This window comes from Geotrypetes seraphini, chromosome 3, assembly GCF_902459505.1.
Source record: "Geotrypetes seraphini chromosome 3, aGeoSer1.1, whole genome shotgun sequence".
NCBI classification, from domain to species: Eukaryota; Metazoa; Chordata; class Amphibia; order Gymnophiona; family Dermophiidae; genus Geotrypetes; species Geotrypetes seraphini.
In genome coordinates, this window is record NC_047086.1 from 119,495,095 (window position 1) to 119,567,183 (window position 72,089).

Genomic DNA, 72,089 nt, shown 5'->3' on the forward strand with positions numbered 1-72,089 from the left:
AATCACTATAAAGATGAAAACTGATATGCCACCCCTAGAGAGCTATACTATCATTTAACTGCCTGCTACTGCAGTTAGATATCCTGAACTCAAACTAATGGTGATTAGGAACGTAAGAGCAATTAAATTAACTGCAGAATTCACTACCATTTGTACCATTTCTTTCTTCCCCTTCCTCTCTTTCTTTCTCTTCCTCCCTCCCTCCTTCTCTCTCCAAGTACCAGTTCTAAAGTTCTAATAAACCAGGAAAACTAAAATCTCCAGGATACTTCAAAAACTTCCTATACAGCATAAATTATAGAGTAGTTTTCTTTTTTATGCAATCCTTTTTTTAACATCTTCTTCCTTTCTTCCTTTCCCCTCTAATATAATTTCATTTATGTTTGCAGATGCTTTCAATATCTTATTTAGGCTTTTATCTCTTCTCTTAAATAAAGGTCTGAAGAGGTTACAGATTTTCAATTCGTTAAAACGGTTGAATATTTTTATACCTTAATTATTTTGTACAATTTATCTAAATGCAGGTAAGCAATAGTGTGATAAACAGATGCACATATAGGGCTCCTTTTACGACGCTAGTGGTTTAATGTGCGTAGTAGCGTACGCTAATTTGCCGGCCGCACTAGCTGCTACCGCCTCCTCTTGAGCAGGCGGTAGTTTTTCGGCTAGCGCGGGGGTTAGCGCACGCTAAAACGGTGCGTGCGATAAAGCCGCTAATGTGGCTTCGTAAAAGGAGCCCATAATGTACAACATCTTCATGGTTCTGTGTCTTGCTGTCTTCTTAACAGCCTTACTCCTGAGCTGTAAGCATTCTGTTATGCAAAATCCCAAAAGAGGGCGCCATTAACCCGTTAAATCCAGCTGTCTAAAGGTCGTGTGGTACAGTTTTTTTCCAGGATTGGTCATTCAAAAAAAGGAAAAAATATGTAAAACGTATTTATAAACAAAAATGACATGCTGTAAAATGTTTCGTAGAGGATGCCAAAATTGTAATCATTCTTACTCCATCCTTAACCACGACATCCATCAGTGCAATGAATCCTGCTGAGCCAGCCGGAGACAAGTTAGAGAAGTATGTTTACAAAATAATGAAAAGAATACGTATGTTTAAGAAAATCAATAAGTACAAAAGAGGTTAAACTACAAGTGGCATTTTACAAACGCTTACATTACCTAGTTCTGATTGGAAAAAAAAAAAAAAAGAGAGAGTTAAAAATGCAAAGGAAAGAAAACATTAAAAATTAATTGAATTATACATTTAATATGATAAAATTGAAAAACTGCAGATGTAGTTTTAACTTTTAAAACTAGATTTTATCTTAGAGGTGATTTACGGAAACCATAACTGAAATTTCTCTATCAGGTGAAAATCAGCGCAGAGTACTGCAAAATATTAAAATAAATGTTTATATTATTGAAATTAAGTGGTACACAGTGTGCACGATAACATTTACAAAGAAAATGCGCTTGGGATAGTACATCCTTTTACCTGATATGATTCCCCACCAATCTTATCCACCTAGTTAACTTGTGTAGAATAAAGGGAAAAAATAAAAAAAATTACAGATTATTGACAACTTTTTTTCCCCTCCTGTTGCTTCTGTTGAAACAGTAAAAGTGAAAATGCCAGGAAAGAGTCACCAGCCCTCTGAACATGCTTTTCAGCCAATTTCATGAATTCAACAAACAAACTCACGTTTGCGCTGAATGTTATACCCTTGCCTTTGTCTCGGTCACCAGTCTTGTTAGCAATGGAAGTCAACCAATTTAATATAACTCACATTATGAGTAAATCGCTTTATCTTCAAATTATTAACATTGTAAAACCCAGTTATACCCTACAAGTGCCTAGGAGGTCAACGGAGGGACGCTGAGTGAGTCCCGGGTTTGCTCACTTTTGGTAATTGCATTTGCCATACCCACTATCTGTTGGTACAATGGAGTGACTAGGCCCTGGACTCAAACCCATTTCCGTAGGTTCTTAGACCCCCTTTGCTAACCATTAAGCTACTGTTCCATTTCACGCCTCCTGTTGTCCTGAAAAGACTTCAGACCATGTATGCGGCCAATAGAGTAAAAGCAGATGTGATTGAGCTTGCCCCCTTCTCCTCTGACATGGAGCTGGATAATTATCCTAGCAATACCCAGTCTTTTTTTTTTTTTTTTTACCGGATGCCTGAATAGTTTGATACCTAACGATAGTCTATTCAGGTTTGTGCTTTAGATATTATATTTGTTATTTCCTAAGAAATTTTAGGTAGCCCTATATTGATATTAATTGGATCAATAAACAATCTTTTTCATGAGTAAAATTCATTCTGATCTTGGTCTGCAGAAAGATAAACAGGTATCCTGTCCCTAAACAGAGCTGAAAATGTTTATATTACCCTGCCGTTCTAGGACTCATACTTTTTAGAGACTAGGCAAACTGGGCTGGGGAGTTGTTCAAACAAATAAACCAAACCCAAAAATCCACAATGTTTTGTTGTTGGTTTTTTTTAAGTTATGGTATACCGTGGCTCAACTTTTATTATTATGGAAGTCACTTGTAAAGCCATTTACTGCTACCACAATCATGCTCATAAAAAGTCTATTAATGAAGACTAATATAAATATGGCAAGTCCACGAATAAAGGCAAAAAAAAAAAAAGATGGCAAGGTAGCTGTGAATACCACCTCCATCGCTGAGCTTTTAGTAAGAAACTTCTTATATTAACTGTCCTAGCTTCCAAAATCTGTTCTCCGTATACAGTGTAGCAGTGAGCGTTCAAAACAGACTAGCAAGGTAAAAGATCTTATAACCTGCAGATTTAGGCAGGACCGCTGAAAAGTTCTCAGCCCAACCAAAAGAGAATGATATGGAGCCATGAAACTTACAAGTTATTCCACACTTCTCTTGACACTTTTCATTTCAATGATATGAAACTAAATGAAAAGTGTCAAAAAAAAAAGTGTGGAATAACTCATAAGTTTCATGGCTCCACATCATTCTCTTCTTGGTTGGGCTAAGAACTTTCCAAAGGCCCCTCCTTTCTTTAACAACCTTAAAAAGGCAAGGCACTGCCAGTAATGTATTATTAAAAGAAAATAGAAAGAGAATATAGTGTAGTCTGTTCATCGTACGTGCACCACTTAACCTATCTGCCCGTCATTGCTAAGGATCTGAATGAATAGCAGATAAGAACATAACAATAGCCGTACTGGGTCAGAACAATGGTCCATCAAGCCCAGTAGCCCATTCTCACAGCGGCCAATCCAGGTCCCTTGTACCTGGCCAAAACCCAAGGAGTAGCAACATTCCATGCAGAATCCCCAAAGCGTAGCAAGATTCTAGAATCCTCAGAGTAGCAACATTCCATGCTATCCATCCAGTGCAAGCAGTAGCTTCCCTCATGTCTTTCTCAATAACAGACTATGGACTTTTCCTCCAGGAACTTGTCCAAACCTTTCTTAAAAACAGTTACTTTATCTGCTCTTACCACAACCTTTGGGCAATGCATTCCAGAGCTTAACTATTCTGTGAGTGAAAAAAATGTCCTCCTATTGGTTTTAAAAAGTATTTCCCTTGGACAAAAAGGTGGATAGTCAGTTTCTTCTTGTAAATATTTTTTAATGTTGTTTTTTTTTTTCTTGAAACTTGTTGATATTTTTAACATCTAAACAAATCAGACTGCTCACATTTTTAGCAGGTATATAGTGTCTATTTAAAAGTTTACATATTGATAAGTGTCCCTGTAAGATGAAATGTGTAGGGTCTTCTACACCTTATAAATGTAAATTCATCGCCCTTTGCCTATTTCAGGTTGTTTTCCAGAGTACTTGCAAACCTGGGATTTACACTTCACCCTATTTCATTCGGTTTCAAGGCAATCTGCTTTTCCATTTGCTCCTGTCTCCTATCGAGTTTAATAACTTCAAATAAAATTGATAAAGAGTCCATTATACCTGCATACAGTTCATTTGATTTCAGAGTCTTTCCTTGTTGTTGCCATCGTTGTTGTTAAGATGCCCCGATGACTGTCTTGATTTCCAAATCCAGTGTGGTGGAAAGGTAGGTGGGTATTCATTAATCTCCTCTAGATGTATAATTTGGGCTATAAAGAGACTAAGTTCTCATGTGTATATCCATAAGCTTTAGAAGGGATAGCTGGAAGGGCTTTTGGTTGTTCTTACCAAAATGATGTCTATGAGAACAATTAAAAAGCTAATCTCTAGTTATATTCTGGAATAAAATCTTGTTTTAATGAAACCTCAGAGTTTTTCAGAGTCCATCCCTTGTTTTTCAAGTGTGTTGCATTTATTACAACCTAGAGGCTGATGTCAGTACTAAAATGCACTATGATTTGCAACATGAACTATGCATGCTACTTTAGCTTTACAGGAACAAAACGAATAGCAAAAAATCCCCACCCTGTTTGACATGAAAAAGAATAACTATGTGCTATATCCTTATAATATAGTTATTTCATTTCAAACTTAATGTTTAATCACAGTGTACAGAAGACGCAAAGCCTGCATTGATATGGATAACGTTTTAAATGCAAGGTTACATCTTCGTTGGAAAAGAAACAACTGCAAATCCAAGATGGTCCTACAATTTTCTCTCTAAATTTCTTCTCTGCTCTTAGGTCTAATCGCCTGAGTGTATTTAGTACATTAACGCAATTAAGCAAAACAAATTACTTCGTCTGTGGAAAAAAAAAACCTTATCTTCTCTAATCAAATTAAAATAACTCTCTTTTACTTCTAGTAAAAGTAACGAGAATGTAGTCCTCAATCGAAAAAAATACACCAATATATAATTAATAATAATAATTTTATTCTTATATACCGCCAAAGCCATTGTAGTTCGAGGCAGTTCACAATAAGCAGAAGATCAAACTGTCTATATAATCTGGCAGATTTTCATTCATCTACATGTACATATGTGCAATGTGTGTGTGTATACACACACACACACGCACACACACACAATCACATATCTGATATATATATCAGATAATGCTTTACAATCCAACTGTGTGTGGCTTCCTCCCTCAGCCTATTGTTTCAGACCACAGTTATTAGCTGCGATGGAACTGGATCGTCAGGATTTGGTGTCTAGCCCCCATTTCCAATTATAGATGGATCATTACAGACGGGGAAGTGCTGAGAATCCAGACATCTGCTCTTCACATGAATGCACTCACCTTCAAGAGAACAGGCTGCCATCATGCTCTGGAAACTAGTAGAAAATGTCAAGTATGAGGATATCTACGAGGTAAGCAAGTATTAGATTATACGGAAAAACTGTTTCTGCAGATGTTAGAAATCGGAGGCAAGAAATTGCTTGCGATTAAGAGGGAAAAAAGTTGGCTGATTAGATTGGGAAAACTGTAAACCCTTCTTCTCTAGTTCTAGCAACGAGAGTTTAATGCGGGTCAACCCAAATAACCGAATAAGGCTGGAATTAAATGGCACATTACAGAACATGGTTACATTTAAATAATCGACCTTGTATTTTTAAAGATGTAGGGCAATCCTCTCTTTTCAAATATGTCTGCCTGCAAATTCCAACAGTAATGACAGTAGCAGCTGATAAATAATCGTTTGTGGGGTTTTGTTTTGTTTTTTTACTGTTTTTCTAATACAACTACATTTTCTACTATGTTTGACTAACTTAGTTTCAGACCAAAATTTATGAGGGGGTGCTGACAAGTTCTCAGCCCAACCAAGAAGAGAATGTCGTGGATATAGTTCAATCGATGATCTGAAATCAACGTAAAACAAACAAACAAAAAACCCTGACAATTTTGTTTCTGCAAATTGACACGCTTTTTAGCTACAGTGACAAAATAACGCTCAGAATTTAGGGGAAGTTGGTTGGGCTGAGAACTCTTCAGTACCCCCCTCGAATATATGTTTGCTTGATTAGTCAGTGTAGTAGAATGAAATAATGACAAAGAATAGAGAAAAAAATAATTATATATTATAATAGTATAGAATCCTACTGAAAGTACGGAAAACTTTTGTAAATATTCCTTTAGTTTCATTAAGGAACACCTTTGTTTAGATATCTTGGTAAAGGGATTACCATTCTTTTTTTGTTCGTTTGTTTGGGGTTTTTTTTGTACATATTACACTGTAGAAACTCATATAACGCGGATTCAGTTATCTTTTATAACATGGTCGAATATCTTAGACCTTAACCAAGGGGGCTAAATGTGGTCTATAGCCTTTTTTTTTTTTTTTGCGGTGTTGCCTTGTTTATGTTCCCAAGCTTGGGAAGGGGGGATGGAGAGGTTAGTCCGGTTTTCCACAGTCACTGGAGTGAGAACGTGTCAAGCTCTCAATAGCCAAAAGGTCAGACTCTTGAAGAACATAATTCTGGAAGTTAGTTAATATTTAAAGCGCGGGCGATCTCAGGCCACAACTAAGTAAGCGTTGGAGGAAAGAGAACAGGGAGTGGGGGGAGGAGGGGGGGGGGTTTGAGAGAGAGCATTTGGTAACAAAAAGAAGACAGGTTTTTGTACAGAATAATATGGAGGAAGTGTCGGATAAAATTAAGCAGTTGGTTTAAGAATACACAATGGAATATAAAAGGGCTGTATGGGAGAGCATGTTAAATCTTGTGACGCGACTGAATGTGCTCTTTGAGATCTCCTGGAAGAGCCCGGTGGGTAGCCGTCTTCCAGAGAGCAGGAATGTTTCAACTCTGAAAAGCTCCGTCAAGCTAATTATCAACTGAACACTGGCAAAATCCAGCATATGCCCGAATTAGTTCCAAAACTGGCAAGAGGCGGTCTCTCTCTCTCAAAACTGTCTTCTACACAACCACATTTGAGAAATCCATTCATGACGCTGGAATGATCATGTGTCCACTCTCTTCCAGCAACTAATGTAAATAAGGTGGAAAAACTCACAGAAAATGATGGTTTAGGTTCTGACTAGGTAAGTTAAGCAGGATGGAGTGTAGTTTCCCTTTGCTTTTTTTATTTTTTTTTTAATTCTTTATTGATTTTCAAATTTTGGACAGTGCAATACAACTATATTAAACATGAGCGTTATCCATAACGCACTTAAAATACACAAAATGAATACATTACCAATCCTTTTCTCCCTCCCTTCCTCACATAACTATTACACTGCATATGCATATATTATTGCAATACTATAGATAAATACCTTTAGCAATCCCAAATACCTTCCCCTCCCCCCCCCCCCGGAAAGAGTTTCCCTTTGCTTTGATTTCACTAGCAAAATACACATATTTTTTTTAATATATTAGCTTGAATGTTTGCACTCCGGTTAAACTTGAGCATTATTTTCTTTGGGGGGAGGTTACTAATTTTTTTTGCTACTCAAGTGCCTTAGTTGATTCATCACATTATCATTTACAACACTGTTGAGTTTATATAATTATTGCTAGCACGTCCTGTAAGAGTTGGGTGAATATTTTAGGTTTCCCTGTTATGGTCTTTTTCTGCTTATATCTACAGTGTTTTTGAAGTAGACATAGACAATAATATTGATTGAATATATGTTTAGGCATGTAGGCTGTACCTCTAGAAAAAAAAAAAATTGGCCCGACCAGTTGAGCAAAAATTTTTTAACGGGGGGGGGGGGGGGGGGAGGGTGTGTGTGTTGCCCCTGGCTTGATTACGATCTAATAAGTTCAGCATCCTTTAAAAATCATGGCATACTTTTTTTTCCCATCCATCTGATAACTGGGTACATTTCCTTTAACTAAAAAAAAAAAAAAAAGGGGGGGAGGGTGTGGAATAGGAAGAACAAACTGCTTAGGGACTTCATTTGTTTCTTAACAAACAGGTTTATGCCTAGAAGTCACTAAAGTCCTTAATTGCAACTTAGAACGAAACAAATTATGCTGCTTAAATGTTTTCAGTCCCAAATTGATATTTCGAGGAATAAAAAAAAAAAAAAGTCCTGTTTATTTGTTTAAACAAAAAAAAAAAAAAAAAAAAAGGTACAAAAACACCAAAGGCAATCAAACTTCTCCTATTAACACTCGGTGTAATTACATGAAAAAAAATAAGGAAATACGCTAGTTAGCCTCTAGCATTGCTCCTTAGCCACTTCCTTCTGCAAACGTGAGGTGTAGTTTACATTCCCCCTTCTAAGTTAATTGAAGCTGTGCCTCTTTGCTTGCTAAACTTGTCCTAAAGTCTGCCTTCTCCCAGCCCCCTTGTCTGATTACATCTAGTAATTCTCCACTGAATGAACGTCACTTACAATGGTAGGGGAGCACGGGAGCTGGCTGCAGCTTCACGCTCCATTTGCCCTCCATTCTCTCTCTAAAGTAGACGTGTAATATTAATAGTCATGAATATCAATTATTACGAGGCGGCGTAGAGAAGCAGAGGGAAGGGGCGACCGAACAGTCTGAACCTAGCCTTAGGTTGAAGAGGATTGCATCTGGAGCTGAAAGACGGAGATTTTTTTTTCCATTTTTTATGTGTGTGTGTGTTAATGTCCATGTATATATGGCTAATTTTATTCTGAGGGCGTTCTTGGACGGATAGTCTTGGAATCACTTGGAGCAGAGTTCCAACACGTTTCTGTTCAATTTTCCTCGATTTTATTTTATTTAGCTGTAACCAGACGTCTTTATTTTGTCCAGATGTTAGTCCACACCTATTCGGCCATGGTGAGTTGGATCCTTTCTCTCTCTCTGAATTCCGGGTTCTTTTTTTTTTTTTTTTAAACGCCTTTGGCTTTGTAATTTAGGACAATATCATTGTTAGGGCTGCAGCTGGTTCTCGTCTCCCTTTGCTTCTTTGCATTCTTATTATGGGTTTAAGTTTGATGCGTCAACCAGACCCCCCCCCCCCCAAAAAAAAAAAAAAAAAAAAAAAAAAAAAGTTTTGCAAGAGATTGCTTGTGGCTATTTGAGCTACACTTTCAACGACGGAGATTTTTTTTTTTTTTATGCTTTAGTTCGTTTTGCAGACTCAGCTTTGAGAATTCAAAGGTTCAGGAGGCAGCCCTGTGATTTGGGGTTTGTTTTCAATTATATTTCCCCTGTCTGTGTGACATTTTTGTTCAAGTTCTCCCTGCGCTTTATCGTTAATAAGTTAAACATATTTGGAATCCATTGATAAAATGAGCTAAGAATTGCACCTTATAAAAATAAAACCTGATCTTGCATTTCGTTTGAAATGGGACCACTTTAAATAAAGCCATTTTCAGCTCATTTAATGCCCAGTGATGAAGATTTGTATTATTCTGTTACTGTTGCTGTTAGATGCCATCGACTCGTGCGCAAGTCCCAGCGACTTGCCCGCACTACATTTTATTTCATGTATGTCACCTTTGTACTGACTTTCCACTCTTTCCAGGCTTTTGCTTTTTTATACTTTGTAGGTTATGCAAATTCTTTACAAGAAACATGCATACAGACTTTCCATTTCCATTTAAACGTACTATTAAATCATATTAAAATGTTTTTCTCATTTAAATTGATTTTCTAGGGAAATTGTTTTGTAGTAATAAGAGTTATATGGAGATTTTGGAAAGTTGTCTTTAAATATACTTTAAAAAAAAAATCCCCCTAAAATCCCCCCTTGTTCTTAGAAGGTAACGTCTTTCAGCGGTTTTGTTTTTTTAAATCAGCTATGGAATATCAGTATATATGCGGATATAGTTTGAAGATATTTATATTTTTTTCTTTACTAAATAACTTTTATCTTCCTTTTTCAGGACCGGCATGATGGCGTGCCCAGCCACAGCTCCAGACTGTCCCAACTGGGATCTGTCTCCCAAGGACCCTATTCCAGTGCCCCTCCGTTGTCTCATACCCCTTCCTCGGATTTTCAGCCGCCCTATTTTCCACCTCCCTATCAGCCTCTTCCGTATCACCAAAGTCAGGACCCTTATTCCCATGTCAACGATCCTTACTCACTCAACCCTTTGCATCAACCCCAACAGCATCCCTGGGGCCAAAGGCAAAGGCAAGACGTGGGATCAGAGGCCGGATCTCTGTTACCTCAGCCCAGGGCCTCTCTGCCTCAGCTCTCGGGACTTGACCCCAGGCGGGACTACCACTCAGTAAGGCGGCCAGATGTGCTCCTGCATTCAGCCCACCACGGTCTGGACACTGGCATGGGAGACAGCCTTTCTCTGCATGGCTTGGGTCACCCAGGAATGGAAGATGTGCAGGTAAGAGACAAATCCAAAAGTTACGGAATCATTATTTCTCACTATATTGAAAGCAGCAGACATGTTCACAGCATGTGTGCTCTGAATGTGTATGTGTGTAACAGTTTATCTAATTAGGTATATTTTATAAATTTTGTGGAACATTATGAGTCTGGGATAAAATGTACAACTATATGTTATATGTTTGAGTAATGATTTGCTCAGTCTGCATACTGTTTGTGATTAAAGTTGATTTCTTTTTTTTAATTCTTCAAATGAAACATAAATTGTAGCAGTATGAGAAAAATGCTTCTTTTTGTAAGGAAATGCATATTTTATTTGTGTTATATAATCTTCTGGGATGAACACGGTCTTGCTTTTGTATGCATTTTCTTTCTTGTACATTTTTATATAATAAAAGCTTTAACGAATAGTCTGAATATTTGCATGTATGAAATTGCAGCCATGTCATGAACAATGAAGAATTACAATAAAACAAATTAGCACATTATGCAACTACTTAAAAGGCAAAATATTAGGAATTTTAGGATCTGAAAAATGCTAAGATGTCCTAAATGGAATGGGGTATTGTAAACAGCTACAGTAAGTTCAGAATAGTCAAAATCTAACTGTCTTGGTCAACTTCTGAAGCCTAGATTTGGCAAATCAGAAAATATAATACCATTCGGTAAAGTTTTATATCAGAAGTTAAATTATTCTGTATGAGAAGGTGCCTCTCATATTAATGAAAAGCTGTCAGATATTACTCTTTATGACACCTTGTATTTCTTTAAAAAAAAATGTGGAACAATATGTCATAAAAACATTTAAAAAAAATAACTAAGAAGCCCCCAAGTCTCAAAAGGAATATTGTAATAACTCTTCACAAAAAGTACCTTGACTTTCAAATAATTCACCTTTCCCAGAACTATGAAAAAGTTATAATTTATAGAAGAATAGATAGAAAAAAGGTGGCTATCAAAAAGACATGTAAACTGGTAAAGGGTATAAGCAGGTTCAAAAATTATTGTGGTATATGCTTTACGGCATGCTACTTAAGGGAAAAGAATCTTGCTGTAAACCCAATCAAATACAACGAAATAGCTAAGTAAAACTGAGTATTATTCAAACTTTTTTAAAGATTATATATGGATAGTGGTTGGGTTGGAAGGGTGTTTGTGTGTATAAACACCCCACCCCCCACACACCATGTAAAATAGCATAAATCTGCAAACAGAAATTCTTTCCCCCACTGTATTGGTTTTTTTTTTGTGTATGTTGGTTTTTTTTAATGTCTGTAAAGTTAATGACTGGTTTGACAGATAGATATAATTAATTTTAATAAATAAAATTCTAAATTAATTTATAGATTTGAATTTAAGGAAAGAAAGAAATCAGTACTTAAAGTCATCAATATTTTCTACATTGAGCACTGGCATCTTGAAATCTGGAATATATTTATGTATTCTTTCAGCATAGTTTTATATATATATATATATATCCAGATGATTTGATAAGTCCTGATAAGGTTTTAGTAGACTGTACAATGGTAATCGCTACATAAAGTACATGGCATTCCTTCTTGTTGTTTTCTTTTCTGTTATTCAGTTTTAATTAAACAGATACTTGTCTATCGAAGGCAATTTTAATAATTGTTTTGCGTTTTACTGAAAGTATAAACTAACCGTGCTGCTATGTTTTAGTTCATCAGTGAAGACTGCATGTTGGCCTTCTGTAGAGTCAAACTGATCACACATGGAAAGAATTCATTGGAACACAAATAGATTAGCCTGTAAAGCAGGTCAAAAACATTGCAGGAAACTACAGCATTCGATCTGCCTCTATTTTAACTGAAGGAAAAACCTTCTCCGTCAATCATTTGGTTGAAATGTTGTCTTTGGCTAGAACCGTGTTTGCGTGCTAGCATTAAAGACTGCCCAATTTAAATCGGAGCAGTTCTGTTGTATGAAGGTGTGCAGGTACACCTTAACTACCACTACCAATGCCTCCTTCCACTTTCATATTCTCCGCCCCCTCTCTTCTCTCCCCCTCCCCCCATCCCAAAGCCCTTATTTCTTGAAGCCATCCTATGCCAGTTTTAACTAAAGAACTATAGTAATTAAAAGTCTGAGTTGTTTTTTATCCACGTTTCCGCATGCAGTCCTAATTAAATCTTTACGATCCTCTCTGTGACTATTAAGTGCCAACATGCTGGGTGAATATCCTGTACAAAAACCCAGCAGGCGGCTGTAATTAGATAGAAAATCAGAAGATAGTGTTCTCATTAGCTACAACAGCTAAGCCACGATGCTGATGAGGCGTGTGGATTGCCTTTTCCTTATTTCACCTTTATATTTTTCCAAAACACAGGGAGATCAGATAAGCGTACAATGAACAAATAAAACAATGCTCCCTTCAAAAATGGTAAATAGAAGAAAACATAACATAATCAAATTGAGATAAAGCGAAATCGTAGCGCTTAACATTCGTCCACACCTACTGCAGTGCACTTATTTAAGATTGACCGCTAGTACTAGTGAAACAACTATGAGGGGCCGCTGAAAAGTCCTCAGACCAACCAAGAAAGTTGGGGCAGTGTCCATCGAGGGCTAGACACAGTCAGTGGTTTTCCACTTTTTTTCCATTTCATTGGAAAAATACGGAACGCAAAAAGTGGAAAATCGCTACACTAAGTGCATAGCCCTCGATGGAGACGGTAGGGCTGAGAACTTTTCAGCGGCCCCTTCCTAATTTGCCTCCTTTTTTGTATTTTGCGTTTTCCACCAATAATTTATGAGTTATATTGGGCACAGTTTTCTTGAATAACACTCCAGAAATAGGTTAATCCGTGCTGTGATTTTAACGACATTAAAAGAATGCAAGGAAAATTGAAATTAAACTTTAGTGCACCACTTTCCACCAAAATATAATTTGTCTTTATAAAAGGCAAAATAATAATAATCATAATGGCATTGGCAACTGAATGTATCTATATTCACAGAAAATGCAAATTAATTCTATTATTTCAATAAAAATATTTAAAAAGTAACAGATGCTAGGTTCGTAAAACAAGTTAAGTTTCATGCTGTGGTGGGGACTGTAGGGGTTATGTGTATGTGTTTTATTATTGAGTGTATTTCATCAGTAGCCACCTAGCATTTCTTTAGCCTTGGGTGAATCTCTTCATAAAGGCTGTTAATAAATCTCAATAAATGAAATAGTGAATAAGTAAATTATTAAAAATTGTTTGATAGAACTAGAACAGTGAAATGTAACATGTGTGACAATCAGAAAGCTATTATTTAGTTTTACAACATATATATTATGTCCTATGATATTGCTAGATTACTGAAGTGGTTTAGTTTATGTCAATGAGTTTTGTTTTATAAACATTTTATACTATTGTGACACAGTAAAAAAATTATATTATTTAGGGAGAGAAACATTATTTATTCATACGTCATTTACTGTGTGTGTGTGTTTGTGTTTTAAAGTAACAATAATTACAGCAAATGTGACATGGTTAATCATAACTTTTTGGGATTTCCTATTATTCTGAAGGTATCTTTATGACCTTAGGGTTGAAAGAAACGTTGAACGATTTTCATTGTGGTTATTGTATTTGTATGCGTTCTCAGTGTTGGACATTGAACCTTAACATTTTTACTGATTGCTTTCGGATATTACAGTATGTCGCATTTGAAGTTTTAAAGAACTTTGGCATTGATCAGGCTTTAATGAAAAAAAAAAAATCTTCAAACAAATTATATTTGGATAGGTATTTGTCATGGGTTAGTGACTTTAATTTAAAGTAAGTAGGCATCCTGCCGAAGCTGAATTGAAGGATTAGTGAAGAAAAAGTATAAATATTTATTGGTTGAAAAATGTATGCATAAAATGAATGATTCACAAGATAACAAAACCACCATTGCACCATCGATGTTTCATACCTCAATTTTTATTAGAAGAGCATATAATATGGATGAATTTCATTTCCATGTCCATTTTTGTGAATAATAAAAACTTCCCTAGTGGGTTAATATAAATGGAAATAACAGGATCTGGAGGTGCGAATGACATGATTTATATACACGAATCTTTAATATCCAGTCAATTTGAATACAGATGTATCTAATCTTTGTTGTTTTTATCTACAGGCAGTTGAAGATATCAATAACAGTGCTATGAACCTATTAGATCAGTCTGTCATTAAAAAAGGTATGAAATCTCAACAAGTTTTACAATTACTGTAAAAGTTTGTTCTCTCTCTCAGCAGTTTTGTGGCTAAGCATGACAACAGGTCTTTTTACAAAAAAAAAATCTTATAATCATAGGCTGGACAGACTGATACTTAAATGTGTTTATGTTAGTTACTATATGCTCTAGTATTTTTTTTTTTTAAATGCTGAATTATAAACTTTGAATTTTGGAAAGAGCATGCAGACATGCTATGAAAATTCTGCTTTTGCTATTGGCTGACTCGCATTGGTCGTACACGTTCTCGGATGCAATCATCGCCATTTATTCCTAATTCTCCGCCCCATGCACTCCATTATTTGTCTCTGCAGCCTTATCATTATATACAATTTCATTTGAATGTTATAAGTGTTTTCCATTTGTGCCAAATGGGGGTTTGTAAACATGCATTTGCAGAAACGCATGCACAGTTATATTATATACATAGTCATACTCGAATTAGAAGAACTGCTCTGCACCCCTACTGTTAAAGAGTGTGCGATATTAACAAATGTTTGCAGTCTCTTGTACAGCTGTAAGCAAAATAATTAACTAATTAAACTAATTAAAAGTAATTACAATAACTCATTTTGGGCATTTTGCAGCTGTTGATTTTTTTTATTATTATTTGTCTGACAGTTACTGACGATGCTTGGTATTATGTTATGCTAACAGACAATTGGGCAAGACAGACTGCAAGTTTAGGAAGCAAACTGAGCAAACAGCTCTTTAACTAACAATAAGGAAGTTCTTCTCTGTGTATACAGTATTAGACAATTAGCTGTGCAACAACATTTCCAAGTCCAGATGTTTGCTATTAAAAACAATGTGGACTACATTTGATATTCACTTTTTTGACAAATGCAACACTCATACTATTTTAAAGCATACTATTTTAAACCTGTTCACAAGAGGTCAGCAAATATACGCATTAGGCATAGAGATAAGTGTCATAAAATATCACGTGATACAGTGTTTCGCACGAAGTTGCCTATACCAATTGAGATTGGAAAAAAAAAATACTCTGCAGATAGTGGTCTTACAACTTCCCACGCCTCCTCTATAAAAGCAAAAGCTTCTATTGGTTTATCAGTAGAATTAGGTCAGCAAACAAGACGTAGGTGATACTTTTTATTGGTTTAGCAGAATACCTGTACAATATTGATCTACAGAAACTGCAGATACTTCCTTGGTCCTGGCTTCTGTGCTGCTATTGAGACTCCTTGTAATAATGTTCTCTGCTATTTTGTGAGTTTAGAGAAATAACTAGGGTTTCTAGTTATTGACTAGATTTATCCTTCTTTGTTGATGTCCACAAATCATAACGTGGTTTACATTAAGAAAGGAAAAAAAAACAAACAAGAAGAAAAAACATGTTTTGGAATTTGATAGCAGACTTGAGGAAATGTTTGTTTTCTGGGAAAACACACAAAATGTTGCTACCGTATTTAAGAAGGAAAGAAAAAATTATATTGTTTCCCGCGCCCCCCCCCCCCTCTCCCCACCCACCAACACACACACACTTAGTATGCAGGGAGAGTGAGAGAAATGATCTACAAACAACAGTTTGCTGAAATTTCATAACAACAAAGGTTCCTATTTCGTATTATTCTGTGTCGATTTAGTAGATTTGTTTGTTTGATCGTGTGCCTGCAAAATTACGGATTTGTGTAAACTAGTGATTTCTAGCTGTCCTTATAATTCTAATATCCGTACATGTGGAGTGCTTCTCTTGTTAACCGGCAGAGTTGACATTTTGTCATGCTGCTCACAATAAAAAGGCAATGTATGTGATGCTGCAAAAGCTGTTGGACTTAATACGATTGAAAGTTTACTTTCGTGCAGATGAGAATTCTTTTAATGGTTCTAAAGCACTAAGAATTTAACTAAAGGTCCTAGTCCCATGATTGCCCTCCATTCTGAGCTTATTATTACACCAAATTAAACTTTTAAAAAGGTGTCCCTAAGAAGATAACACACTGTACAAGTTTTGGAAAGTTAATTAGGCCTGATTTTCATAACTTCCCATTGCAGGCGGAACCCTAAGGACCTGCCGTTACAAAAGATATCTAAATAGAACTCTTGCCTTCCAAGCAGGTCATCACAATAACTGGCTGGCCCACATCATCTCACGCACTTCATCCTACTTAAACTTCAGGAAGCTACTAAAAACTAATCTCTTCACCCGATTCATACCCTAAGACCCTATGCTCACCCTTGCCCCTTCTATCTCTTTGTCCTTTATGCAGATTGTCTTGACCTTCTTCCCTGTACCATTTCATTGCCATAATTGTACCCATCTTTCTTTCTGTTTGTACCATTTTTTCTCTGCCACCTAATTTTCTCTGATTGTAACATTGTACCATTTTCGCTGATTGTCCAGCCCTTCTTTGTTGTAAACTGCCTAGAACTACTATGGCTTTGGCGGTATATAAGAAATAAAATTATTATTATTATTATTATTTTTAAGAATTGCGATTTAGAACAATTTTTGCTCCCAAGTGCGCTGTTCACAAGAGGTCAGCAAATATACGCATTAGGCATAGAGATAAGTGTCATAAAATATCACGTGATACAGTGTTTCGCACGAAGTTGCCTATACCAATTGAGATTGGAAAAAAAAAATACTCTGCAGATAGTGGTCTTACAACTTCCCACGCCTCCTCTATAAAAGCAAAAGCTTCTATTGGTTTATCAGTAGAATTAGGTCAGCAAACAAGACGTAGGTGATACTTTTTATTGGTTTAGCAGAATACCTGTACAATATTGATCTACAGAAACTGCAGATACTTCCTGGTCTTTAAATGTTCAAATGAACATGCACTGTGTTTTAGGATGAAAACTTTTGTCTTAAAAAATAACCCTTAAGTCTGTTGGAAGAGATCTTCAAATATCTGTAGCCTACCTACATGGACTGTGCTTCCCACCCTGGATTATAAATGCTCTTGTTATGTTTGCTATCTGGGCTGAGCTGACATTTGTGAAGTAATTTAGTTAAGAGGAAATGAGTTGTTCCCAGTAGAGAGAGCAAACGAGTCGAGTTAAGGTAGCCAGCGTGATAAATGGTGCTTTCATTTGAAGATCTCCAGAGCTCGTTTAAGGCTAATTTTCTGTATTAGCCCCCTTTGAGCTATTAATGCAATAGTCAGGGACCGTGGCCCCTGTCTCTTAGCTGCCCCATTAGAGCTAACATTAAGCTGGAAAGTCTGAACTCCAGTGTGGGAATAATGAAAGGTGCATTTAAACTCTCCTAATATAAACTGGCAGAGGGTGGTTAATACGATTTGAAGGGGCTGGTCAATGAGCAATCAATAAAGTAATAATGAGAAGGATGCGGTACATTAACAGTCTAAAATTTCCAACTAGACATTAAAAAATCATTCTTAGCTCCTAGATCCATCTAAACCAGGGGTAGGGAACTCCGGTCCTCGAGAGCCGTATTCCAGTCGGGTTTTCAGGATTTCCTCAATGAATATGCATGAGATCTATTTGCATGCACTGCTTTCAATGCATATTCATTGGGGAAATCCTGAAAACCCGACTGGAATACGGCTCTCGAGGACCGGAGTTCCCTACCTCCTCCCCCCCCCCCGATCTAAACAAACAAACAAACCCAAACCAACAACAATCGGTGGTGATGATAATAATAATAACATTTGTTGCTTCTATAATTTAAGAACTTATTAGTATTATGTCACATATGCCTTATAGAAAGCTCTTATTTTAGTGGTTTCCTTTTCAGTGACTGAGCGTATGTGTGGGTGTAAGAAGGGAGGGAAGAGGCCTAGGGGCAGTACCCAGATTAAGACAAAACCTTCATTTAGTTTTTTCTCAGTTTAACTTTCTCACATTATGCAATTCATGGTTTTTTTTTCTAATTTCTGATATGTATAAAGAATGACAAGAAAAAAAAATGCTATTCCCCAGCTTAACCTTTCTTCTTCTGTAAGAGTCCAAAAAGCAGAGCCTCCAAAGGCCGAGTGTTGCATGGCTTACTGCCCAGCATTGTCAGCTGAGGGTTCTTTTATATGGCGATTTCACGTCCTCTCTTATACGACTGGGTCCTTTAGGGCCAAGGGGTTTTGTCCTTCATCCTAGAAAGTACTCATAATATAACGGGCAGAGATAACGCTTAATATGTAAAGGAATATTATTATTTGGTTAATATGCTGCGCTATATACAGAAGACAAAAGACTGGCAGTCACCTGATCAGTTTTTCTTAACACGCTCTTCTACGGTGTGGGGGGGGGGGGGTGCTGCCTTATTGATTTTTGAATAAACCAGGGGGGAGTTGAAATATTGCGTGTGTTATATTTTATTTACGTTGTGTGAAGCAACCCAACTGAGATTGTGGAACAGAAGAACTAGACTTAATATATGCACAGAAGATTGCAAACATAAAAAAAAAAAAAAAAAAGTCGAAGCCTCAAGCTGAGTTTTGCCATGCTCCATTTCCTTGCTATTTCCTGCTGTCGTTTTAAAGCTATCACGCTCATCTTACCATTCTATTTGCAGGAACAGTGTGCTCATAATTACTAACAAATCAACCAGGTACATTCTTCCTGTAGCCATAAAAAGGGAGGAAACTGTGAAAGGGGAGAACACGGAGGCATATGGCCTATTAAAATAATAAAAAGAAACCTCCATGGATAAACGAAACCTATACCAATACGGATTTGGAAACAAAATTCCCATTTAGATAAGTGAATCATGAGATACTAAATCCAATACGACAGAGTGCCTTATCCTAATAAAATCCTTTTCCTATTGGAGGCTATGAAGTGTCATGGGAGTGTTAAAGCTTTATCATTTTTCATGTCTTAGATTTAATGCTTAGGGGCTTTTCTAACTTTAAAAAAATAGTCATGCCTGTGCGTTTTGGTTTGACTGCCTTGTACTCTTGTAACGCTAACCTTACGCCATTTTCACTTTTGCGATATGTGATATCAGGTGGGCCTTGCCATCATAATTACCGTTCCTGCAAAGTTCTAAGATCTCTAAAAATCAATTAAAGGCCTTTAATGACTCCCAGAACACTGTTTCTCAAATAAATTATATCTTTAAAGCTATTGGGATCATAAACTTAAAAGTTACATTTGGAAAGGAAACTTAAAGACCGCATTACAGATTGCAGTGCATATGACAATTTACATGGAATATCTATTCTGAAACTAATGTTGTGTACCTGGTAGCTGGTAAATTTCTATCGAAGATTCTAAGTCACTGAGCTGCTGAATATATAGAGCACGTTTGTTACCCGTATCAGACGTACGTATACTTTAATATAAGTTCATGTTAGGTTTCCGGTTTCCTTCTAATTTATCAGATCACTGAACAGTGAACTGATCAATATTCAGTTTTAAAATAAGGCAGTTGTAGCAAACCAAACTTTTTTTGCGTTTCAGTGGGTTCAGGGAACGCTGATGACATATCTGCCGAGTTTATTTGAAGGCTTTGCACTGGCATGATGTTTTTATGGTTCCCTTCAAAATATAGTGTTTCATTCAGCATTTCCTCTTATCTTATCTTATTAAAGGGTGGGTTCATAGAAGAAGGTTCGGGGGGGGGGGGAACAAATATGCCTTCCGATTAAAATACCTCCAATGTGTGAAAAAAATCTTTGTGTACACTAATGATCAAAAGAACATACGATGAAATATAACGCACTAACGAGAACAAATGTACTATTACTACTGCAATTACTACTACTACAAGTATTATTACACATATAATAACATTGTAAATAAATACTAATAGTAATGATGATGATTACATTGAAAGTAGTTTTGTTCAGTTTATATGGGTACCGCAAATAATGGAAAAAAACATAATGATTAAATTTCCTATTAAACCAGTTTTTCCAAAGTATGTCATCTTGTTCATGAAATTCTCTTTGAAAAATTGGATTCCATGTGGATTGAAGAATATTATAGGCATTAGCTTGCAAATTTTGCCTTTAAAAAAAAAAAGTTTAGCTGAACCCAATGACTCTCTTACCAAACCTTCCCATATAGTGTCAGTACCCAAAAGTTTTAAAGCATAACATTTTAAAACAGTAGATAGTCCTCAATAATAATAGTAGCAAGATCCATTGTAAACGTATCCAGATGCAGACTGAAAGCCAGCATGGAAACAATCTTATATTGTAGGGATTTACGTGGATTGAAGATTAACTGGAAGTTAGAGGGATGTGAGTGGGAAAACAGGTAATTAAATTTACTGCATTTCCTCATAAAAGGTTCTTCAATTGAAGCATGCCTTTCCTAATGTAAAGCAGACCGATGTGTTCAGTAGCGCCCCTTTTAAAACCGTGACCGGCAGATCTGAGCTCTGTTATTAGGTTATGGTGTTTCCCCTGTGAAGCCTCCAGATGTAAACGACAATTATAAGCTACTTTCGAAAAAGCCGTCCTGATTACTGTGTCAATATACACTCAAAAGAACTGTTCTTTGGCTCGAAAATATTTTCTTATGTGCACATATATTTATTTGGATGCAATTAAATGTGGGCAGTGGTGGCAGTACAATGTTTATTTACCTGTGCTTTAGTGTGCATTAATTATCTTAACGGAAATGAACTTTTGCTATTTCTAGGCACAAGTGAACCACTTTAACTGCTCATTGTGTGTGTATTTGCTTGTTTGGCTTTTCGTGATAAATGGATTTTTAATGGTGTTCAGTTTTATGAATATTTTGCATTGCCCACCGATTTTTCTAAACCGTTCAGTTAGAGACACAGAGGGGGCAACAGAAGGGACCAAAATAAAAGCACGTGACCCTTATTTCATAAATTAATGAACTTGTTCGTCTTATTCATGAATGCAAATAAACAAAGAGCAACTATTATGGGGTCCTTTTATCAAGCTGCAGTAGGGGGTTTAATGCGCATAATACCGCAGGCGTTAGTTTTTTAGACGGCCGCAGGGGTTAGCGCATGATGAAATGTCCAACGCGCTAACCCCGCTAGCGCGGCTTGATAAAAGGACCCCTAAGTAAATCATCCTACTATATTCAGACTTTCTTTGTTATTGTTTGATGGCACATCTATCTTCAGGTGTTGTCTCAATTAGATTCAGCGCAGTCAAGTTTATTTTATTTATTTGAAATTTGATATACCACTTATCAAATATCTAAGTGGTGTACCTAATTACAAAGTTAATATAAATAGGGGTACATGTGCAAATAGACAGTAACCAAGACAGACCACTGACAGTCACTTTTAAATTTGCTTATCGGAGGAGGTTTCTCATGACTTTTGTGATTTTGCTCTCTAGTTCCTTTACCTTCAAAATCTGTGACTTCTCTGATGATGAATAAAGATGGCTTTCTGGGAGGAATATCCGTGAACGCCAGCGAGGTGTTTTGTTCAGTGCCAGGTCGACTGTCTTTACTCAGTTCAACCTCGAAATACAAAGTCACTGTAGGGGAAGTTCAAAGACGCCTTTCTCCTCCTGAGTGTCTCAACGCTTCCCTCTTAGGAGGAGTACTTAGGAGGTAAGTAGCTGTCTCAACAGAAACCAAACGAGTCAGGACTCAGTCTTAAGAACTCACTATTTGCATCATATTCAGACTGGGCCACATTTTTAGGGCAACAAATTTGACCAACTCAAAAACATTACTCAGACATATATGCTGTAGAGAGGTAGTCAAACACTAAGCAGGTAGACATAAGTAGCAGAAAGAATACAGCTAATACACTTTATTTACTTTTATGCCCCAAGCACCATAGTTCGATTGTGAGCCGCTGGGACAGGTAGGAGAAAACGAGTACCTAACAAAGAAAATGTGTAAACCGCTTTCACCTTGATTGATTAAGACAGTATATCAAATGAAATCAACTATAAACTATTTCAGTCTGAATTTAAAAGCATCAATTTAAGATTTAAAATGTATTTATTGAATATTAGAATTTTCTTGTATTATTTATTCAATTTTCTATACCGTTCTCCCCAGGGAGCTCAGAATGGTTTACATGAATTTATTCAGGTACTCAAGCATTTTTCCCTGGGGCAATTGGGTACTCAAGCATTGCACCTGGGGCAATGGGAGGGGGGGGGATTAAGTGACCTGCCCAGGGTCACAGGGAGCAGGGTTGGTTTGAACCCACAACCTCAGACTGCTGAGGCTATAGTTTTAACCACACTGCACCACACTCTCTCCAAATAAACTATTTTCAAAATAGTTTTTGCACAAACTTATCTTGCCTATGTGCTAATGCAAATACTTAATTTGGCATTTGTTGATCTACTTTATTTTTACAATTTTATTGGGTAATATGCAAATGATGTCTGTCTTTAGGTTTTATCCTATTAATACAGATTGTTTACTAGAGCTCTCTCTTATATACATTCAGTTGCATGTATTATAAGAAATAATATATTAGAATCTATATTTGGTAGCCACGCCTTAAAAACATTAAGAATTATATATATATAAGATCAATTGGAAAGCAATTTTTAGTGCACTAGTAATGACAGTTACTCCATTTCTTCTAGTTGTCTGGAAGTAATTTCATTTTTGTAAAAGTTTCCCATTGTCCTTCTCTTTCACAGAGTTGCCAAATATGTTTTCAAGTCTAGACAAAGATTGCTATACAAATGGTACCAGATAATACGTCTTGCCTTCTTTTTAGTTGATTGTGTAAGATATGTGAGATTAAGAATCACATCGAATCTATTTTTTTTTCAGACACATTTTACTTCTGCCATCTTTATTTATGTTTCAATCCTCGTCCCACTCTGGGAGGCAAGACATGGCTGGTATAAACTAAGGGCTCCTTTTTCAAAGTGCGCTAGCGTTTTTAGCGCATGCACAAGATTAGCGCACGCTATCTGAAAAATTACCACCTGCTTAAACGGAGGCGGTAGCGACTAGCATGTGCGGCATTATAGCACACGCTAAGCACATGGTAAAACAACTAGCGCACCTTTGTAAAAGGAGCCCTAAATGAAAATAGATACTTTACCAAATAAAAATAGATCCTGTACTTTACATAAATCCTTGTATGTACAATAAGCCATTACAGTAGCTGACGAGGTCCCAGCCAGCGGGGTGCTTTGTTTTATGTATAAACCCTGCAGTGACCAATAATGAATGATAGCTACATAAGTTCGGACATGCACATTTATTTCTCTGTTGTATGATATTTATTGCTTAATAGGCAGTTAATGAGCACTGTTGAATAAGGTTGCAATTTTTTAAATCTCTCAGTTCTCTTCCCCTCCCTTTTAAAACAATAACTCTCCATTCCATAGATTTACAAAGCCTAATTCCCTTTAATTACGTCACTAAACTGCATAGTCAGAAAAAAAAACCTGTCATTTTTTGCATTTAGGTGAAAGTCTTCATTCCCCCCTCCCCCCATAAAGAATAGAAACAAGGTCTACTTGTTTCATACCAATTAGTAAGGACATTATATCCATATGGTACTTTTTATGTCCTCTAAAGATACATCCTCAGTCAACCCTTTCCTCCTTTCCTTCTTCCCCTCTCTCTTTCTCTCCCCTCCCCCCTCCACACACACTTTATCTTATCCTCAGGCAGAAATTAAGCAATTGTCAGCACCTGGCTAGATCCATGCTCTAAATTCTAAAGTTGAAAACCTCTTCAAGCTTCTATAGTCTTTAGATTGCTTGTATCAACTTTCTTTCTGCAATATTCAAAGGTTAATCAGAATGTTAATTCTTGCAATTTCAGAGCAAAATCGAAAAATGGGGGGAGATCGTTAAGAGAGAGGCTAGAAAAAATCGGTTTGAATTTACCCGCGGGCAGGCGCAAAGCTGCAAATGTCACTTTGCTAACCTCATTGGTGGAAGGTAAGCAGAGAATGCAGTTAATTTAAGATATTGACTGTTCTAATTATTTCCGCCAAGACTGACATTTTGTAAGGTTGTTTTTGGTTTTTTTTTAATGGTTAACTGAAATCATTTTTAATTGTTGTGATGTTATACCTTCAGTTATAACTAGTGTAAAAACTGCAAGAACGACTTGTGTTTGCTGGGGGAATATTCAAATATTTAATTCTCTGTTCAGATACATATGAACAGACAGTATATTATAAATTATATATTATAGGCTGTGATTTTTTTTTGCTACACAATGTAAATTTTCTATTTTGCATTTACCATACTGATTTTGATTTGAAGACACTTACATTGAATTTATAACAAATTCTTTCCTACACATTAAAATAAAGTCATGTTGAATATGCACATAGTGAATTTTAAGCAGTCAATTATTTTAATTCATATTTAAACAATAAAGAAGGCCAAGTTAAAAGTGAAAAGTTCTCATTTCAGCCAAGAAGAGAATGATGTAGAGCTATGGAACTTACAAGTTATGCCACACTTTTTTTTGACACTTTTGCATCAATGATATGAAATGAAATGAAAAGTATCAAGAAAAATGTGAAATAACTTGTAAGTTTCATGGCTCCATATCACTCTCTTTCTTGGTTGATCTGAGAATTTTTCAGCAGCTCCTCTAATGTAACCCTTAATCCTACAAAAAACAATGCACCTCATGAAAGGTTAATCCATTTTTGACAACTTAATAATTTATTGGGTAATAGTGAAATCATTTATATTTGAAAAGTCTGGTATTGCTGCTCTCTGCTGATCATGACAAGAAGCCTACTTGATTATGACCAGGTCTTATTCTTAGAACACTGTCAAAGACTTTCTCCCATTTGTGAATCCATAAGCCAACTGTCTGGAAAACGGAGCCCTTACACATATTTCTACTTTGGCAATAAATCTATAGGTAAATGCATAAGAACTTAAAATTTGTACTGGGACAAACCCAAGATCCATCAAGTACTTCTCTCCGGTTTACAGCAGTGGCCAACACAGGTCACAAATACCTGGTAAGATACCAAAAGGACAAAGTAGATATAAAACAAACCAGAGAAAATATTTATTCACACACTGTGTAATTAAACACTGGAATTCATTGCCGGAGAATGTGGTGAAATCAGTTAACTTAGCGAGGTTTAAACCTTTTTTAAATCCTGCTACACTAACTGCTTTTTTTTTTTTTGCCACATCCTCTGACATCCATTCCAGAGTGTAATTACCATGAGACTTAAGAGTTACTTTTCTCATTAAAACCCTAGTCACATTTATGTCAGACTTCATTTTTATTAGAAAAGGCAAATTATATATGTCCCTTTCAATAACAGTTGATTATTTGCTGAATGTGTTTTAAAAGTTGATAAGGTTGATTTCTGCTTTAATTTATGGATCAACCTTTTCATATCAATTGCAGGCTAATGACTCTGATGAGAGCCCCTTTAAGAAAGGTCTTGTAATGTTTAGAAGTAAATCCTTATCGTTAAAAAATAAAGTATTAGGAATTATTAGATTTCACTGTTCTGGTGTGTCGGAAATCTTTTGCAGTGCCCCTAGGCAGTGATTTAAAAGGTTTAACGCTTTAGACCAGAGGGCTGAGCCATAATCTGCTGGAATTCCCTTAGAACTCTTGGTTTTTCTCAGCTACTGTGTCTCATTTTTTTTTTTTGCGGCAGAAAGTACTACAGTGGAAGTCAGATGACCTTAGTCTCTGGAGGGAAGAAACCTGAAACAAGACAGACAGATGAACTGACAATTACAAACAGAGAGTCCAAATAATTATTTTTCACGAAAAAAAGGATTATATACATTTCATGCTGATAAACTGCTCAGTTGCTTACTTAAAGAAACATAACTTTAACCTGTACTTGATTGCCCCTCAAAATGAAAAGCTTCAAGAATTTACCTCTATGATGTCAGATATCAAGGAAATACGTTAAAAGTGTAATTTGTGGAACTTTTCTTCTGCCTTTTCAAATGCATTTGACTTACTTCCTAGCGACTGAAATGTATTCAACACACATACAAACACAATTTTTTTTTTTTTTTTTTTTTTTTTAGGTGAAGCTGTTCATTTAGCTCGAGATTTTGGATACATCTGTGAAACTGAATTCCCAGCTAAAGCTGTTTCTGAGTATCTAAACAGACAGCATACGGACCCCGGTGATCTGCACTCCAGAAAAAATATGCTGCTTGCGACCAAGTGAGTTTGTTTTGTTCATTCTCACTATGAATCATTGCATTGGCATCATGTTTTAAGATTAACTCTTATGGGTTTATCTTTATACAGTCAAACCTTGGTTTGCGAGCATAATTTGTTCCAGAAGCATGCTTGTAATCCGAAGCACTCATATATCAAAGCAAATTTCCCCATAGGAAATAATGGAAATGCAGACGATTCGTTCCACAACCCCAAAACTTTAATACAAAATACTACACGTACTTGTATTGCAAGACCTCGCTCATTTAGAACAGTCACTACACTCTTGCAGCATCAGAGAGAGAAGAACCATCGGCTCAGTTGTGATGATGATATGCTGTATGTACTCGTATTGCAAGACTGCTTGTATATCAAGTTAAAATTTAATAAAATGTTTTGCTTGTCTTGCAAAACACTTGCAAACCAAGTTACTTGCAATCCAAGGTTTTACTATATTAATATACCTCTTTACCACAACCTGTTGGTATTTATTTTTTTTGCTAGAAAAAAAAAGACATGCTGGGTTTTTTGGACAGTTTTTTTTAAAAAAAATGTATAAATGTAGGTAAAAACCTATGGCATTTAATAGCCTGGGTCTGTCTGTCTCTTTCTTCCTCCTCCGTTTCGGTCCCTTTGAAACACATTCTGTCTCCCACCCTTCACTATGTACATATTTTGCATAAACTACAATCTTAAAATATACATATGATCTCATACACTCATGCACTGCATACAGATCTATTGCATACAAAAGGATCACAAAATCAGTAGTTTAACATCTTCTATATATTGCTTTACATTTAGTGCTGATGGCAGGAGTAACTGTATTACTGCTGTGCTGCTCACTTGAAATAGAAATAATTGCAGTAAATCTGATAAAGCTCAGCTTTGGCTCATTTTAACTTGTACAGTAGATATTCAGTTTTTCTAATTTATGCCTTTCTTTTTGTTGGTTTTATTTTTTTCTGTTTAATTCAGTTATATTTCTTCAATGTTTTAATTAATGGCTGGCTTAGGTCGGTAGTGGTGTTCCTTCACGCTTATCTTTCAGGCAGCACCGAAACTGTGATCATTTATTTAGTGCTCTAGGACGTGGTTTGCACCGTTGACAGCATAATTTAAAGAAATATATGGATGACTGAAAAATCATTTGCTCAAATTTGTCCAGATGTTTTCTAGACGTGATTTGAATTTGATTGCCCCTTTCCGCAGGGTCAAAAGATATTAATGTCCCAGAACTTTAATTGCTTGCAGGCCCCCCTTTTTAGCCTTTGAAGATTTCAAATGTTGAACTCATTACCATTTGCTCTCTAAATTCAAAGTTTCCTCTTTTGCACTGTCATAATGAATAAAGCACATATTGAAGACCTCAACCATTTTCCCATAAAACCTTTTAACCCGCACGATTTTGTGAAATTACTTGAGAGAACCCATCCAGTTGTGAATGGTGTTTGTTCTGACCGCTCTATAGATCCTACTTAAATAACATTTAGAGAAAATTATGGGTTTTCAGTCTGATTTCCAACACACTCAAATTATGGGTGTCCTTTTATTAACAACTTGGAGGAACATGACATTAAAAGAAATGTTTAGTCAGGAAATGACAATAAAATAAATGCTAATGTACTTGGTCCAAAAAAATCTTCAAATTATACACCCATTTAGGGTCTGATATTCCTATGAAAGTTATATAGCTTAAATTCCATCTAGGTATCTGATTTCCCCTAATGACTTCCCACCAAAATGAAGCAGTGAAACATTAAAGCAGGGGTGTCCAATGTCGGTCCTCGAGGGCCGCAATCCAGTCGGGTTTTCAGGATTTCCCCAATGAATATGCATGAGATCTATTAGCATACAATGAAAGCAGTGCATGCAAATAGATCTCATGAATATTCATTGGGGAAATCTTGAAAACCCGACTGGACTGCGGCCCTCGAGGACCGACATTGGACACCCCTGCATTAAAGGATCCTAAAGGGAATCCTAAATTATGTGGGGGGGTTTCCAGTTCTGTTTCGGGATTGAGGTGGGAAACAGACGCTTTGCAACACAAATTGGAATAACGCTAGTATTTTGGAATTAATAGCATCGTAGATTCCTCAGCAAAAAAAAGCTTAGAATCTAAATACCAGTATTTCCAATACATTTGTTGACACTGCAACAAAGATGTTCAAAATATTTGAAACTGAGCCTTTCGCTGTGGACAGGTCATTCATTATCAGTCACAACTCTGTATGTTTAATTAAGGGCGAGTAAACAAGGTGACCCATTCAATGTCAGAGAGTTGGTGGTGGATTTAGGATTTGGACTCCTGGCACTCAACTCCCATTCACCAACTCTAACTACAAATTCACATTTAATTGACAAAATTAGTTGAAAATTTTGCATCAAGAGCCCTATTTTACAAAATGAGAGAAAAGTTTTACCATGAGTAACCCCAAGGGGCTCCTTTTACGAAGCTGCGTTAGCGGCTTTAGCGCGCGTGACTTTTAATCACGCGCTAGCCGAAAAACTACCACCTGCTCAAGAGGAGGCGGTAGCATCTAGCTCATCCGGCGGTTTAGCGTGCACTATTACACGCGTTAAACTGCTACCGCGGCTTCGTAAAAGGAGCCCTAAATGTCGGCTGCCAAGGAGGATGCCAGAATCTGTCATTGTCCAGCTGTATTTTGTTATAACAGCGGAAGCTGGAAAGGCCCGCTTTCTTGTTAACATCATTCTACCCATCAAACCCTTAAACACATCCCCAAAGAAGACACGTAAACTTGCGTGGAGAAAACCTGGCCGCAGCCCTGTTTATTGTAAATTAACATATTTAAATAACATTTAAATATAAATAACATTACAAAACAACTTTAAATAACCATTTTTATTAACCTTCACAATGGTATCACCATTGCGACCCAGATCCCGAGCTACTGCACAGATGTAAATGGCCCCCGACCCTGCCATCTAAGCAAGGGTCCGAGGGGTGGCATGTCCCCACATGCCCCATTGTCCAAGATCATCAGACCAACCAGGCACGGCTCCCAACCGGCCCACCGCTCATCTCCATGATGAGACCAGCCGCCAGTAGCTCGGGATACCGCTAACCAAAGTAAACTCCCACCCCAGAAACTAACGGGCGGGAGGGCGGGAAAGTTGTCTCGGAGGACCGGAAACCGTTAAGGTCCTCCGAGACCCTCTTAAACAACCCTCCACCCCCCCGCCCCCACCGACGGCCGCGACAACAACCAATCCCAATTTCCCCCGTCGGGACAGCCTCTACCCATACCCTTCTTCTTTACCTAACCCCCCACCCCTTTTTCCTAAAGCCTGCCCGACGGACGGCCCCGCGGGCCTTCCAGCTCCGCGTTAGAGCCGTCCATCGAGACAGGCTCTCGGACTTTTTATTCCAAATGACACATTTACCAAGTCAAAAAATAGGTTACCCTACTCTCAGCAAAATATTGGGATAAAAAGCATGACAAATCGAATTGTTTTTGTTAAGTAGAATGTAACGGGGTAGGTGAAGAAAATTTTTCTATGGTTGTAATACCTCTTCTCCTTTTCTTCTCACTCTAGGCAACTTTGTAAAGAGTTTACAGATCTATTGGCCCAGGACAGGACGCCCGTAGGCAATAGCAGACCCGCACCTATTCTAGAACCTGGAATTCAGAGCTGCTTGACTCACTTCAGCCTCATCACCCATGGCTTTGGGTCTCCAGCCATATGCGCTGCTCTCACAGCCCTGCAGAACTACTTGACCGAGGCTCTCAAAGGAATGGACAAGATGTTCTTAAACACCGCTACCACCAATAGGCACACGTCCGGTGAAGGACCAGGCAGTAAAACAGGCGACAAGGAGGACAAACACAGAAAATGAAAGCAAGCAAGAAAGGTTTAACTCCCTTCATTTTAGCTTTAACTATCGGATTGGCTTCGGATAATTTTATTAGCTAGAACAAATTAATTTCATTTTAAAAAAAGTACATGAAAAAAGAAACCCACCTTACAGCCAAGCGGCATATTGGGGTAACCTTAATTCCAAGTTGCAGCAAGATATCTGAAAACTACTGCCACAATTTTCTTTCCTGCCGTTTCAACGTCTGAAAAAAAAAAAAAAAGAGAAAGAAAAGATCCTGAAAGTAAAACAGCCACAAAAAACTAGCCTTCTGGAAGAGATCGGGGGAATAAAACGTTGTCGGTACTTTGATTTCTTGTTGCTGAGGTGCACGATCTATACATATATAAATATATACATATATATATTTTTAAATGTCTCTACAGGAGGAAATCTTCGCAGTGGAGTGATTTGATTTGAGGATTTAACATTTGTGTTCATTTCTCATCTTGTCAGTCTTTAGAATTACACGTGCAAAATTGCAATTCTAGGCACTTTTTGGCGGTGCAGCTGTAGCAGTCATTATGAAAATAATGGAGGACCTGTTGAAGGTGTCAAACATCTTATTTTTTTGTTTGGGCATTTTTTTAATTTCAAGTTAGGTCAGTGTTTGCACAAATCAGATTTTTTTTTTTTTTTTTTTTTGTGGCTAGCAATTTTCACATCTATAGTAAAGCTCATCTCCAGATGTCCTGCTCCTTTCCAAGAAAATACATCAGTTTAATTAAAATTTTTCCAGTCCTATTTCCTGATTAGCTAATTCAAAGATTTAAACTTTTGACAAGGTAATACCCCCTGTAAAAAGGAAACAGAGTAACTTATTTGTGATTATAGCAGTGTTCAAACGTCTCAAGGTGCATTTCACATGAAACTATTGCAGGATCACAGGAAACATTCAACTGAAACAAAACAAACAAACAAAAAAAAAAAAACACCCAGTGAAGATTGCTAAGTTGCTAAGTGGGGGTGGGGAGAGTATGATGTGTATAATGCATTTTTTTAAAATTACAGTTCTGTAATCACACAAACTAGGGGGAAATCCTTTCTGGTTTAAAAGGGGGAGAAACCCATACCTATGTGATTAGTAGAATTTCTGATTTTACTGTTAGAGAAACAGTTTAGCAATTTTTGTGACTTTGGTTATTAATGATAAAATCACAGAAAAAGAAGAATTTGAGTGTACAAGCTGTGTACTGCTTTGGAATGCCCATTTCTCCATTCTTCCATAAAAATGATTTGGGGAGAGGGTCACCTTTTTTAAGGCAAACATTCCTGTTGACCATTTCTTAGTCACGTTTCCTGAAACATAGGAAGTCTACTTTTTTTTTTTTTTTTAAAGTTTACAAACCACAGTTGGTGGACTTATCAATTTTAAAAATAATACAAGATATAAAAACTAGATGAAACAGGTAGAAGTACATTTTTATACACACACACACATACACACACACAGGCAGGCACACATACTTCTATTCAACATCTAATAAAACATGAAAGTTGAATAGTGGGCACTCCAGCACTAGTTTTGCTAAACTTTGTTAATTTAGGTGGCTATCATTAAAGAGAGTGTACCTCAAGATGTTGGTGCAATCCCTCCAGGCTAGTACAGCACCCTTTTAGCTTTCTGTATAAATTAAATGAAAGTGGATTATATTATATGGGCTGGTTTATTGGTGAGTGCGTTTATTTGCTGATGGTTTGTAATTTGTGTCTAAATTGCTCCAAGTTTATTACCTAAGAATATCCATCAGTTTTTATTGCGGTTGATGTATGATTTCCAAACAGAAGTGCTATTTTCCGAAGAACCTATACCTCTGTGTTCTAGGGTTTCAGTGAGATCATTTTGGTACCAAGAGTACCTGAATTCTTTCAGTTCAGAGATCGGACCAAAAAGTTAACAGAAATGCTGTATTTGTTTTGCATTTGTTGCATAAATAATGAAAAGTAAATGTAGCACAAGAATGAAGGGTTTATTGAATGGAATTAACATACGTACTATAGAGATTCCGAAATTTAGATTGAGCCAAAAAAGCAAAAACATGGATTAAGAATACCAAACACGATGATGACGGTGTACAACATGGTGGAACCATTACTTTATAGTTCTTTCTGCCACTGTTGTGACCAATATACATATATATGAAAAAATGCTGGCCGAAAACCTGTTGCACATTTCTAGAATTTTGTAGAGGATGAACGTAATGCTGGAAACCAGAAACAAACTAAGGACATTTATTTTTTCAGTCCCTACTGTGTTTGTACTGTTTTTCCCCTTCTTAGAGTCCCAGTTCCATAGAATGAAAAAAGAAACATAAATTTAAAAAAATAGGACCAGTACATTAAGGATTGTAAACTAAGGAAGGCTTTTTAAATATTGGGCTTTTCAGTTTGTCCCTGGTTTTCAGATGCGATACCACTTCAGTACCAGAACATTCCATTTGCTGAATCTCATTAGATAGCACTTGTGCATCATTTGCATATTTTTACTGATCACCCCAACTGAGCTTATTATTAAAATCTAGGATAGGGCAACCTATCACAACTGCAGTGTGATTGGTCATGTTTGTTAGTACATGTGCTAAACAAAAGAGCTGCATTAATATTTAGCACCCCTTTGGAAATAGCTAAAAATATGACTTGCTGTGCTCAGCACTGATCTTCCATAAATGTTCCAGTATGCCTTGCTTTATAGCACCTAGTTTTACATCATAACCAGAAAATTCTTGAAAATATATGTAACTTTATTAAGTTTTGCACAACTTTTTAGAAAAAAAAACAAAACCCAGGTGGTAAATTAGAACTCAGCTTAATGCCAGATCTGATTCATTCACCGTCTTCTTTTATTTTTTTCTAAAAAGTTAAATAAAACATAGGCATGGCAATGCATACATGCAGTATGTATAAAAGGTACTTAGGAATCTGCAGGCCTTTTATTTTTTTATAGTGCTGTTCATTTTATTCAGAATTTAATGTCTATTTTTGTTCCAGGACCATGGACTCCTTTTACGAAGCTGCGGTAGCGGCTTAACGCACGTAATAGCGTGTGCTAAACCGCTGGACGCGCTAGCCGCTTCCGCCTCCTCTTGAGCAGGTGGTAGTTTTTCGGCTAGCACGGGGGTTAGCATGTGATTAAAAGTCGCGGCTTCATAAAAGGAGCCCTATATTACCAATGGTGTGCACATTTGCATAATAGTTCACACTGTCACTGAAACAGAGTGCTCTATTTTTCAGTAGTATACTCTATTGCTAAATAGTATACACTATTCTATACTATTATTCAATAGTGGGTCTTACTGAAAGTGTGCAGTATGGACCAACAGGACACATTCTCAAACAATAATGTGTCCTACTAATGATACAAAAAAATCCTTAAAGTGTCAAAAAATGAATATACATCCCTAAAGATTACATAATCAAAACATTCTCAATATATTATAAGATGGTGCTGAAAGGTTCTGAGCCCAACCCAGAAGAGAATGACCTGGATACAGTTCAAACTGAAACAATGTCGGAACAGAATTGTGTTTCTGCAAATTGGCACTTAACAAAATAAGATAACACTCTTTTCAGTTACAGTGGCAAAATAATGCTCAGAATTTAGGAAGTCGGTCGGTTGGGCTGAGAACTTTTCAGCACCCCCTTGTAACATCCCCTGCATCATTAGCGCAGGAAAAAAAAGGATGCTTTTAAAAGGTATTTTTTTCAAAGCTCAATTGAATCAAGATGAAATTTCATTAACTTGCAGCAAATAGTTAAAAAAAAATGATATATACCAGAAAATTTTGAAAATACGAGGGGATGCTGAAAAGTGTGGAATAACTTGTAAGTTTCATGGCTCCACATCATTCTCTTCTTGGTTGGGCTGAGAACTTTTCAGTGGTCCCTCATATACATCAGAAAATTAGCCCCATTTTCAGTGCTGTTCCATCTATTAGCATGTACGTGTGTGTGTGTGTGTGTATGAGGGGCCGCAGAAAAGTTCTCAGCTCAGTCAACAAAGTTGGGGCAATCTCCATCAAGGGCTATACACTTAGACATGAACTCTCTAAATAGCACCATTTTTTTAGGTGCTGGTAGGCACTCAAGCTCAGTAAAAAATGCCTAAAAAATTATCATTGGAATCACGCCTCCATAGGCACTTTAGAGTCGACTGCCTAATGCCACTGTAGGTGTGGCTAATGCCAGAAACAGCATTAGGTATTAGTGCCTATTCAAGTGCGATTCACATCAAAGGTAGATGCCAAAAATGTAGGCCTGGAAAGCCCTACCCTATATTTCTAGCACCTACCTTTGCTGAAGGTGCAATCGCTTTATTGACACTTGATTGGCTTCCATTTTAAGGCAGCCATCAACAATGGAATTGGTTAGAGAATCTGGGACTCAGTCCAATGATTTTCCACTTTTTACATTCTGTCATAAAAACATGGAATTGAAAAAGTAGAAAATCACTGGACTATGTGTATAGCCCTCAATGAAGGCTGCCCCAACTTTGCTGGTTGGGCTGAGAACTTTACAATGGCCCCTCATGTATAATGGACAATAATGTATTATATAAAGATTGAAATAAGGTTTATAGCTACTGAGCCCATATCTAAGTATGTGTAAGCCCGAGAGCTCGTCTCGACAGGCAAAATTTATTATTGGGCTGGAGGGCCCGTTAATCGCCCGTCGAGACTAGGTAGGCAATGTAGGGAAAAATTTAGGGGAGGGGGTTCTTCTGATTGGTCAAGGCATGGAAGGTTCGAGCGGGGGGGGTGGGGAGGAGGGAGTATATAAGCCAAAGTATATTTCCATAAACCTTGCAGCAAAACAAATAAATAATGTAGGTAGTTTTCTAGTATTTTATGTCAAATACCCCCTAATATAGGAAAGTGTTTTCCTTCAAGTCTTCTTTTGGGTAACATGCTACCAATTCATATCCAATAAAAATGCTAGGCAAGGAAAAGGAAGACTTTACTCTGATGATAATTATCCAGTTTTAAACAGAGTCAATTTTTATAGGACCTTTCATATTTTGCTTAGGAAGACTAGAAGCTCTTGAAACCCTCCCCCCCTTCATTTGATCATTGGAATATTCATCTTTGTAAATTTCCTGTCCCATCATTTTTATTTTTTTTAAAATTTTATAGAATTCAAACAATGAAGAATGATTACTTTTGCTTCAGTGAAGAGAAACAACATAAAGTGGGATTGCAAATAACAGAGATAAAGTCTATATAAGTTTGGAAGAGCAGCTTTCATTTTTGAAAGTTTGTGTACTATAGGGTCAGTAGAATGAAACTATATAATTTTTCCATAACTGTAGTGTTTTTCATATTCTACAGCCTAAAAACTGCAGATACCTAAAGTGAGGTATGTACAGTATTTTCTGGGATTAAGTATTTTTTTTCTTAAGAAAAAGTTCTCATTTTTTAAAAAGATATAATTCATCCATACCTGAGGCCGAAATTTGTTGTCCTGTTTTGTGCTATAAATAAGTCACAAAATCCCCTTTTGGTACCTTTTTGCTCAGTGGTCAGTTTTACTTATTGATTGCCTGCCTTGATTGTAATATTAAAATTAAGGTGTACAGCAATTCTTGATAATTGCTTTGGTTGAATATTAGAGCAATTGACAAACTCATTTCAGAGTTAGCATTTATTCATAAATTGGGTTTCTCTATATATCTATCATAGAATCAATTCTAAGGACTCTGAGCCTTTTGCAAAAACTGCATTATGCAGTTAGCATAAAAGTTTGTGTATACTGCTAGTGCAAACCCCCTCTCTCTACAAACATTAACAATTAAAACAATGGCATAACACTTAAAGCACACTAATTTGCATGTTATCTGCATAACATGGATGGGACAGAGCATAGGGGGCAATAGGGTAAGGCAGCACCTTACATCTAATGTATGGCAATGTACATCATATTAACTCTTAAGGAAGCTGATAATACAGTTAATGCCAACTCAGTAGAAGCAAATCTATATTATCTACAATGCAATTAACATGAGCTAACTATTCATTGTATGGGAAGATGCTGGAAATGCTCCCAACAGTTAATATGTGGACTTTGCAGTTACTGCACTACAAAAGTACGGTAAAACTTAACTGCAATTTATTGTGACGCTCCCTACCCTTTTTGCGCCAGTTCTACAGTTAACAAATGTTTTTTATGATTCATTTTGGAGTAGGGAAGCCTTTAGGCCTTCAAGAGAGCACATCTATCATAAAAATTATTTAATATTCAGCACTGAGTACAACTATACAATATCTTACTTCAGTAGCCTTCTTCTAGTAATTTTGCTGTTTATTGATTTATGATCCCTTAATTTAAAATCTCTTCATAATTCCACTATTATCTAAACAATAATTTTTTTTTCAGCCCACAAAAAATTCATTTAGAAGATAATTTGATAAACCTTTCTTATGAGCAAAAGGCCTTTTATAAAGTTAAGTCACGCCTAAAGTACACATGGAACAAGTAGGTATATATTTGTAGAGTAGGCATACTTAGGGGTGGAGTCTTGGTGGAGTATGGGTTAAGTTGCGATTTATGCACATATGTTGTAAAACCACAATGCAAGAGGGGTAGAGGACTGCCTACTAAACCCAAATTAAATCAAAACTTCCACTAGATAGGAAGTGGTAATGAGGGAGTTCCTAGACCAAATTAAAAGCAGGATTGCACCTTTTTTTTAACACGATAAAAGGAGAAAGCCTCAGAACTTATGATGGCACATAACAACTCTCAAAATTCATTCATTAGTAAAAAAAAAAAAGAAAACCTTCCCCTGTATTTCAAGTCACTAAGCCACGGTAGAGGTGTCTACCATGGCCCAGAGCTCACTAAAATCCTTCTTATACAGAGATGGAAGTCGAACCTCAGGAGGCTTTAGCCATCTTCCCTATTGGCCCGTTTTGTACTACCCTTATTTGTTTCTTTCCTATAATTATTGTATTTCAACCCCTGTCCCTATTGTATCATGTTGGTCTTGCTTTGTTCTACCATATGTCCGTAAATTGTAATATTGTACCCCCATTTTAAATTGTATATCGCTTAGAAGTATTATAAGCGATATAATCAAATTTTAAATAAACCTGAAACCACTAAATGCTCCAACACTGCTCCAACGCTCATAGAATTCCTATGAGGGTCTGAGCAACTTTGGACTATTTAGTGCTCCGGGCCATGGTAGAAACCTCTACCGAGGCTTAGTAAAAGGGCATGCCAGACACAAAAATGTTCAATTATACGTCCATGCATTGAACTTAGCTTTTAAGATGTTGCTCAAAAAGGTTGCTCAGGTGATGGTCAAACCACTGCTGCAGCAGCGACTCCTAATCCAACTAAAGCTTCCACTGCTATTTTTCATTTTCAGTGCTGCATCTATTTCCTCAGGATTTGTGCTAGGATTTTATAAAAACACAAAGCTATCGATGTGTCTATAAAATAGTCTAAAATCAGGTGCTTTTTTGCCCTATTAACTTAGGTGCCCTGATAAAAAAAAATAAAATTATTCTCGTGAAGACTATTCCTCAACAAGTTTGCTTAGGGTGTCAGGCTATAAGAAGATGTTTGGAAAAAAATGCCCCATAGAGTATAGCAATTGGTATTTCCAAACCTTTGTTGGATTTGCCTATGAATCCCTTTGGTGGCAAGTCAAATGTGCACAAGACAAATGCGCGAAGACAAGTGAGCGCAAGACTTGTAAGCGCAAGACAAGTGAGCTCACTTGTCTTGCACTTAGATGTCTTCCGCTCACTTGTCTTGGCGCTCACTTGTCTTGCGCTCAATTGTCTGCGCCCGTTTGTCCGTGCGTTTGTCTTGCGCGCATTTGACTATGAACCATCCCTTTTACTAAATGCTTAGCGAGCAGTAATTAATATTAGCTGTCGCTAATTGCCACATGGCAAATAAGTATAAAATAGAACACACAGAATTTAGTCTACACTAATGTCCACTGACATGTTAAATTTTACTGAAAGGGCCCCTACATTATCTACAAAACAAATAACAAACATAATAGAAGCAAATGTCATGTGTTCCATATGAAGCCAAACTTCTAGTTCCAAAATTGACCATTCTGTACATTCATAGATATAGACGGGTAAACTGTGTTGATATTAAGTGGATTGAAAAGTTGGCTTTATCTATGAATTTTCTGTTAACACTAAACATTCTCATATACATATGAACTGTAATGACAGACATAATTGAATAATATGATACTACATCTGCAGTTAGTCTTATTTACTGGAGGGAAGGTGAGTTTTCTTAGATTTTGAATTCTGGCTGGATCATTGGGTTCTCTTCTCGTTATACTGTATGTGGTCTTTTAAGACTATATATTGAAGGAGCGATCTAGATGAAGTATGTACCTCTATATTTTATATACCTTATGCAGAGCAGTAATATGAAGTATCCATAATATGGCATCCCTTACTGATCCTTTGTGAATTTTATTGCTGATAGAAAGATATATTTGGGGGCCTGTTTACTAAAGTACCAATTTTACATTTACTGCACCTTACATGCAGAACCTAAGGTGTGGTAAGTACAAATCCTGCGCAGTAAATATAGGAGGCATGATATGGATCTACCCTGCATTTACAACACAGGCCCACACAGGACTCAGTAGATAGTGTAGGTCCACCTGCATTATCTGCTGAGCTGTTTGTGGCCTGCTGTAAACAAACAAAAATAGTTCAAATTGGGTGCAACCCAGCCATCCCCCCTTTCCTCTCCCCCCCCCCCGAAACAACTAACCTGAACAGCATCACCTCAACAGACTTCCCACCTGCAAGGAAATCTCCACAAAAGACTATCCTAACTAAATGTTCCCTGAGTAGAAGGCTCCCTTCAGCAACCCCAATTCTCTTTCACCCCAAGGATCCTCCTAGGATTAATTTAGGAGTTTCCCTGGTAATTTCTGCCTTGTAGCTGCCAGGATTCAAAATGGCAGCTATAACCTCTAGCACTGGTCTTACAGTACTACTGCTAGGGGGTCAATCTGCCATATAAGGGTAGCTGTTTCTTAAATGGCATGTTGCCTCTAGCAGTGGTATTGTGAGAGTACCACAAGGGGTTATAACAGCCATTTTTTAACCTCTGTGTCTAAAAGGTATGTATGGAAGGGTTCCCCTCCTGCCCTAACCACTAAAAAGCCAGGGAGTCCTGGGTAAATCCTAGGGGAGCTAGGGCTGAGAGAGGGTTGAAAATTACTGATGAGGTAGGCTTTTGGTTGGGGCAGTCTAATAGAGGGGTTGCTTGTGGGGTCTCGAGGCAGGGGTTACATGTTGGGAGGATACTATTTGTGAGAAGGTCGTTATTTTTTGTAGGGACCATGGCCACACCATCTTTCGGTAGTGCAGCTGTACTTAACATCACCTTTTTAGAGCCATTAAATGTAGCCACTATATTGACAGTCCTTATAGCTAGCATGTAATACCATCCCACTTGATAGCTTTCAGGGCAGGTCACAGCCCATCTCCACTCATAACCAGCCTAGATCCTACCCGTACCAGTGTAAAACAAACAGCTTGGGATTTTTACCACACTGCCTGTGTTTAGTGTACTATAGCCATGAGTGTGCTAATGACTATTGCATTCTAAAATCCATACTTACCCCCAAATTCTGTATAGGTTACCCAAACTTAGGCATCCAAATTTTGTACATGAATTGCAAGACAAGCATGTAAACTAATTGGCTAAATTGGTGATAACAAACAATAATTAGCCTTAACAAGTGCTAATTGGCTCTAATTACTCGGTACATGCGTATTTGATCTGAGCCCCTAATCTATAACCCACACACTTAATTCATTTCAAATGCAAAATCAAAGGGAGCATGGCCAAGGGAAGGGCATGAGGGATCATGGGCATTCCCAGGATTTAGGTGTAGACGAGTTAGAGAATACTTCTATTTCCATGCCTAGCTGACAGTAGTTAGGAATAACATTTACACCGGTCTTAGGCAGCTTAAAGTTAGGTACAAAAATGACTTATGCTAGTATTCTATAAAGACAGTTCTATGTGGAACTACCATTATAGAATTCACACTTAGGATGCATCATCCTAGTGTCTAAGTTTGGATGCCCTACAGAGAATTCACCCTTACTGCTTAGTTTGGTTTATTAAACCGATCTCTTTTTATTTTGAGCCATGTATTAGAACATTTGCTCTGAATATAATTTTTGAATTCTTTACACCATCAAGTTTTGTGGGGTTTTTTTTACAACAAAATCACGGAAAGAAAAATGTACAGAGAATTAACAAGAGTTGAGTCTCGATGCTAGTATGACTTTGTTGAAGCTTTCATTTGAGCACCTATATGTATATACAATATGATTCACCTTCACATTATGGGCTCCTTTTACTAAGGTGCACTAGCGTTTTTAGCGCACGCAGGAAATTACCGTGCGCTACGCTTCTAGAACTAACGCCATCTCAACGCTGGCGTTAAGGTCTAGCGCGCGGGGCAATGTAGCGTGCGCTATTCCATGCATTAAAGCCCTAAAGCGGCTTAGTAAAAGGAGCCCTATGTTTTTCATTCACATTGTAACTAGTGTGAGACCCACAACCAAATTTAGCTACTCATAGGTTAATATTAAGGATGGGCAGCAGAAAATTGTTGTGTCCATTTTTTTCCCGTTTTTTTTTTCTTCAGTTCAAAACAAATATCTTTAATAGTGTACATTATTCATCTATGTTGCACTTTGAGTTGTGTGCAGGAAATTTGGGTGTGCAACTTAATTAAATAATGAGCCAGTTAATACTGATAATTGAATGCCTCTTATCAAACAACTATTGGCATTAATTGGATTCAATTTAAATTTATGGATATAAATTTTGGTGTGGGATTTGCACCTAAAATCTATACATGCTGCCTAAAAGGGGGCACAGAAATATTAGGATCATGGGTGGATTGGGAACATTCCTCAAATTTACAAATGTAATAAGAGAATGATGGATGGGCTGGAGTGAGCTTTGATGGAGACTTCAGTAGTTGGAACCTAAGCACAGCTTTGGATTCTTGCCCAGAAATAGCTAAGAAGAGAAAATAAAATGTTTTTAGATTGAATCAGGTTGGACAGACTGGATGGACCATTCAGGTCTTTATCTGCCTTCTTCTACAATGTTACATGCCTAAGTTTGAGGATGCATCACCTGAAGTTAGCCATAAGTCCTGGGCATAAGTGTTTTTCTATAAACTGCGCCTAACTTTAGCCATGGTTTATAGAATACTGCACTATGGGTTTTTTTGTTGGTTTTTTTTGTTTGTTTTACCCTTATATGCACATAGGGCCAGATTCTATAAACAGTGCCTAGTGTCATTTAACTCCTAAGTGCTGTTCGGCATGGTTGTCAACCACTAGGCACCATTTATAGAATAAGAACATAAGAATACCCTACTGAGTCAGACCAATGGTCCATCTAGCCCAGTAGGACGTCCTCACGGTAGCCAATCCAGGTCACTAATACCTGGCAAAACCCCCAAAAGTTGACTCAGGCGTTGCTAGGCATCCTAAAGTTACACGCTGCTATATTAGGCTAGAGTTTCCCAGGCCTAATTTACTAGTGGCTAACACAAGACGCCTAGCAATGCCTAAGTCATACCACACCTATTCTCTGCCCCTAACCACGCCTACTTTGTGGGCAGGTGCCAGTAAGCACAACTAGGTGCCTCGATTTAGGCATCATTAGGTGCCGCTCTAAGTTCTGTGTGGAACTCGTCATCATTTTTACATTTTTTTGTTTTAATGGATCAAGTGCGCTCAATTAATTTTGAGTTCCACACAGAACTTGACTAGGTGTCTCCGATCTAGGCGCAACCTATAGAATCCAGCCCATGGTGCATGCCTGTGTGAACCATCATACATGTGCAAGCCATCATGCCTGTGTTCACATATATGCACTATTGGGAAACAGTGTGCACTCATTGTGTGCACTTTGGGGTCATTTTCTATTAATCGTCTAAAGTTAGACATTGGGTTAATGCTCACTAAGTGCATACTCTGCAATGTCAATTGTGCACTCAACCTCCGGTGTAAAATAGTAATGTGGAGCAGAGGTGTGCCCTAGTGGTTAGAACTGCTGCCTCTGCACCCTGAGGTTGCAAGTTCGATTCCATCCTGCCCCTTGTGACTCTGGGAAAGCTACTTAATTCCTCCATTGCCACAGATTGTGAGCCTTCTGGGACAGATACGGACAATACTTAAGAGTAATTGATTACTGTTCGTTGTATTATAAGCCACTTGGGGTGAATCTCTTCATGAAAAAGGTAGTTAATAAATAAATAGTAGTGTAAGCCCACATTTATATGCCTAACATTAAGCACAATGGCTGGCATAAATGCTCATGCCTTGCTGCAACAGGTTAGGTGTGTAAATGCACCCATGTACTCATATCCCTATAAGCTCCATGCCCTCCTTGAAGCTCCATGCTCTAGAATTTGGGTGTGCAACTTACAGAATACTAAGGGCAATTGCATGTGTAAATGCCAATTAACACCAATTATAGTCAATAATTAGTTAGTAAGGTCAACTAGCAGCTAATTCATTCATTAAGTTATGCACATAACTGGCCTTGTTCTATAAGCGGTTTGCACAAATTCATGTGCTATTCGGGAAATCTGGCTGCGCCGCTTTCTGGAATCAGGGCACATGTTTACGCAGTGCCCGCTCTTTCCCCATAGTCCAAACTTTCATTGGCAAACAGCATTCACATCAAACAAACAACCTATTCCTAGTTCATATCAGCAAGTTTACTCAGTGGAGGAGATGCAATTTAATAGGTTTTAGTTTTAGATTTGTTAGTTATCTACTGCTATAATCGCTGGCCAACACTGCAAACCATTCGCTATTTTGCATAGAAGTCTGACGCTCTGCAGATGGCATCACCTTTTGTTCCTACGTCTACCTTTTGACTGGGGTCCTTCTATTCCACAGAGTTCCTGGAAGGAGAAAATCTTACCTGAAACTGTAATGCTTAGTCCTCTTATACGGTATTGTTATAAGGAAGCATTGTTGTTGAAAAGCATGGTAGTTATGGACTGAAGTGTTGCCAAGATCTTAAAACAAAATGTTTTCTTCTCCTACCTCTTAAGCAATTGAAGCACTGCCTAGTAATTATACTTGATGTGTGCATCACTGAAGATAACCTGTTATTTCTTCCATTTGCCATTTTTAAAAAGAAAATAGCCGTCAGTCTAACACTGCCTTCCTTACAATATGCCCACATCTCTTTATTTTGTCTTAATCATTATTGTGTCGATATGCAACAATGAGAAATATCAGTTGATTCAGTTTTGGTTGGAAGGAACCAGGCGGGGCTACAACATTCAGTTTGTATATATTTATTTATGCTTAATTTAATGGGGGATTTGTAAATATGATGAACAAGTACAATAGTTGGGGTTATTTATCTGTGAATCTATACCTCTGTGAATGGGTGGAAAACGTTTGCCTTTAGATAGGCTCCTATCTGAACTTTCTGTTCTTTAGACAAGCTGTTATAGTAATTAGGTAGAAATTGGTTCTTGTCCAGTGATGATCTGAGTTACATTAATAAAAGATTGTTGTGTTTTTCTTGTATGTTCATCTTCAATTTTGGTGCAGATAGATGGCATTGGAAAGAGGTCTTTTTCCAACCACACTGGATTTTGAGAGAAACGGGAGCACAAAAGGAATCTAGCTTCTCAGTAACCTTTACATTTTTGTCTGACTCAGCAGTGTACTTATTCAAACCAACATCCATACTTCCTGTTTTTAAGCAGATTTATAATAAAGTTCATACTTATTTTGTTTTTGTTTCATTAATTTAATACATGCAGTATTTTTTTTGTGGCAAAGCTTGGATTTCCAACCGCATGATAAGACATTGCACTGAGGAAAACTATGGGCTCTCTGAAATCAGAAACCTTATTAAAATGTTCATCTTTTCTGGATGCAGAGAAAGGGACCAGTATAAGTTTCTGGTGAAATAGTACAAACATCTTGCAAATCAGTTTGCTTGCAGAATTTTGAAATGGGACATCCTTTGTTCAATTTGTTCACTTCCTGCAATTTCTAGAATAGACAAAAAAAAACAAAAAAAAAACCAACAACCCAACAACAAACTTCCTCAAATAAATAGTTTAAACAACAGCTAGTAGAGAAACAGTAGAAGTTTCTTTTACCAAATTCTTAATCTTCACATTGAGGGAAAAAGACACCAGGATATTTTTCTCTTGAATGGAGTGGAGGAAAAGCCTAGTGGTTAGAACCTCTGCCTCAGCAGCCTGAGGTTTTGGGTTCAATCCCCATGCTGTTCCTTGTGACCCTGAGCAATAGTTAGACAGTGAGCCCGTCAGGACAGATAGGGAGAAATACTTAAGAGTATCTGAATGTAAACCACCTCAAATAGAAGCAGTATATAAGAAATGTGAATAAATAAGGCCCTCTTTTGCTAAGTTACAGTAGAGGTTTCTACTGCAGCCTGGGGCACTAAATGCTCCAACATTGCTCCAATGCTTAGAAGAATTCTGAGCGTCGGAACATTTAGCGATCTGGGACGCGATAGAAACCTCTACCACAGCTTAGTAAAAGGAGGGGGAGAGGGGGGGGAAGGCATGGTTATATAACTTGAGTGGCAGAATGGAGAGTTGCCAACTGACCACAAAGGGGGCAATTCTTTAACATAGGATCTAACAGTTGTATATCTCTAATGGGCATAAATGTTTAGAAGAGTGGCCTTTACAGGAGCATCCATGCACAGGAATGTGTAAATGCCATAATTTTGCCTGGGTGCAAGTCTGTAAATATGCATGTAACGTACATAACATGCATTTGCAAAGGGGGTGCAAGCACATGAGCAAAGGCTAGGCAGGACTCCCATTTTCATGTGTTACTTATTGACCACTGTAAGTTACACCAGTGTCTTCGACTTTTAAGCATGACCACTTACAGCATCTCTATGGATGACAATAGTACTCACTCTCTTTAGTGTACCAAGGGCTGGACAGTGGGGGCAGGGTTGTGTGGATCGGTCGCAGGCTGGCCCCTGGCCCCTCTGGCATCAATTTCCTGTTCTAGAGCAGGGGACCAGCAGAGCCAATGGCTGCATACATGTGGACTGTGGTCTCATGATTGGTCAACCTCCCCTCCACTGCCTTGAGAAGGAGGAGAAGAAGGAGCTCTACCTGGAGGTGTTGTGTTTCACCCCGGGTGGCTGCCAGGCTAAGTACACCAGTGCTCACATCTAAAGTTTGTTAGGTTAGTATTCTATAAAGGAAAGGAGCTGCCTATGTTCCTTTATAGAATCCTTCTTCCACTGAGATTCCAAGTTTATTTGTCACTTGATATACTGTCTATCAATAAATAACTAAATGGTTTACAATAGCATTATAATAAAAATAAACACAATAAGTAAAAATAAAGAAAAATAAAAAAGCTGGGGTGATGAACCAAGCTATACTTACTAAATCCAATGGAAAGGGGTGGGGGAGAGGAAATAAAAATACATCGCGATTGAAAATAAAAAAAAAAGAGACAAAAGGGGGAAGGAAAAGATCAAAGCAGGGGGGACTGCTTCTTAGGAAGTGTTTGTCTTTCTCTGCTGTAGTGTTGTCATTTTCTGCATATGGGGTCTTGTCTCAGGTGCATTTCTTGAAATCCTGGGCAAGTTACTTAAGCCTTCATAGACTCAGATGTGAACTAAGCAGGCTCTCTTAGGATAGCAAGCTACCTAGTACACCTGCACTGCAACTCATGAAGCATGCATTTGGAAAGGTGAGTAATCAAATCTGGTTCATTTCACTGTATGCAGTGCAATAAGCATTAATCTTTGAGTAAAAGACATATTGCTTCAAGAGTTCACAGCTGAATGAAAATAAATATCAACTTATAGAGTTTGCATGCTCTGCTTTATTTGCCTGAATCTTGAATCCAACCCTCAGATTTTATTATTATTATTACTAGAAACATAGAAACATGACGGCAGAAAAGGGCTATAGCCCATCAAGTCTGCCCACTCTACTGACCCACCCCATTAAGTCTGAGTACTAATGACCTAGTTTCTTAACTCGACTCTCGTAAGGATCCTACTAGGGCATCCCATTTATTCTTAAAGTCAATAACGCTGGTGGCCTTGATCACCTGCTCTGGAAGCTTGTTCCAGTGATCTACAACCCTTTCTGTGAAGAAATACTTCCTTATGTCACTATTGAATTTCCCTCCTCTGAGTTTGAACGGATGCCCCCTTGTGACCGAGGGTCCCTTGAGAAAGAAGATGTCTTCTTCCACTTCGACACGTCCCATGATGTATTTAAATCATTAATACTAGTGATATTAATATGAATAATATGCACACACATTTACCATTAATATGTAACAGTACACCACAACAGAAATATACCCTACCCTTATACAAAACTGCGATAGCGGTTTTTAGCGCAAGCCGGTGTGCCAAGTTTCCAAGTTTATTATGTATTTGATTAATCGCTTATTCAAAATTCTAAGCGATGTACAAAATGTTAAAATATTGTATTACAATAATCAAACGGAAATGGACTATTTAAATATGACGGACAAGACAAAACATATGATACAAAAGGAAAGGAATAAGAAAAGAAATACAAGTTAAAAATAGTAAAGAAAACGAGTAAGGGAAAAAACAATAGGAAAGGGGAAAGCAGTAAGCTTCAAAGAGTTTGAGAACCAGGGCTCAGTTGAAGCACCAAATCTAATTTTCTGGTTTATGCACCCAATCTAGTTTTTTTTAGTTGTCAAATGCATCTTTAAAAAGAAAGTATTTTAACTTGCTCTTAAATCTATCTAAATTATGTTTTTCACGTACTTGAATTTGGAGTAAATTCCATATTTGGGGTGCAGTGACGGAGAAAATAGATTGCCGCCGTGTATTTATGGTTTTAAGAGAGGGAACAATCAAGAGGTGTTGGTCAGTAGATCTAAGTAATCTAGAAGAGGGTATAGGGAATCAATAATCTATGTATGAAAGTAGGTGTTTTGTAAAGGAGAGTTTTGAGAGTCAATAGACTTAATTTATAAGTTATGCGGTGTGCTACTGGAAGTCAATGCGCTTCCTTAAGTAGAGGGGTCACATGATCAAATTTTTAGTGTGCTGAATGCTCTATGCTGCTCCCGACACTCATGAGTGTCAGAAGCTGAGCAGAGCATTCAGTACGCCAGCCTGCACTAAAAACCACTATTGAAGTTTTGTAAAAGGTGGGGGGATAGTAAATTATAAAATAATATATACGTAGGCCTGGCATCCCACTTGGTGGGCTCCGGCCAGTGATCACTGCATGGTACGGTTTAATATTAAGATGGGTATAGAGAGGGCTATTCAAAAATAAAGATTCTAGACTTTAAAAACAAATTAACTTTGTTCGGATGGGGGATTATGTCAAGGAATTGTCTGGAAGGAGTAGAAATGCAGTGGACAAAACTGAAAGGAGTTAATGTAAGGGAGACAAACCTTTTTGTGAGGCAAGTAAGTAAAATTATGAGGAAAAGAAGGCCGCTTTGGTTCTCAAAAGTAGTAGTTGAGAAGGTAAGGAGTAAGAGGTTAGTGTTCATAAACTACAAAAGATCGCAGAAAGAGGAAGACAAGCAGAAATATCTGGTCGAGTAGTCAAGAAAGCATAGATACAAATGGAAGAAAAAATAGCTGACTCGGTAAAACGGGGAGACAATACATTTTTTAGATATATCAGTGACAGGAAGAAGTGTAAAAGTGCCATTGTGAGACTCAAAAGTGAAGGGGAGGAATATGTAGAAGCTGATAAAGAAAAGGCTGAGTTGCTTAACAAATATTTCTGTTCTGTGTTCATGGCTGAAGCGCTGGGAGCAGGAGCAGGACCACGGAAGACAAACATTACCAGGGATGGAGGAGTGGTAGGCCCTGATTGATTTTCAGAGGGTTGTGTTTGTGAAGAGCTAGCTAAATTAAAAGTAGACAAAGTGATGGGGCCGGATAGTGTACATCCGAGGGTACTGAATGAACTTAGGGAAGTTCTGGTGGATCCGCTGATTGACCTTTTCAATGCTCTAGATTTGGGAGTGTTACCAGAGGACTGGAGAAGGGTAGATGTGGTCCTTCTTTACAAAAGTGGAAGTAAGAAGAAGTAGGGAATTACAGGCCAGTAAGTCTGACTCCTGTGGTAAGCAATGAAAATGCTTTTAAAACAGAGTGAAGTTTCTGGAATCAGAGATGTACAGGACCAGAAGCAACATGGAATCACTAGAGGTAGCTCTTACCAGACAAATCTTTGACTGGGAGACCAGAGAATTGGGTAGAGGGACTGTGCTATCTGTGGTGTATTTAGATTTTAACAAAGCCTTTGACAGTATTCCACTCAGATGTCTAATAAACAAACTAAGTGCCTTTGAGATGGGCCCCAAAATGATGGGCTTAGTCAAGTACTGGTTTAATGGAAGATGACAGAGGGTAGTGGTTAATGGAGATCGCTCTGAGGAAAGAGATGTTACCAGAGGTGTGCTTCAAGTTCTGTTCTTGGGCTTGTTCTTTTTAATATTTTTATGAGCGATATTGCTGAAGGGATGTCAGGTAAGATTTGCCTCTTTGTGGATGATACCAAAATTCACAATAGGGTAGATAGTGTGAATAACATGAAGAAAGACCTAGCAAAGCTTGAAGAAAGGTCTGAAATTAGGCAGCTAAAATTTAATGCTAAGAAATGCAAGGTCAAGCATTTGGGCTGCAAAAATCAAGCAGACTGCTGGGTAGGATGGACCACTGGTCTGACCCAGCAGCGGCAATTTTTATGTTCTTAACGGTATAGGTTAGGGAGTAAAGAACGTATGTGCACAGCAGAAGAGCAGGACTTGGGTGTGATTGTATGTGATGTTTTTAAGGTGGCCAAACAGGTTGAAAAGATGATGGCGAAAGCTAGAAGGATGCTAGAGTACATAGGAAGAGGTATGGTCAATAGGAAAAAGGAGGTATTAATGCCCCTGTATAACACTCTGGTGAGACCTCATTTAGAATATTATGTACAATTCTAGAGACCGTACCTTCAAAAACATAAAAAGTATGGAGTTGATCCAGAAGACGGCTACTAAAATGGTGCATGGTCTTCAACATAAGGTGTATTGGGACAGACTTAAGGATCTCAATATGTATACGTTAGAGCAGGGGTGCCCACACTTTTTTGGCTTGCGAGCTACTTTTAAAATGATCTACCTACAATAAAATTTTAAAAAACACAAAGCACATTGTACACAGAGAAAATATTAATTATCATTTTTATTTGGTTTTTTTTTCAGAGGTCAAGGCAGATGACTTTAAAATATGCAATGTCACCTCAGTAACAACTATATAAAAATAGACAAATATACCCCCTCCCCTTTTACTAAACCACGATAGCGGGTTTTAGCACAGGGAGTTGCACTGAATACCCCTCGCAGCTCCCGATGCTCATAGGCTCCCTGCACTAAAAACCACTATCGCGGTTTAGTAAAAGGGGGCCATAGTGCAAAATATAGACAGCAGATATAAATTCTCAAAACAGACACATTTTGATCACTAAATTGAAAATAAAATCATTTCTCCTACCTTTTTGTCTGGTGATTTCATGAGTCTCTGGTTGCACTTCCTTCTTCTGTAAATCCAATATTTCTTTCTTTCTGCCCCCTCCCTTTTCTTTCTGTCTCTCTTTGTTTCTCTCTCCCCCTGCCTGTCTTTGTTTCTCTCTCCCCCTGCTCCCCAAGCCATCGCACTGATTTCTCCACTTCCCCAATTCTTTCCCTACCCCCCTAAGCCACCACGCCGATTTCTCCCTGCTTCCCCGAGCCAGGCCTGGCACATACAAGTGCCAGGCCCACAAGCCTTCAACTCCGACATCAATTCTAACGTCGAAGAGGAAGTTCCAGGCCAGCCAGGCAGCGATTGGCTGACCCAGAACTTCCTCTCCGACTTCAGAATTGATGTCGGAGGTGAAGTTTTGTGGGTCCGGCACTTGTACGTGCCTGGCCTGGCTCGGGGAGGCAGGAAGAAAAAGATCGCAAAAACAACGCGATTGACTCGCGTTGCCTTTGCGATCCACTGGTCGATTGCAATCGACTATTTGGGCATCCCTGCTTTAGAGGAAAGGCTGGAAAGGGGAGATATGACAGAGATATTTAAATACCTACATGGTGTAAATGTGCACGAGTTGAGTCTCTTTCATTTGAAAGGAAGCTCTGGAATGAGAGGGCATAGGATGAAGTTAAGAGCTTATATGCTCAGGAGTAATCTAAGGAAATACTTTTTTTATAGAAAGGGTGGTAGATGTGTAGAATAGTCTCCCGGAAGAAGTGGTGGAGACAGAGACTGTGTCTGAATTCAAGAAAGCCTGGTATAGACACGTGGGATCTCTTAGAGAGAGGAAGAGATAATGGTTACTGTGGATGGGCAAAGTAGATGGGCCATTTGGCCTTAATCTGCCATCATGTTTCTATGTTTAAATATGAATCAGCAGTGTGAATTGTACTAGTTATTTAAATGAAAGTGCATTTCTAAGCAATCCTGTCCTGCATGTTCCACTGCAACCTATGGGATTCATTCACAAAATGGTAGCCCTGGTGCTAAAGTCTTTGTACTAGCTTTGACACAGTTATCGCATGAAAACAACCACAGTATTACCTTTGAAGTCTGGATGAATCACATCATAAAAGTGGTTAATAAATCCCAATATATAAATAAAAATAGCAATGCTCTTTCAAGCAATGGTTCATAGCCTGGCTTTACTTCCTGAATGGTATAACCAAATAGAAAGTAGACTGTATAACAGTCAAACATTAAAAAAAACAAATTGCACAGGGAGGGCAAAATTTCTCTGCGCAGTTCAGTGGAACTCTTTTACTAAGCTGCATTAAGTGCTAATCTATGCTTAATGCAGAAAAAAATTGCCTAAGGCAGGACTTGCTAAAGCATTCTGCATTAGTTTTGCCATCAGCTAAAGCTAAGCACACAGTATTCATCTAGTGTACTGACAAGAGGACAAATTTTTCCCCGTCCCTGCGGGAATTCATTTCCCCGTCCTGGCAAGTTCTTTTCCTGTCCCTGCCCCATTCCTGCAAGCTCTGTCCTCATCTGCAGAAGCCTCAAACACTATAATCATAAGTGTTCGAGGCTTGTGCGGTTAAAGCAGAGCTTACAGGAATGGGGCAGGGACAGCGACAGCGACAGCAACAGAACTCACTTGGACGGGATGGGGAAATTGAATCCCTGTGGGGACGGGAAAAATTTTGTCCCCGTCTCATTCTCTACTTAGGACTTCTTAAATAGGAGGTGGTAAGAACTCCCGCTTTAATTTATATTTTAAATGGCCACACACTAATACTAGCCAAGATGCATGATTTGTGTTTCGGCCACTAGGCCTGCATCAGGAGTCTAGTGGCCAAAACATGAATCGTGTGGAGTCAATTCAATAAATTCATCTCATTGGATCATCATAGGCTGCACTTGGTTCATCTTCCCTGCTGTTGCTTTGCTCGTTCACACACTCATGCTAACATTAGCGCACTGCCAGAAGTTCAACAAATAGAAAAATGTCCTGTGTGTGGCGCAGTGGTTGGATCTACAGCCTCAGCACCCTGGAGTTGTGGGTTCAAACCCCGCGCTGCTCCTTGTGACCCTGGGCAAGTCACTTAATCCTCCATGGTCACAGGTACGTTAGCTAGATTGTGAGCCCACCGGGACAGAGAGGGAAAATGCTTGATTACCTGATTGTAAAACCGCTTAGATAACCTTGATAGGCGGTATATAAAATCCTAATAAACTTGAAATCATGCTGTAAAAAGGCTTAGCAGATTGGAAAGACCCACATTAAGTTCATTTACTTGTGCAGCTTGGTAAAAGGCCCCCAAGTCACCTATAAAGATAAATATCAATTTAAATGATAATCAGAGTTAAAAATTATTTTGCTAGGCAGATTCAAAGAGCGCTCGCATGCTTTCCTGAATCTCTCCAGTGGCTTTTACAAAGCCAGGAAGGCCATGTATTCATTACCTGTCTGTGTAGAAATATTTTCTGATGTCATTACTTGAACCTCATGCCATGACTTAGTGCTTTAGGACTTCTTGTTCCTTATTTATACTTTTGAAGTATTTGAAAGGTTCTTTCACATTACTACCGCCACTTGTCTTCTCTGACATAACAGCAATATATATCCTAGTAGGGAGGAAGTGGTAGATCATGAATTTGAAAGTAAGACAACTATATATCTTTTCAACAGATTCCTTAAAACTAACAATATAATTATGTTCTGCATGGCATAATCTATTCAGAGCTCAGAAAATGCATTTTACCATTATTTTTTTTTTCTAGTGGTGTCTTTTTCACGGTGCCTAAGGCACAATATGAGATGTTCTAATGTTTTTCTTATTCCAACTATTAACATTAAAAATGAAAATGTTCTTTCTCTGGTTTTGGACATAATTTTTCCCCTAGGAGGTTGATGCACTAATCCATGGGATTTCCTGGGGTTAGTGGCCTCTTTCTGGGAAAATTTGCTATGGAAATTAGCTCTGCAGTAAATTTTCAAACAAAACTGAGCTATGGAGCAACTGCAAAAAATAAAAGATAACTAGATCTAATCAAAGTGCATGTAGATGGCATGAAAGTTTAAATGGTGATTTCAGAAAGTTGATATTTATACCCTACACCAGTGGTCTCAAACTTGCGGCCCACCAGGTACTATTTTGAGGACCTTGGTATGTTTATCATAATCACAAAAGTAAAATAAAAAAGTTTCTTGATCATATGTTTCTTTAGCTATAAATTACAATATTATTATTAAGACTTAGCCAAAAGGAAAGATTTATAAACTATAAAATTGTCATTTCTTTAATAAGACATGAAGGGGCTCATAATAATAATAAATTAAAGGTTCAAAAAGTGGTCTAAATCAGTACTTGGACGATCAAAAACACGTGGAGGGGCATAATCGAAAGAACGTCTAAGTCCGTTTTCGTCTAAGTCGTAAGTCGTCCATAGTAAAACACAGCCTAGGACACATTTTTGAAAAATACGTCCAAAATTTTTTTCTTTCGAAAATCGTCTAATTATACTTCCTGCCGATCTAATCGTCCAAGTCGCTAAATCATCCATCTTTATACCTCATTTTCATCCAACTTTTCATCCATGTCAAAAACAAGCCCTGTTTAATGCGGGAGGGGTCTGCAAAGTGATGGACTTAACACCCAGACATGGCACCTAAATAGTGGAGTACCTTACAGAGCATTGCTGTGAATTTCACAAAAAGGGTGCCATGTTATCATCTCACTACAGCTCCCATATAGGTCACAGTGAGCCCCCAAAACCACCTCCAGAATCCCCTAGACCCACTTATCTACCACCCTGATAGCCCTTATGGCTGCAGGAACCACTTATATGCCAGTAAAAAAGGGTTTTGGGGATGTATAGAGGAATGCACATGTTTACGTATCAATGCAGTGATTACAGGGGCTTATGGGCATGGGTCTTTCTCTCCATGGGTCCCTAACCCACCCCCAAGATGGCTTAAGCCGCTTCTGTGCTGGACGACTAGGCTTTCCTATGCCAGGCTGCCAGGTGATGATAATAATAATAATAATAACTTTATTTTTCTATACCGCCACAGTCAGACGACTTCTAGGCGGTTTACATAGTAAGAAGGCTGGACATTCAGCGAATATTAAAGGTCTTAAAACAATACAAAACAATAGATCCACATACAATACGATACTATACAATACCGTGAGTCTGAATAACAATACTATACATTAAGTCTAAATACAATACTATACATTAAGTCTAAATACAATACCGTACAAAGAGTCTAAATGCAATACAATAGTTTAGATGCGAAAGTTACGTATTAATTGATTGGTGATCTAAGGGTGGTCTGGAGGCTGAATTTTAAAGGTGTGATTACGATTTTTATGGGGTGGGGGGTCGGTGATCACTGGGGTAGTGTGTGGGGGTCTGTTTTATGTGTTTGTAGTGCTTATCTGGTGACTTTAGGTGGGTTTTTGTGACTTAGACCATGTTTTAAATGGACTAAGTCACAACATCCAAGTTCCGTCGATCCTGGGCTGTATAACTTTCGGTTATACATGCTGTACGACTAAGCCGGCCCACATCCCATCTAACTCCTGCCCTCGACACTCCTCCTGAAATGCCCCATTTAGCTTTGGTCATTCAGCGGCACTATGAAGGCCTAGGTCGTTTAGAAATATGTTCAAAACCCGTTTTTATTATCGGCACATGGACATATTTGGACAAATGTTCGTCCAAGTGCAGACTTAAGCCGGTTTTTGGACATTTTTCTCTTTCGATTATGAGCCCCATATCATCCTAGTATCGATAATCAAAGCTGGTTTTAGACGTATCTAAATCCAGCTTAGGCCTTTACCCTGCCTTTGAATGCCTAGAGCGAAAAGAGGCATTTTTAGAGGAGGGGAAAGGGTAGGACGTGGGCTAAACTAGACTTAGTTATACTGCAAGTATAACCAAAAGTCCATGGAGATCACCCAGTCAGAACTTATACGTTTTGACTTAGACCAAGTCAAAACAGGTATAAGTTCCAAATAGGGGCTGCTGAGCTGATCGCGGCTGCCACGATCAGCTCAGCAGTCCTGGCAACCTTCCCACCCCCCACCCCCCACAACGATCGTGGCAGGAGAGATGCCTAATCTCTCCTGCTGTGATCACGATTCCCCCCCCCCCGAACTGCCGTGAATCATGGCAGAAGAGATGCCCAATATCCTCTGCCGGCATCTCCCCCAACAAACCCAATATCGGCAGGAGAGATGCCCAATCTCTCCTGCTGATGGTGCACCACCCTCCCGAATACTGGAAGGAGGGATCTCAAGCTATCCTGCCAGCACCCCCTGAACCCCCAATGCCTGTGGTGTGCCCTATCCGAGGGACTGTAGTTCCTTCATATCCTGCGTGAAGTGGAAATGCTATGCTGGCAAGAGCAGGAATGGGATCGCTGATGCCTGACCGATACTCTCAAGCTGGCCCTCTCATTAAGAAGGGTATTACGACCAGGACGAAGGAAGTCATCATGCCGCTGTATCGTGCAATGGTGCGGCCGCATCTGGAGTACTGTGTCCAGTACTGGTCGCCGTACCTCAAGAAGGACATGGCAGTACTTGAGGGAGTACAGAGAAGAGCAACTAAACTGATAAAGGGAATGGAAAATCTCCCATATACCGACAGGTTGAAGCAGTTGGGACTTTTCTCACTGGAAAAGCGGAGACTTAGAGGAGACATGATAGAAACCTTCAAGATCCTGAAGGGCATAGAAAAAGTAGACAGGGACAGATTTTTCAAATTAAGGACCACCACAAGTACAAGGGGGCACTCGGAGAAATTGAAAGGGGACAGGTTTAGAACAAACGCTAGGAAGTTCTTTTTCACTCAGAGGGTGGTGGATACATGGAACGTGCTTCCAGAGGCTGTTGTAGACAAGAAAACATTAAATGGTTTCAAAGAAAGTTTGGATAGATTCCTAGAAGAAAAAGGGATTGAAGGGTATAGATAGATATAGACCACTACTCAGGCGATGGGCCTGATGGGCCGCCGCGGGAGCGGACCGCTGGGCAGGATGGACCTATGGTCTGCCTCAGCGGAGGCAACTTCTTATGTTCTTATGTTCTTATGTTCTCATGCAGGTCAGCGCCAATGCTCCCCCTGGATTCCAACCTGGACCCACTGCGCTCCACTCTCAAGTCTGTATCATGTTGCTCCCTGGATTGTACATGGGGGCTGGCGTGTGGCTCATCAGCAGCAGGCACCATCCAACCTTATACAGGCCTTATCCCAACTGTTGAACTGGAACTGGAATGCACAAGTTGAGGTTCTGATCCATGCAGCGGGGCCCCTGACTCCAGAGGGAGAGGAGAACTTGCTCCACGTGTAGAATGGCACTGAAACATGGAAGGTGACTGACCGTGACCATTTACTGGGAGCACGGCCCCGCACAGATTCTGTGGAAGGTCTTCACTGGATGCTGGGAGCACAGCGATAATCTGGTTAACAGATGAAGTGCGCCCATTTCCCACCGCATCCTCTTCTTGGGGGTGCATGATCGACTTTGGCGAGGTGAGGCCCGCTGAGTCAATATACCTCTTGGGCTGCCCCTTCTGCCTGGTAGAAGAGTGCTGGGGGGCAACATCAGGGAGGTGTTGCAGATCAGCTGTGTGTTGTTGAGGGGATGCTGTGGTGAGGGACTGCGATTCTGCCATTTGCTTCTTCTAGCATTGATTCTTGGAGCTCTTTCACGGCATTCTACAGGATGATGCTGAAATTACAGCTGCAGGATGAGGCTGGAACAATAGCATAGACTCAAGCTGGGTCATCTGAGCAGTAACAATCTGTAACCGTAGAGCAAAAGAAGCACGTACAAGCTGAAACAGCAGAGCAGGAAAAATCTGGAGCAGTGAAGCATGCACGATCTGGAGCAGCAGAACTGGAACAGGATGGAATCACAGAGCAGGAACAAGCCAGAACAGCAGAACAGAAACAAGCCAGGCTGAAGCAGGCAGCAGATGGACCCACAAAGCTGCAACATGATGGGGTACAGCCGAGTTGCAACCAACCGGATCTTGCAGCAGGCACACTGGAACTTCAGATCAGGAACAGGCCAGGTCCACAAAGCAGAAGTCAGCTGGATCAACAAGCTGAAACAAGCTCACTGCTAAGATGCCCAGCCAAAGACCAGAGGGACCTGGTATAGATTGGAGCTGTAGGGAGGACTCCCGCACAACAACAACGCTGAAATGAGGATCCCCAGTGCCCCAGCAGGGTAGCACAAGGAGGCACAAGGAACAAGCCAAACTGGGAGAAATGATGCCGAAAAACGCTACAGGAGCAACGTGGAAACATCTGCTGGAACGCACACACTGCTGGGGAGCCTGTAAAAGACCTGGGCTTCCCAGCAGTATTGGATTAAATCAGCCCATGCTACAGCCTAACTCCCCCCTCGCCCCCCAGCAACATCCAATGAGGCCAGAATGCCCCATTGCTGACGTCAGGAGATGTCACAAGAGCGGGAACAGGCTGGAGGGGGAGAGCGGAGCAACTCTATGAAGCTCTCGTGGCAGCCGCCATGTTACAAGTACATGTTATTAGTATGATAATGTGTGCTAAAAATGAAACCAAGAAAGCAAATAGATTTCAAACATATCAAAATCCACAAGCCTCCGTCCAACAGAATGAAATGGAATGTACCTATGTAAATGCTCCTATTAAAGAACAGTTATAGTTAAAATTCATCATTTTTGCTAAAGAATATCAAAGGTCCCCCAAAAAAGAGAAAACTGAGATTGATATCAGCTGAGGTAAGAATATGGATTCAGTGTAAGAAAATTCATATTTTGAAGTCTAAGGTTAGTGCTGCTTTTTAAATTAAAAAAAAAAAAAATGTAAACTTTCTCTAGGAAAATTTGAGGACCTTTTTTTTAACCAAACTTCAGTAAACAATGGCCGTAGTGTGTCCTTATAAGGGTCATTCCTGTGCACTAAGGCCATTTTTAAAACCGGGATAACATGGCTGATTTTTGTATTTTCTGCAATAGTGGCCACCCACTAATTTTCCCATAAGTGCATGGCCCTTAAAGCATGAGCCCTTACTGCTACCCACTATGTTCTGCATGCAAGGTTTATTCATACCTTCAAAGAAACAAAGCAAGTTCCCTTGACTTAACCCATGCTGACTCTGTCCCATTAAACCACATTTGTCTACTGTGTATTCTATAGTTTTATTCTTTATAATAGTTTATAAGGCCTCACGTGCTAAGCATGCACAATGTAACTCCACTGAGGGGTTCTTTTACTATGGCGCGCTAGCCGTTTTAGCGCACCCTAAAACAGCTAGCGTGCCTTAGTAAAAGGACCCCTAACTGATCAACGCAGAACACGTCCACTCTCCACTACCTAACCCATCCTGTAGATAGCACTTGCACATCCAAAAATTACTTCGGGACACTTCAGCGTACCCTACCTTAGCATGCATTAGCCCTTACCGCACCTTTGTAAAAGGACCGTGCAGTCATTTAAATTTGATACCGCATTTGGTTAGTCATTTTGCAGCTTTTTCTTCAATCTCTTTTTTTTTTTTTTTCTTCAATCTCAAGACAAAAAACAAAAACAAAATAACACTGTTAGAAATGAAGCAACAATAAATCATAGGGTTCCTTTTACGAAGGCGTGTTAGTGGTTTAACGCATGCTAAACCGCCAGCCGTGCTAGCCGCTAGGAAGTTATCCTGCCACTGTATCGAGCAATGGTGCGCCCACATCTGGAATACTGCATCCAATACTGGTCGCCATACCTCAAGAAGGACATGGCAATACTCGAGAGGGTCCAGAGGAGAGCAACGAGGATGATAAAGGGTATGGAGAACCTCTCATATGCCGAAAGGTTAGACAGGCTGGGGCTCTTTACCCTGGAAAAGCGGAGACTGAGAGGGGACATGATACAGACTTATAAAATCATGAAAGGCATAGAGAAGGTGGAGAGGGACAGATTCTTTAGACTAGCAGGGGCAACTAAAACAAGAGGTCACTCAGAAAAACTGAGAGGAGACAGATTCAAAACGAATGCAAGAAAGTTCTTCTTCACTCAACGGGTGGTAGACACCTGGAATGCGCTTCCCGGAGAGGTGATAAGCCAGAGTACAATTCTGGGGTTCAAAAAGGGACTGGATGACTTCCTGGAAGCGAAGGGAATAACGGGGTACAGATAGAGGTTTACCTCACAGGACACTGAGCAAATAGGGTATGGACTTTTTAGGTTAGGTAGGGAACATTTTCAGGTCATGGACCTGGAGGGCCACCGCGGGAGCGGACTGCCGGGCGCGATGGACCCCTGATCTGACCCGGCAGAGGCAATGCTTATGTTCTTATGTTCTTATGTTCCTCTTGAGCAGGAGATAGTTTTTCAGCTAGCACGGGGGTTAGCGCGTGATGAAAAGTCACGTGCGCTAAAGCCGCTAATGCGTCTTCGTAAAAGGAGCCCATAATCTTTGATGTTAAGGACAATCAATGTGATGAGTATGACAAATGCACTTAAAAAAAAATAAAATTTATAACCTGCCTTTCCCAAGGCGGCTCACAATATAAACATGCATAATAAAAAACAAAATATATATAAAACAAACAAGGTAAGCGACCAGCACTTTCATCAATACAATTTTCTTAATGCTCATATTTCATCTTGCAAAATAAATGCCTTTTCAGTAATTTTTTAAACGCCTCGAGATTGCTTTACATTGCATTCTTATGTCTTTCATTACATTGCTTCATCACTGGAACTGGGAACATAACACACCGGATTTTACTAAAATAACTTTGAATACTTTGTTAGCTATCCCTGCAATGCTTATGTTTGCTTCCAGGTCAATGGTTTTCAAGTCTAGTCTGAGATATTCCAGGGTTTGTTTTTCAAGATATCCATAATGAGGAAAAACGAGGAATAATGAGATACATGTAGAATACCAATTAGATGAATTTGCATATTCTGGTTATCCTAGAAACCAGAGTGGTTTGGGGCCTTCAGCACTGGATTTGGCAATCACTGTCCATGGCAAAAACCTCCTCCAGTGTCTTAGTATGCTGCTGTTTTTCCATTCAGGAAGCCAAATGTTAAGTGTCATAAAGCAGAATCAGATCCCAAATATGACAAACTTTTGGATATAACAAATCTAATCAGGAATACAGAGAGAATTGACTCAAAGAGAAAAATATCTTTATGTGCTCCATAGACAGGGCTATACAGTATAAAAGAAACATGGCATCGACTTCCATGTAAGTTATGTACCTCTAATTTTAACCTTTCCTTCTCTCAGTCTCACTCTCTATAGGCAACTCATAAAATGCAAAAGAGAGAGAATTAAAATCTCCCTAGGATTGAATAAGTCCCACCATAAAAAAATGAAATCAAGGGCTCCTTTTATCAAGCCGCACTAGCGGTTAAACGCGTGTAATAACGCGTGTTAAACCGCCGGTTGCGCTAGCCGATACCGCCTCCTCTTGAGCAGGTGGTAGTTTTTGGCCAGCGCGGGGGTTAGAGCGTGATGAAAAGTCGCGCGCGTTAACCCCGCTAGCAAAGCTTGAAAAAAGGAGCCCTAAGTCTCTAATTTCAAAAGAATTACACATCTGCTGTTTGTGGCTGCACCTTTTGAAGATAGAACTTTGCATGATTCAAAATGAAAAAAAAAAAAAAATTGATAGACAAAATGTCTAATCTGAGAGATCAAATTCCTGGACTACAATACATAGATTTACAATTAACTTTATGACACATCCTGGGAAAGCTTTATGGGCCAAATTCTATAAACGGCATCCTGATTGTAGGAGGTGGTAGGCATATTACCACTGTCTAACCAGCCAATCGGGATGCATGTTTTCTAAAAAAACAAAACCTGAGGCAGGCCACCTACACTGTATGTATCTGTCTAGGGATGCTTAAGCTCCCAAAGACTGGGTGTGAGTGTGGTTTCACCTGGAAGAGCTTAAGCGGCCCTAGGCATCTCCCTAGGGCCATGATAGGCGCCTGAAATGTAGGCCATTGAAATCCTAGCCAACATTTCAAATAGATGTGGCGGCTAAACTGATCTACCTTCTGCCAGCAACCCCCCAAACATATGATCCCCCACCCCTGAAACCTCAACGCCCACCCCCAAAGTTCCATCAGCCCCCCCCCCCCCACCCCTTCATAAGCAAGGCCAGCTGGAGGGATGCCTACTCCCTCTGGTGGGCAGGTCTGCCACTTCAGAATGGTGGGCGTTCCCCTTCCAAGTTCATCCCAACTCCTTTCAACAAGGTCTCACATTGCACTCTTCGGCAGTATGGAAGTTTAGATCTTCAGACTGCCTGTCCACTGGCTTTGCCAACCATTTATTGGCAATACCAAGAGCGTTGTAATCAGTGGCTTTGAGCGACCCCTGGATGTTGATAACCAGCATGGATCCTGAGGTTGGGGCTATAGTGGGAAGAAGCATGTGTACAATGTTATGAAACCATTGAACTTTGATTTTGTCCATGGTATGTGGTATGGGGGCCCCATGGCCAACCAGAGTCTTAGGCCTTCTTCACAGTGCATTCTGGGATATACTGGGAGTGGTCCCCATTCCCCAAAGCCCACCCGGACCTGATCCCAAACCTTTATAAGCAAGGCCAATCAGATGGATGCCTACTCTCTCCGGCCTGGAGGCGTGCCTCTTGTACTCATCCCAATTAATCATGGCTCTCATGACACAATGCTGATAATATCAAATGGAATAGGCAAAATACGGACCTGAGCTGCATCCAATAAACTCAAACTATATGTGGGCAAAACCAAATTTCTATGGTTTTATAACATTGTACACATGGTTCCTCCCACTATAACCCTAACCTCAGGATCCACACTGGATATCAACATCCAAGGGTCACTCAAAACCACTGATTACAACACTCTTGGTATTACCAATAAATGGTTGGCAAAGCCAGTGGACAGGCGGTCTGAAGATCCAAACTTCCATACTGTGGAACAATTTGTCAACACAGTGATGATGGTTAATAACACAGCTGAGCGAGCTGTTAAACTGGTAACTTACTTTGCCACTGGCATTACCACAGAACTAGTACAACGTGAGACCTTGTTGCAAGAAGTTGACCAGCATCACAGGCTTTATTCCAAGTATCTCAAGAAGACATTTATGGCCAGATTCTATAAATTGCACAGTTGCCAACAGCTGCCTAAAAAATGACTACTGATTGCATATCCAATAGATAGAACCTAAGCACACTACCGGGCAGAACTCTGGGTTTCTGGCCAGAAATATCTAAGAAAAATAAATATTAAATTAAATGATTAATTTATAGAGCATGTATGGTTGGGCAGACTGGATGGACCATTCAGGTCTTTATCTGCCGTCATTTATTATGTTGCTATGTTACTATCTATCATGGAAGGGCGCCATTTTTACAATCACAGCTTCATGAAAGGTAGGTGTCAGAAATGGAAGCCAGGATTTTAAAGGTCCACATTTTCGGCACCTAACTTTCACAAAAATCACAGCTACAAAGGTGCTTTATAACACCAAATGTAGCGTCTGGCATTGGCCATGCCTATGGTGGTGATTTTTTTTTAATTTGTTTTAAACGATGCAGTCAAATACAATGCTGTTTATCAGTAGGATACCTACTGTCACCTAACTTAGACTCCCTTTTATGAAGCCGCATTAGGCTTTTTTATCACCAGCCATGGTGGTATTAACTCCGATGCTCATAGGAATTCTATAAGTGTCAGAGTTAATACCATCACGGCCAGCAATATGGCTTCATAAAGGATGGAGGGGAGATAGAGTGCTGTTACTAGAATCAGGGCCTAAATGCCATTGGTACATGACTACACCAAAGTGTACGTGTTATTGAGCTATTAGCGAAGTATGTTTAATTTCTGTTATTTTCCATAATAAAGTGCGGATATTGAAGATTAATTTAATAAAATACTATTAGATTTTCTGCATAAAATGTCTTTTTTATCATTATTTGATACAACAGAGGGAGGTTTACAGGTCAGCTACAGGCAGCGTATGAGAGTCACTGCCGCTGCTACTGGCACCCCCTTCAGAGAGCTTCAGGACAGTGGAACCCAGTTTGCAGGCATACAGCTGTAGTGTAGGCCTAGGCTTATCCAGATAGAGGACTGAGGGAGGGAAGGATGGAAGATAAAGATAATTGTTGGACATTAGGAGAGGGAAGGAAAGAGATGCTGCATGGGAAGGAAGAGGGAGAAATGTTTGACATGGAGAAAGAAGAGGCAAGGAAAGAGATGTTTTATGGGGAGTGGAAGGGAGGAAAGAGATGTTTTATGGGGGGGAACAAGGAGAAATATTGAATATTGGGAGAGGAGAAATGTTAGACATTGGGATGGTGGGGAGGGAGGGATGGAAAATGCTTTATGTGGAGAGAGGGAGATATTATGGACCTAAGAGTGGAGGGGTGAGAGGAAGAGAACTTAACTTTTGACTGGGTGTGGTACCCTTAAGATTGTTTGCTGTAGGTCTGGCTTCTTCTCTCAGCAGCCCTGCACCTAAGTAGGTACCAACTTGCTCTCTTAAACAAAGGCACCTTCTTTTTAAAATTACCTTCATTATGAGGTCACAAATGAGGAAATTTCCATTTTGATAGCATTAGCATGTAATTTATCAGCTTATACAGTAAGCATTGAATCACCTATCAATCAGGGATATTTTTCAAGCTTTAGTGTTTTAAAATTTGTTAGTTTCTGCAGGACCCTAGGGCTGATTTTCACTACAATAATAATAATTTAAAAAAAAATCCTAAGTCTAAAGCTTGATTTCAGCCTGTGTCTCAATTTGTAACACATTAGCACGTTTCATGACTAGCTAAACAAAACTTTCCTTAGTATAAGATTAAAACTTTCTTACATGGCAATTTCCAAAATGGAAAATTTGTTTTCAAGTCATTGCTCCTTTCCTTGCTGATATTTCATCTAGCTAAATCTATATTCTTCCAAAACGTCCCTCTGATTTATATGGTCACATAAAGAATACTTTATAGTGGTTCCTGGTCTTACCTTGGGGTGAACTCCTCTCCTCACCAGTACAGAATGAACCATTTTCATATGAGATAACTATAAATAATATTACTAATTCTGTCAAAATGTCGAAGCAATCTGAGCTAAGTTTATTTGATACTTTCATTGGTTGGCACTGCAGCACATGTAACATTTTCCAGCAAGAAATATGTAGAAACTTTAATAAATACTATTATAAATGTGGTTTCATATTACACACATTATCAGTTGAAAAAGCCTATAACTAAGTATATGGACTTACTATTATTATACTATATATTTTCATAGTGACTCCATGCAGGTTAAGGGGCTCATAATCGAAAGAGAAAAACGTCCAAAAACTGGCCTGTCGGCACTTGGACAATCATAAACGAAAGACGTCCAAGCGCCGATAATCAAACCGGGTTTTGGACGTATTTCTAAACGACCTAGGCCTTCATAGTGCCGCTGAACGACCATAGTTGAACGGGGCGTTTCAGGAGGAGTGTCGAGGGCGGGATTTGGGCAGGATGTGGGCAGGTTCAGACTTAGTCGTACAGCATGTATAACCGAAAGTTTTACAACAAAGACTAGACGGAACTTGGACGTGTCTGGGTGTTCAGTCCATCACTTTGCAGACCCCTCCCAAGTCCAACAGGGCTTGTTCTAGGCGTTTTTGACTTGGATGAAAAGTTGGACGAAAATGTAGTAAAAAGATAGACGATTTAGTGGCTTGGACGATCAGATCAGCAGGACATATAGTTAGACGATTTTCGAAATGAAAAAATATTTGGACGTATTTTTTGTAAATGTGTCCTAAGCTATTTTTTATTTTGGACGACTTGCGACTTGGACTAAAATGGATTTAGACGTTTCTTTCAATTATGCCCCTACACGCATACAGTAAATGCATCTTTTGGAGGATTTCCATAATAGCTAGTTGGATCAAATATATTAATCTATCACACACAAAAAACCCAAATTAACAAACATTTCATCTGAAAGTATTTTGCAAATTAAAGGGGTCCTTGCTGATTTTCCTTTTTTTTTTTAAATGAATGGTCACACATTAATTTTTCCATTAATACTCTACTATTAAAAACAAAACAACATAGCACATAATTACTAATTCCTATTTTGTAGGTGGGAAAGACTCATGTGCTAATCAGGTAGCACGCAGTATGTATACTGATCAGTGCTGGTTCGCCTACTCTCTGCCCCTCCTGTCATAAAAATAAAAATATTTTCAGTGCACTTTCAGGATCCCCCTGCAGTAAGCCCTGTCAAGCTATCACAGCTTAAAAAGTTAGTTTTATTCTTTATAATACTAAGCAAACTTCTTTAAATGCATGTCAGGAAACAACTCTCCGCTTACATGGAAGCACACTCTTACCTCCATCCCACTCGATTTGGATTCCGCTCAAATCATAGCACAGAGGTCCTGCTATGGACATTAACCACCAAAGACAAGCAATATGTGTGCATCGTCCACCAGTAAAAGGACCACTAAGTTTGCATCCATTTTCCTTCACCAAAGATTGTATGTTGACCAATCAAAAAAGTTACCATAAATGTTCAAGTCTGTGTAAGGGCCCCTTTAGTTACATTAAGGGCCCATTTTGAAAATACACCATAGTGATGCTGCTGCAGTAAATGCACTGAAGCTCATTCTATTCCTAAGGGCTTTGGTGCATTTACCATGGCATTGCTGTCGTGGGTCCAGAGAAGAGTGACCAAAATGGTTAAGGGCCTGGAGAAGTTGCCGTACAGTAAAAGGTGAGAGAAACTGGGCCTCTTTTCCCTTGAAAAGAGGAGACTGAGAGGGGACATGATCAAAACATTCAAGATAATGAAGGGAATAGACTTAAGTAGAGACAGGTTGTTCACCCTCTCCAAGGTAGAGAGAATGAGAGGGCACTCTCTAAAGTTAAAAGGGGATAGATTCCGTACAAACGTAAAGAAGTTCTTCTTCACCCAGAGAGTGGTGGAAAATTGGAATGCTCTTCCAGAGGCTGTTATAGGGGAAAACACCCTCCAGGGATTCAAGACAAAGTTAGACAAGTTCCTGGTAAACCGGAATGTACGCAGGTAAGGCTAGTCTCGGTTAGGTCACTCGGTTAGAGCATTTGAACTAAGGGCCGCCACATGAGCGGACTGCTGAGCACAATGGACCACTGGTTTGACCTAGCAGCGGCAATTCTTATGTTTCAGTTTTACTACAGAACAGAAAACTGGCAAAGCAAAGCAATGAAAGAGTTTGTGTTTTTCTCTTCAGTGCTCAGCAAGAATTTGCCCTCATTCTCAAAATGATCATAAAACATGAAATGAGAACATTTGTGTTCACATATCATTAAAAGAACCTAATGACCTTGGGCCAGAATGATCTGAATCCTCATTGGTGTCATCAGGAGCAATGCCATCAATGGAGTCAAAGTAGAAGCATAGTAAGGAGGGAGGGGCAAGGGGGCGGTCCATCCTGGGCGCAGTCTTCCTAAGGGCGTACCCCCCTCCTCTTCGACCCTGCTCCTTTCCTTGACACGCACGCTTGCCCCTTGACTTCCCCCATACCTTTTTTACTTTCCTGGCGCGAGATTGCTGCTCTCTGGCATCTCTTCCGGGACCCACGCCTAGGGAGTGACATCAGAGAGCGAGCCAACATCGACATGGACATGCTGCTCATGCCAGAGAAGAAAAAAAGGTAGGGGGCACACACGCAATGGGGGAAGTGGGTTTGAGGAAGAGAGCACCACTGGGTCAGAGGCAGTGGAGCTAGTCTTAGGGGAGGGGGAGAGGAAGAAGCAGCATGAGATACACTAAACTAAACCTTAAGCTTATATAATGCATCTTCTCTGTAAAGATAGAGCTCAGCACGGTTTACAGGAAATTTAAAAAGAAGGAAAAACATAATAAGAATTAGTGATTGTTGAAATCAGTGGCGTACCTAGGGTATGTGGCACCCTGGGCCCATCATTTTTTGACCCCCCCCATGTAAAAAAATATTTTTTGTAATGACCATGAAACGGAATAAATGGTCAGAATAGAAACAGGCAGTGAAAATTTTCTTATATTTCAAACATAACATAACATAAATTATGTCTGAATTGTTATGACATCAGAAGTATATATGGAGTAGTTGCAGGTGATGCTTGGGACAGTTCTGATTGTGTTAGTTCAGTTTTATGTGTTTTTTGAATAGAAGGGTTTTTATTTCTTTTTGAAGGTTTTGCAGTCTGTGGTCGATGTCAATTGGTTGTAGAGTTGGGGGTCGAGTGTTGCAGCTCGAATGGCTAGGAGGTTGTTGAACAGTTTTTTTCTTTTGACGTTTTTGGTTGGAGGGTGTGTGAATGGTGCATGAGTTCTCCTATGTCTGTTTGAAGTGGATTGAATTATTTAGCTGAATAAATTAGTTACCCCCTCATCCCACACACATTAATTCTCTTCCATTTTTGTTCCCATTATAAAAAACACTGATAAGTTCCCAGAAAAAAAAATACATTAAAATAAGAAGTGAAAACAAAGGCCCCTACAGATAACATAAGAATAGCCTAACTGGGTCAGACCAATGGTCCATCATGCCCTGTAGCCCATTCTCATGGTAGCCAATCCAGGACACTAATACCTGGTCAAAACCCAAAGAGTAGCAACATTCCATGCTACCGATCCAGGGCAAGCAGACACTTCCCCCATGTCTTAATAACAGATTATGGACTTTTCCTCCAGGAATTTGTCCAAATCTTTCTTAAAACCAGCTACACTATCTGCTTTTACCATAACTTCTGGCCACTTCATTTTTAAGTTTAGATCTTTCCTTTCAAACAGAGACCTTGCTAGATGTCAAATACAGCACAAGGTAACTTCACATGGACTTAGCTGTGCAGGAAATGTGAATCTCCTCATACACCCACCATATAGTGCAAAAATGTGCAAAGGTCTGTTTTTTTCTTTCGATCACTATATAGCCTAATGCCACACAAGCAGCGCTGTTACAAACATATTCTGTAGGTCAATGCTAAGGATAACAAAGTTTCCTTCCTTGGACCAGAAGGAGATACTGATAAACCACTGGAAGAGATCCTAAAACAACACCCAAAGACCCACTCAGTGTGTGAACCAGTTGAGTTGAGTGGACTAACTGGGGGGTGGAAATGGGCCCGGAGTTTGCTCAGCAGAATTTCCCAGACCACTTCTTCCTCTCAACACATTGACACGCTGCCACCATCACCACTAGGAACACCTCACTGGGTAGGCCAGCTATGCTATAAACTTTATAAAACACATTATTATGTTTTCTTATAAAGCACATATTTTAACTGAACTCTCTGACATCCTCAGCCTTTCCATTCACAAAAATAGAAGGAAGAAAAGTTCCCATTTCCTGCTGTCTCATGCCCCCGGCCTATACAATATTTTTTTTCTGCAGACCCTTCAAAAGTCTGACCAAATCTTCGTTTCACTTGCATTATAAAGTACTGAGGATGCCATCTCTCCCCAATCCCAGGTCCTAAAGTCTAAGACAGTAGCGCAAACTAATGCTGCCAGATTCAGGGAAAAAAATTTTGATTCCATTCAGCCTATTGAATTGATTTTTCAATTCGATTTTCCTGCCCAGTTGGGTGATTTTTTTCAAAACTCCTGGTGGGTTTTATAGCAATTTCACCCCCTTTGGCTTCTCCTAACCACACTGGCGCTGTGATGTAAATAAAATAAAGAAACAAAAAGGACTTTTCCTCTCTCTGGTAAATCCTAGCTCACGTTTGCAGTCCAACACCAGCTCTGGCAGGATACACATTTCAAATCTGACATATTATAATCACAAAACAGAAAATAAAATTAATTTTTCTACCTTTTGTTGTCTGGTTATATTTCAAATCTTGTTGGTCCAAGGCTCTGGTTTTCTTCTGATAACTTGCTTTCCAGGGACTCCTTCTTTCTTCTTTCTGCATGCTAACCATCCATCTGCCAACTCTGTCCTCCCTTTCCATTTCCATTCCCTCCCCAGGAAGTCTGGTATCTTTCCTTTTTTTCATCTCCCTCCACAGATCCACCTTTTCTTAACTACCCTTTCATCCGGCATCTCTCTCTCCTTCCCCACCACCCCAGAGTCCACCATCTCTCCCTTTCTTTTCCCAATTACCCTCCTATCCAGTATCTCTATCCCTCCTCCACACCATCCCTTGTGTCCAATTTCTCTCCCTTTCTGTTCCTTCCCTCCCTAAATCCCATGGTCCATCATCTTTCTCCCTCTCCTCTATTTTCAGACCCATTATTTTTTCCTCCTCCCCCAAAGTTTGGCATATGCACGTCTCTTTGAACACCCCCTTCCCTCCGTGTACTTCTAAACCAGGGTCCCACCCAAAGGCCTGTCCCCCCTTAAAGGTCTGCCTGTCCCCCCTTGAAGGCCTGCACCCTCCTTGAAGGCCTGACCCACCCCCTTGTAGGCCTGTCCCTCCCTTGAAGGCCTGTCACCCCCCCCTTTTAGGCCTGTCCCCCCCTTGTAGGCCTGTCCCCCCCCTTGAAGGCCTGCCTGCCTGTCCCCCCCTTGAAGGCCTGTCCCCCCTTGAAGTTCTGCACCCCCCCAAAGGCCTGCACCCCCCCGAAGGCCTGTACCCCTCTTGAAGGCCTGTCCCATCCCCTTGTAGGCCTGTCCCACCACCTTGTAGGCCTGTCCCCCCTTGTAGGCCTGCCTGCCTGTCCCCCCTTGAAGACCTGTCCCCTCCTTGAAGGTCTGCACCCCCTTGAAGGTCTGCACCCCCCCGAAGGCCTGCACCCCCCCGAAGGCCTGTACCCCCCTTGAAGGTCTGCACCCCCCTTGACGGCCTGTCCCACCAACTTGTAGGCCTGTCCCCCCCTTGAAGGCCTGCCTGCCTGTCCCCCCCTTGAAGGCCTGTTCCCCCCTTGAAGGCCTGCATCCCCTTGAAGGTCTGCACCCGCCCAAAGTCCTGCACCCCCCCGAAGGCCTGCACCCCCCCTGAAGGTCTGCACCCCCCGAAGGCCTGTCCCCCCCTTGAAGGCCTGTCCCACCCCCTTGTAGGCCTGTCCCACCCCCTTGTAGACCTGTCCCCCCCTTGAAGGCCTGCCTGCCCCCTTAAAGGCCTGTCCCTCCCCCTTGAAGGTTTGCACCCCCCCCCTGAAGGCCTGTCTCCCCCCTTGAAGGCCTGCCTGTCCTCCCCCCGAAGGCCTGACCCCCCTTGAAGGCCTGCCTGCCTGTCACCCCCCCTCCCCCTTGAAAGCCTGCCTGCCTGCCCGCCCGCCCCACCCCGAAGGACCGCTCTCCCCCCTGGCCTCCCCGCACCACCTATGAAGCAGCACTACCTATGCTCCCGGCCTTGCCGTTCAGTCCCCCTCCCAACCCCCCCGAAGGACCGCTCGCCCCACTGACCTTCCTGCACCACCTATGAAGCAGCCGCAGCAGGATCGCGACGTCAGCGATCCCTGCGCTGCTTAGGCGCTGCTTCCTGCGCCCAAGCAGCTCAGGGATCGCTGACGTCGCGATCCTGCTGCGGGCTGCTTCACAGGTGGTGCAGGAAGGTTAGTGGGGCGAGCGGTCCTTCGGGGGTGGGGGGTGGGACTGAACGGCAAGGCCGGGAGCACCCCCTCAGGGTTGGCACCCGGGGCGGACCGCCCCTCCCGCCCCCCCTTGGTACGCCACTGGTTGAAATATTGTGAGAAACAGTCAAACAAACCCAACCTTGATTCATTTCTCCCATATCTCATTATGATGTCAGCAGCTGGCTATGACAGAGTGGAATAATTTGCCAGATAAGCTGAGAAATATGACAGCCATTTCTAATTTTGGAAAGGTTTGAAATGTTATTTATTTCCCAGAGGAAGTGCTGGTTGATGTTGTTATTTATTTATTTCAGAGCCAAGCGCAGCCAAAACGACACCGCTCACAGGAACTGAAATGAGCTATGTCACAATTGCCATGCAGGAATCATTATTGTGGCCTTGTAAAAGTTGAGATATCTTGCCATACTTAGGGCTTCTTTTATCAAACCACAGTAGGTAAATGTTCCGATTCTCCATTCAATTTCTATGAGCGTCAGAGCATTTATCTCACCGGCCTGCAGTAAAAAGCTCTGCCACAGTTTGATAAAAGGAGCTCTTAATATTTTACTTTAATTACTCATCTTGATTCTCCAGTAGTTTAAAATGGGAACTCCCTTGTTTTTTAAATTACTGGAGAATCAAGATGTGTAATTAAAGTAAAATATTAAGTATGGAAACTATGAAAATTAAATGAATATTATATTTAAAAGATAAGAGTTGATAAAGAAGTAGTAGTGAAGAATCTAGTTAAATGATCCCTCATGGTTACACATTATTTACCAGAGGTTAGACACTGAAGTCCGTTGACTGACTAAATGTTTGTTTTTGATGAGGAATTGTTTTGATAAGATTGACTAATTTTACTCATCGGATGTTGAAGAATTGTTGCCTTCTATATTGTTCATGACAGTTATAATAAACATGCTAGTTCCCATTGCAAGATATCCCAACTTGTTGTCAGTCACTGGTCTGATGCTAATGTTTATTACATTCTTGATATGCTGCCTTTCTGCAGTACAATCAAGGTGGCTTACATATTGCATGCAGGTATTTTCTCTGTCCCTAGTGGGGGACTAGACTAAGTTCTGTATCTGGGGCAATGGAGGGTTATATGGTTACTTGGAAACAAACAGGAGAAATTGCCTTCACACCAGTGAACAGCAAACACAACAAAGGTGACCTATTGGTGTTCAGTCTCTTTTATTATAATGGACTCGACACAAATTGTGTTTTGGCCCGCAAGGGCCTGCCTCAGGAGTAGAGAGCTGCATGGGAACGGGGATGACGGGAATCCCGCGGGTCCCACGGGGATCTCGCGGGTTTCCTCTTTGGGTCACGGGGATCCTGTGGGGATGCCCCCTAGGGTCACGGGGATCCCGTGGGGACGCCTCCGAAGGTCGCGGGGTTCCTGTGGGGTTGGAAAGCACTCGAGCCGCGAGGCTAGTCTCCTTCTCCTTACCTGCCCTGCCGCAGCACACAGCCGAACGGAAGTCTTCCCGATGTCAGCGCTGACGTCAGAGGGAGGGCTTAAGCAAAGCCCTCCCTTCCTCCGACGTCAGCGCTGACATCGGGAAGACTTCCGGTCGGCTGAGTGCGACAGGGCAGGTAGGGAGAAGGCAATGGCGTATCAAAAGGGAGGGGCGGTCCGCCCCGGTTGCAGCCATGGGGGGAAGTGTGCACAGCCGGTCAG

The 72,089-nt window shown here is 39.6% G+C and overlaps 1 protein-coding gene across 1 annotated transcript; it reads left to right on the forward strand.

Annotated features, from left to right (window-relative positions):
- Positions 1-8,321: 8,321 nt before the first annotated feature.
- TFAP2B (transcription factor AP-2 beta) lies at positions 8,322-30,578 on the forward strand. The gene is made up of 7 exons (XM_033939903.1): positions 8,322-8,647; positions 9,700-10,158; positions 14,295-14,355; positions 21,648-21,867; positions 24,070-24,188; positions 26,283-26,424; positions 29,986-30,578. The coding sequence occupies exons 1-7, from the start codon at positions 8,621-8,623 to the stop codon at positions 30,284-30,286; spliced, it is 1,329 nt and encodes a 442-aa protein (XP_033795794.1). The 5' UTR covers positions 8,322-8,620; the 3' UTR covers positions 30,287-30,578.
- The last annotated feature ends 41,511 nt before the right edge of the window (positions 30,579-72,089 follow it).

Coding starts and splice junctions, on each gene's coding strand:
- TFAP2B (XM_033939903.1), top strand. CDS start 8,621: ATGTTAGTCCACACCTATTCGGCCATG. Junction 8,648..9,699: donor TCCACACCTATTCGGCCATG/GTGAGTTGGATC, acceptor TTCCTTTTTCAG/GACCGGCATGATGGCGTGCC. Junction 21,868..24,069: donor TTAGGAGGAGTACTTAGGAG/GTAAGTAGCTGT, acceptor TTGCAATTTCAG/AGCAAAATCGAAAAATGGGG.